The 72089-nt window shown below is 40.8% G+C and overlaps 1 protein-coding gene across 1 annotated transcript; it reads right to left on the reverse strand.

The window, feature by feature from the left end:
- Positions 1-8627: 8627 nt before the first annotated feature.
- LOC124615666 (molybdenum cofactor biosynthesis protein 1-like) lies at positions 8628-57909 on the reverse strand. The gene is made up of 4 exons (XM_047143694.1): positions 57700-57909; positions 48323-48468; positions 35593-35678; positions 8628-8683 (listed from the first exon to the last, which is right to left on the reverse strand). The coding sequence occupies exons 1-4, from the start codon at positions 57907-57909 to the stop codon at positions 8628-8630; spliced, it is 498 nt and encodes a 165-aa protein (XP_046999650.1).
- Positions 57910-72089: the final 14180 nt, after the last annotated feature.

Raw genomic sequence — 72089 nt, forward strand, 5'->3', positions numbered from 1 at the left:
TCCCAGGAGCTGCACAAAGCACAAACTCTTAAACCATTCTTTCTTCTTGCACTTAAGTCGGCATTTTGCCTCTTGAATTCAATCTCGATGCAATTTCTGTGATTCATGATCAATGTGAAGTTCCAAGGGATACAGTAAACCTCAATTGGTGCATTGGAATCTAATACTGGTCACCCAGGAGCCTTTCAAAGCACATACACTTGGAAGATTCACACTTCTTGTACTTAAGTCGGCATTGTGCCTTATGTATTCAATCCCGATGCAATTTCTGTGTTTCATGGTCAATGTTAGGGTCCAGGGGATTCACTAAACCTGCACTGGTACATCGGAATCTAATACAGGACTCCAGGAGATTCTCAAAGCACAAACTCTTAGAAGATTATCTCTCCTTGTACTTAATTCGGCATTGTGCCTTTTGTTCTCAATCCCGACGCAATTTCTGTGTTTCATGTTCGATTTGAAGGTCCAAGGGATTCAATAAACCTGCACTGGTGCATCGGAATCTAATACTGGTCTCCCAGCAGCCGCTCAAAGCACAAGCTCTTAGATGATTCACTCTTCTTGTATTTAAGTCGGCATTCTGCCTTTTGTATTCAATACCGATGCACTATCTGTGTTTCATGATCAATTTGAAAGTCCAAGGGATTTAGTTAACCAGCACTGGTGCATCAGAATCTAATACTGGTCTCCCACGAGCCGCTCACAGCAGAAACTCTTAGAAGCTTCACTCTTCTTGTACTAAAGTCGGCATTTTGCATTTTGTATTCAACCCCGATGCAATTTCTGTGCCTCATGGTCAATGCGAAGGTCCAAGGGATACAGTAAACCTGCATTGGTGCATCGGAATCTAATACTGGTCTCCCAGGAGCCGCTCATCCACAATCTCTTAGAAGATTCACTCTTCTTGCACTTTAGCCGGTATTGTGCCTTTTGTATTCAATCGCGATGCCATTTGCTCAAATTCATGATCAATGTGAGTTTTCAAGGGATACAGTTAGCCTGAACTGGTGCATTGGAATCTAATACTGGTCTACCAGTTGACGCTCAAAGCTCAAACTCTTAGATGATTCACTCTTCTTGTACTTAAGTCGGCATTGTGCCTTTTGTATTCAATCCCGATGCAATTTCTGTGTCTCATGGTCAATGTGAAGGTCCAAGGGATACAGTAAACCTGCATTGGTGCATCGGAATCTAATACTGGTCCCCAAGGAGCCGCTCATACACAAAATCTTAGAAGAATCACTCTTCTTGTACTTAAGTCGGCATTGTGTGTTTTGTATTCAATCCCGATGTAATTTCTATGTCTCATGATCAATGTGAAAGTCCAAGGGAATCGATAAACCTGCACTGGTGCTTCGGAATCTAATACTGGTCCCCCAGGAGCCGCTCAAATCACAAACTCTTAGAAGATTCACTCTTCTAGTACTTAAGTCGTCATTGTTCCATTTGAATTCAATCCCGATGCAATTTCTGTGTTTCATGGTCAATGTGAAAGTCGAAGGGATACAGTAAACCTGCATTGATGCATTGGAATCTAATTCTGGTCTCCCAGGAGCCGCTCAAAACTCAAATTCTTAGATGATTCACTCTTCTTGTACTTAAGAGGCATTAAGCCTTTTGTATTCAATCCCGATGCAATTTCTGTGTTTCATGGTCAATGTGAAGGTCCAAGGTATACATTATACCTGCACTGCAGCATCGGAATCTAATACTTTACCCATTAGGAGTCGCTCAAAGCACAAACTCTTAGAAGATTCACTCATCATGTACATAAGGCGGCGTAGAGCCTATCGTATTCAATGCAGATGAAATTTCTGTGTTTCGTGATTAATGTGAAAGTCGAAAAGATACAGTAAACCTGCGCTGGTGCATCGGAATCTAATACTGGTCCCCCAGGAGCCGCTCAAATCACAAACTCTTAGAAGATTCATTCTTCTTGTACTTAATTCGGCATTGTGTCTTTTGTATTCAATTGCGGTGCAATTTCTGCGTTTCATGGTCAATATGAAGGTCAAAGGGTTACAGTAAACCTGAACTGGTGCATCGGAATGTAATACTGGTCTCCCAGGATACGCTCAAAGCAGAAACGCATGGAAGATACACTCTTCCTGTACTTAAGTCGGCATTGTTCCATTTCAATTCAATCCCGATGCATTTTCTGTGTATCATGGTCAATGTGAAAGTCGAAGGGATACAGTAAACCTGCATTGATGCATTGGAATCTAATACTGGTCTCCCAGGAGCCGCTCAAAACTCAAATTCTTAGATGATTTACTCTTCTTGTACTTAGGTCGGCATTAAGCCGTTTGTATTCAATCCCGATCCAATTTCTGTGTTACATGGTCAGTGTGACAGTCCAAGGGATAGAGTAAACCTGCATTGGTGCAGCGGAATCTAATACTGGTCTCCCAGGAGACGCTCTAAGCACAACCACTTAGGAGATTCACTCCTCATGTACTTAAGTCGGCATTGGGTGTTTTGTATTCAATCCCGATGCAATTTCTGTGCATCCTGGCCATGTGAAGGTCCAAAGGATTCAGTAAACCTGCACTGGTGCATGGGAATCTAATACACGTATTACAGGAGCCACTCAAAGCACAAACATTTGGAAGATTCACTCCTCTTGTACTTAAGTCGGCATTGTGCCTTTTGTATTCAATCCTGATGCAATATCTGTGTTTCATGCACATTGTGAAGGTCCAAGACATTCAGTAAACCTGCACTGGTGCATCGGAATCTAATACTGGTCTCCCAGGAGCCGTTCAAAGTTCAAAATCTTAGAAGATTCAGTCTTCTTGTACCTAAGTCGGCATTGTGCCTTTTGTATTCAATCCCGATACAATTTCTGTGTGTCACGGTCAATGAGAAGGTCCAAGGGATACAGGAAACCTGCACTGCTGCATCGGAATCTAATACTGGTCTCCCAGGAGCCGCTCAAAGAACAAACTCTCAGAAGATTCACTCTTCTTGTACTTAAATCGGCATTGTGCCTTTTGTATTCAATCCCGATGCAATTTCTGTGTTTCATGATCAATGTGAGGGTCCAAAGGATTCAGTAAACCTGCACAGGTGAATCGGAGTCTATTACTGGTCTCCCAGGAGACGCTCAAACTACAAACTCATAGACGTTTCACTGTTTCTGTACTTAAGTCGTAAATGTGCCATTAGTATTCAATCCCAATGCAATTTCTGTGTTACACGGTCACTGTGAAAGTCCAAGGGATACAGTAATCCTGCACTGGTGCATTGGAATATAATACTGGTCTGCCACGCGCAGCTCAAAACACAAACTCTTAGAAGTTTCACTCTTGTTGTACTTAAGTCGCCATAGTGCCTATTCTATTCAATCCCGATCCAATTTTTGTGTTTCATGGTCAAAGTGAAGGTACAAGGCATACAGTAAACATGCACTGGTGCAACGTAATCTAATACTTTAAACCCCAGGAGTCGCTCAAAGCACAAATTCTTAGAAGATTCACTCTTCTTGTACATAAGTCGGATTAGAGCCAATTGTATTCAATCACGATGGAATTTCGGAGTTTCATGGTCAATGTGAACGTCCAAGGGATTCTGCAGACCTGCACTGGTGCACCGCAATCTAATACTGGTCTTCCATAATCTGTACAAAGCAGAAACTCTTAGAAGATTCACTCTTCTTGTACTTATGCCGGCATTGTGCCTTTTGTATTCAATCCTGATGCATTTCTGTGTCTCATGGTCAATGTGAAGGTCCAAGGGATTCAGCAAACCTGCACTGGTGAAACGGAATCTAATACTGGTCTCCCAGGAACCGCTCAAAGCACAAACTCTTAGAAGATTCACTCTTCTTGTATTTAAGTCGGCATTCTGCCTTTTGTATTCAGCCCCGATGCAATTTATGTGTTCCATGTCAATCTGAAAGTCCAATGGATACAGTAAACCTGCACTGGTGTATCTGAATCTAATACTGGTCTCCCAGGAGCCACTCAAAGCACAAAATCTTAGAAGATTCACTCTTCTTGTACTTAAGTCGTCATAGTGCCTATTCTATTCAATCCCGATCCAACTTCTGTGTTTCATGGTCAATGTGAAGGTACAAGGGATACAGTAAACGTGCACTGGTTCGTCGGAATCTAATACTGGTCTCCCAGGAGCCGCTCAAAGCACAAATTCTTAGAAGATTCACTCGTCCTGTACTTAAGTTGGCATTGTGCCTTTTGTATTCAATCCCGATGCAATTTCTATGTATCATGGTCAATGTGAAGGTCCAACGGATTCAGTAAACCTACACTGGTGCATCGGATTCTAATCCTGGTCTCCCAGGAGCCGCTCAAAACACAAACTCTTAGAAGATTCACTCTTCTTGTACTTAAGTTGGCATTGTGTTATTTGTATTCAATCCCCACGCAGTTTGTGTGTTTCATGGTCAATGTTACGGTCCAAGGGATACAGTAAACCTGCACTGGTGCATCGGAATCTATTACTGGTCTCCCAGGAGCCGCTCAAATCACAAAGTCTTAGAAGATTCACTCTTCTTGTACTTAAGTCTGCATTGTGCCAATTGTATTCAATCCCGATGCAATTTCTGTGTTTCGTGGTCAATGTGAAAGACCAAGGGATACAGTAAACCTTCATTGGTGCATCGGAGTCTAATACTGGTCTCCCAGGAGAAACTCAAAGCACAAACTCTTAGAAGATTCACTCCTAATGTACTTAAGACGGCATTGTGCATTTTGTATTCAATCCCGATCGAATTTCTGTGTTTCATGGTCAATGTGAAGGTATAAAGGATACAGTAAACCTGCACTGGTGCATCGGAATCTAATACTGGTCTCCCAGGAGCCGCTGGAAGCACAAACTCTTAGAAGATTCACTCTTCTTGTACTGAACTTGGCATTGTGTGTTTTGTATTCAATCCCGATGCAATCTCTGTTTTTCACGGTCAATGTCCTGCAAAGTAGTGTTCCACGGCCTGCACAGTCTAGAGAACATACTTCTCCGCCACTAATCCTGTGAGTGACCCAGGTGCAAGACCTGTCCCACAAATCCACCCACCACCTCCTACAGCAGTCCAGTCGCAGGCATCTCCCACCATATAAAAGGCACGATCATGTGCAAAAGCAACCTGTTAAAAATCAGCTATGCTGCAATTACCATACAATTTTCCATGTAGGGATGACAAGTAACCAACTGTTCACTCGCAGTAATGTCTAGCACCAAACTGTGGAAACCACAGACCTGACATTGCAGTTGCCAAGAGGCTGTACACCACTTCAACAACTGCTTCACTAGACATACCATTTGGATATTCCCTTCCAGTGCAAGTTTCTCTGAACTACACAGGTGGAAATTGTCTCTCCAGCACATCTAGTGCCATCCACCTGACCTAAACCTCTGCTAATTTGTTTCCCACTGTATCACTTTACCTTTTCCCTTCTCTCTTCTGTACCCACCAATCTTTTCCCATTCAGACCATGTACTGTCTTCTCCAATCACTCTGCCCCCCCACCCCTAGCAGCTACTGCGGGTGTGTACATTTGGCTGTCTGTGTGGTTTCCAAACTAAACCATGTGCATTTTAGATATGTTAGATCCATATACTTTACCTGAAACTAATTCTCTGAGGTACTGAGACTACTGCTTCCTGGCTCAGGGTTTCTATTTTCAGCTAACACAGTAGTATTGTCTACAAACAAAAGTGTATGGGACAGGATATTTACCAGTGAATCATTCACACTGGACACCAAAAAGACTGTTGTGGGGCATGTAGACAACCCCTGAGATGGTGCACCAAGGCTGTGTGACTGCAGGAGCAGACAGCAAAAACTCTACACAAAAGATGGTCCAGCACGTCTCAGAGCTTACAGTCAAAAATTATCAGGCAAGGTGTCCATATTATGCAAATTAATGTAGGATTAACAAGTGACAAATGCAGTTACCAAAGCAAATTAAATGATGAGCATGCCATCAGTATTATAGCTCTAAAGGAAATGCATTTAGGTGATAATTCAGCAGCTACATGCAAGATTACGCAATATAAAGCAATATCAATACTCCTCTCAATTGTTAGGTGCATCCACAATAAATGAAAAAAGAAACAGCTCTTGGATTATGCTGGCTTAAGCTGTCAGAAAATTAGTGATGTAGAAGTAATTAGGATAAAACTCAAAGGCCTGGTTATTACATCAGTCCACAAATCACCTAACGGAAAGTGTCTGACACTAGTCTTACACACAGCAACTAGACAGCACGTATATGTTTAAGATTTTAATTCCAAAACACAACCTGGAGATACATAAATAGAGACAAAAATAGAGAACCATTGTTCGAATGGATCAACACACAAGAAATTATCTAAGTTTGATGCCAAGGAATTTAAAAAGTTTTGGGCAGGCAGATGGAAACTGATACAAAACCTGACCCATCCATCTTTTCCACTGATGAGAACAAATTACCACTGAATCACTCAATAGTAGTACCTAAACATTTTTCAAGGAGTGTACATTGGCTCACAAAAGTTATCATTGGTGCTGAAATATCAGTTACAAAATACATTGATAAACCCTCATGGAAATTTGAAAAAGCTAACTCGATACAATACACCCAGGAAGTGGAGAGCAACCCACACTGGACACCTCAAAAGTCAGAACATTGGGAATTATTGTAGATGTAGCTAAATGGAATATCTGAAGGGAAGTAACAAAATAATGTGTACTAGGATGGGACAAACCTGCCCAAGTCCTCTACAAAGGATACCAAGTGTCTAAATAATGTTTTGATAACATTTTGTATTTAAAAATATGTGTGTGTATAAATTGTTCATGTTGATGTATATTTGACAATTTAAGAAATGGTCATGCTTAGGAACAATGTAAGAAATAGGTGTTATGTAAAAACCAGTGTGCTTTTGTTTGAAACGAAAATGGCTGTGACGCACGGAAGAGGTGCGAAAGGCGAATTGGCGTGCTACCTTGAGCAAGTTCGGGAAGTAAGTCACACAGTCTGAAGGCAGCAGTGATTGAGGTAACTCCTTTGTGGAGCAGAAGCTTTGCCTGCAAATTTTCATAAAAATGCCTCGGTTGAAGACTGCAAACAGCTTACAGCATAGCTGCGAGTTGTTGAGCTACTGTATGTAAAACTGAATGAAGCCAAGAAGAGAAATTGAGCCCATACAGCAAGAAACTTGCAGGCTGTAGTGTGGGTAGTGTAGCCATCATAACTGTTCACCACACTCAAGCCTACAGCCACCAGATAAGATTTTTTTCTATTTTTACCTTTGTACAGCATGAACCATTAATTTAAAATGTGTTTTAATAATCATTCTTGAACTTTACGGAAACTGGCTCACCCTGTCATTTCATCCTAATCATACATCTGTATAGGGTTCCTTCCTGGTGTTTGATTGATCCGAGTGTCCTGTTTTACGGACTTATGAAGTGCCAAGTTAATATAAAGAGGAACCATTTAAATTGCTTTAGTGTAAATAATAAAAATGTTTTCTTAACTATTGCAAAGTGTTATAGTTTGCTTACATAAAATTCAATCAGAGTGAAGTGCCAAGTTAATATAAAGAGGCACCATTTAAATTGCTTTAGTGTAAATAATAAAAATGTTTTCTTAACTATTGCAAAGTGTTATGGTTTGCTTACATAAAATTCAATCAGAGTGAAGCCAAGTTACTAGAACCTGTTAGATGGCTACACAGAATTATTTCAAAGAATAATAGCTTTTGAATGTAAATTCCACCAAGAAAGAGGTTTTCTTTAAGTGAAATGTTCAGTTAAAAAGTGTGTGCTTTAGTGTCTAAGTATTTAAGTTTCTTGATTATGGAAAGTGCTTTTCTAAAGGTAGTCCCCCCCACCCCGGCTAATTTTTTTTACCTTCCTTGAAGTTATCTACTGGGCTTTTTCTTTTTTAAAAACATAATGTATAAAGATGTAGCCCAAAATTGTTTAAGTGGGGTAATTTATTTGAAGTGCCAAACTAAACAGTAGCAAGAAAGTAGGCAAAATTCACATTTCTGCTTCTCCAATACTTCACTATTTCATTGCCAGGATAGGTTGGTGACCATTAAGTACATGTTTTAAACCACTAAATGAACTTGGAAATGAGTTTTCCTAGCTTCAGTATATTATTATTCATACTGTGTTCCTATCTAGCCACTGGGTAAGATCTTAGGAAAAGAAGTGAATAGTCCAATTTACTTATCCATTAGACGCAACACACGGTAAATCCTGTAAGAAGGATAACTCTATTGATTATCTTTTCCTGTAAACAGGACTATCCTTCGATAGTGTATTTTATTTTAAAACTAAACTAAATTTTAGTAAGAGGGTTATACGTGGCAACATAGAGACAGGGTTTCTGTTATTTACGTAAAAGCATACTAATATCATAATGGTAGTGTTATAAGGTCCTATTAATGTGTGGTCATGACATTTGTTAAATGTCTCACCACATTCCTATTGAAACTATTTACTCTTCTTGTAAATAACACCTATGACAATTTTATACAAATGTCCACTAAGACTTTGCTCGTCAACTTTCATTTAGGTAACAGCGATCTTTTAGATGTATTTAAATCAGTACTGTTAAGAAATACTGACTAGCTTTATTTTCAAGAATCTCAAGTTTAAGTTATACATACTGTTATCCTCCAATAAGAATCATTGGCCGATTCTTCATCTTTGACAGGTTCATCATGCCTGCAATGCAAAACATTATCTTTTGTATTAACAGATGAAATCCAACTTTTTAAATTTAATAAATGCTTATACATACATAAAGTTTCTTCAAAAAATGTATTTATGACAACTTCCTGTCACAGATAATTTTCACTGAATGTTGCAACCCAGTTATAATGCTGATGAGAAGCAAATGTTGTTCTTTTCCCTCTCTTCCTTCACCATCTCCTGTTTTGTTCACCTTGACATATTTCTACCAAACAGACTACCCCAATGGATCCACTGCTTATATTTAACACACAGTAAATTCAGTGCAAATATTTCCTTAACACAGGATGTGCATTGACGAGCTTGAATTAATCAGAAAAATATAAACAGATACTAACCGTTCCACAGCTCTTACAAAATACTTGCATTAAGTAATCATCAAAGCTACTTTTTGTACAGCAAGAGGACTAAAAGTCAAAATGGTGCTACATGCTACAGGCAGTGCAATACAATTTATTTTACTCATTGCTACAGCAATAAATGTACTTATAAAAATATTCAGACTTAGACTATAATCAAATACAGAGAGAGAAAATATTCTAACTAAAGAGATATAGCAGCCATAGGCAGAAACAAATAAAAAAACTGATACTAATCTTAGCTTTGAGGACCAAAAGTTTCTTCATCTGGAAAACACAAAAAGAGAAATGAGACTGTTCAAGAATTAAGGATGAAAATTCAGGATCTTGAGTCAAGGAAGATGGACATGATGAAATTCAGTTGCGAAAGAGCAGCAGATGATGTAATTTTAAATGCTGAGAAATAAGATCTCTTCAAGAGGAGCCACCAAAAGGTCAAATAAGTGAAGAACAAGCTGAAAATACTGGTAAACCGGCTAAAATGGCGGCAAATAGATAAAGGAAACAGAAAGAAAGTGCTGAAGAACAGGCAACCAAACAACAACAGCAACAACAACAACAACAATAACAGCACATTGTAGCAATATATAATAGCAGTCCCACAACATCTGGAGGAAGATTTTCCACTAACAGAGCAATAAATTCATGAAGCCATCAAATCTTCCAAAACTTCAAAGCAACAAATGAAGACTCCACTACAGCAAAATTATTGAAATAGTCAGAACACACAAATGATCTACAACTGCTGTTTGAGAACATTTGGAAAGCTGAAGAGATTATGGAAAGCATTAATCCACAGCTATGAAAAAAAGGGGACACTCAAAATGTCAACAATGGCAGAGATGCCTCACTTCTGCCAGTGGTATACAAAATATTATCAAAAATTCTCTGGACAGAGTTGTAGAAACTTTAGACAAATAACTGGGAGAATCTCGAGGAGCTCTAGAAAGGGAAGACCCTGCACAGAGCAGATGTTTATTAGAAAATCGATAATCCTCCACAGACTGCTAATCACCAAACCTATAATAGTATCATGTATTGGTTTCAAGAAACCTTTTGATTTGGTAGGCAGAGAAATTATAGGTAAAATCATCAAAGAATTTTGTATTAAAGCAAACATAATCCTCAAAACACTAGCAAATAGGATGACTGAAGCTAAATTTATGGGAGAAGTATCTCAACCATTTGAAATAAAAACTGGTGTTAGACAAGGGGACAGTTTATCACCTTTACTGTAACACTGCATTCTAGAAAAAATAGAAAGTATCTGGAATTTGGAGAAAAAAAAATTACAAAATTGAACCAATAATTTTAGGACGAATAACAAATGGAATTAAGGTAAACTGCCTGGCTTCTGCAGATGATTCTGATATACTTTCAAAAAATCTGACAGACAGTTATTGAAAGAAATCTTTTGGAAGAAATAGCAAAGAGAGCTGGTCCCAAAATTTCAGCCGAAAAAACAACATTGATGACAATTTCAAACAATGCATCAACATTCTTAGAAAAACAAAAATGTAAAATAGCATTAGTAAGTAAATTTAAATATATTGGACAAACTGTACAACAAAATGGACTAGAAGAATTAACAGTAGATGCAAGAGTCAGAAAACTGGAGAGAGCAAATCGTTTTACAAAGGATATTTACAACAAGAAATGTACAACTAAAAAAACAAAACTAAAACACTATCCCACAGTGGTATGACCAGGATGTTTATATGGATGAGGATGCCTAATGATGAACTATAAGCTGGACAGAACAGAGGTTCCTCAAAGGAGCATTATTAGAAAATAATGGTTGCAATACAAGCTACAGATGGCTGGAAAATGAGAAGTAATGAGGAGATCTACAAAAATTTTGAGAAAATATCAGAAGTAATGGCTAAAAGAAGATTAATCTTTTTTTAGAGACCTCTACTGAATGAGTAGTACTGGAAGAAGGACTCAATGATAGCATGGATTACAGAAATAAGAAAGAAACAACATCAAACAATCAGAAATAATAGAAAGAAACCTTTTTACAGATAAAATACTGAATTTAAAAGGATCATCACCTCTCCAAGATCAAAATTAATTTCATCCCTCTCAATAAGACCGTGAAAACCGGAAATAAAATTCATAAATATGATATTGCGAAGATCAAAATCAATCAAAACATATTGGAACAATGCCACCAGTAACTGACAGTTGAATCCCATAAATGGGCAGACATTGCCTCCATGATCCAACAAGCAGCTAATACTACAATCCTGACAGCTAAAAAGAGGAATCATACATGGTGGAATGAGGTTTGTGGTGAGGTGGTGGCCCAAACAGCAAGTGCATGCAAAAAGTGGAATTCTACCAGGAGTCCTGATGATTTTGATGTATTCCATGAAGTTCGAAAATATGCAGCCAGAACTCTATGAAGGTCTAAGCAATTGCATGAGAAACAGCAGTTAGAATAGATCGATCAGCGTTTCCAGATAAACAATGTCAGAGACTTCTATCAGACGTTCAAATCGAACTTGAAAGGATACCAAGCCCCTAGTTTTTGTTTTAAAGACGAAAATGGAAAGCTCAGTGTTGTGTACATAGTTCCGCATATTCAGCGCGTACACAAATTTCCCACTAGAGTGCGCCCCGCTAATCAAAACAGCGCAGGCGCAGCGCTCATCCATCTCCGCACTATGAGATGGCGCTGCCATAGAGACGGACCAAATTCTGCTTCCGCCGATCCGCGTATTAACACACTCCTGGAAATTGAAATAAGAACACCGTGAATTCATTGTCCCAGGAAGGGGAAACTTTATTGACACATTCCTAGGGTCAGATACATCACATGATCACACTGACAGAACCACAGGCACATAGACACAGGCAACAGAGCATGCACAATGTCGGCACTAGTACAGTGTATATCCACCTTTCGCAGCAATGCAGGCTGCTATTCTCCCATGGAGACGATCGTAGAGATGCTGGATGTAGTCCTGTGGAACGGCTTGCCATGCCATTTCCACCTGGCGCCTCAGTTGGACCAGCGTTCGTGCTGGACGTGCAGACCGCGTGAGACGACGCTTCATCCAGTCCCAAACATGCTCAATGGGGGACAGATCCGGAGATCTTGCTGGCCAGGGTAGTTGACTTACACCTTCTAGAGCACGTTGGGTGGCACGGGATACATGCGGACGTGCATTGTCCTGTTGGAACAGCAAGTTCCCTTGCCGGTCTAGGAATGGTAGAACGATGGGTTCGATGACGGTTTGGATGTACCGTGCACTATTCAGTGTCCCCTCGACGATCACCAGTGGTGTACAGCCAGTGTAGGAGATCGCTCCCCACACCATGATGCCGGGTGTTGGCCCTGTGTGCCTCGGTCGTATGCAGTCCTGATTGTGGCGCTCACCTGCACGGCGCCAAACACGCATACGACCATCATTGGCACCAAGGCAGAAGCGACTCTCATCGCTGAAGATGACACGTCTCCATTCGTCCATCCATTCACGCCTGTCGCGATACCACTGGAGACGGGCTGCACGATGTTGGGGCGTGAGCGGAAGACGGCCTAACGGTGTGCGTGACCGTAGCCCAGCTTCATGGAGACGGTTGCGAATGGTCCTCGCCGATACCCCAGGAGCAACAGTGTCCCTAAGTTGCTGGAAAGTGGCGGTGCGGTCCCCTACGGCACTGCGTAGGATCCTACGGTCTTGGCGTGCATCCGTGCGTCGCTGCGGTCCGGTCCCAGGTCGACGGGCACGTGCTCCTTCCGCCGACCACTGGCGACAACATCGATTTACTGTGGAGACCTCACGCCCCACGTGTTGAGCAATTCGGCGGTACGTCCACCCGGCCTCCCGCATGCCCACTATACGCCCTCGCTCAAAGTCCGTCAACTGCACATACGGTTCACGTCCACGCTGTCGCGACATGCTACCAGTGTTAAAGACTGCGATGGAGCTCCGTATGCCACGGCAAACTGGCTGACACTGACGGCGGCAGTGCACAAATGCTGCGCAGCTAGCGCCATTCGACGGCCAACACCGCGGTTCCTGGTGTGTCCGCTGTGCCGTGCGTGTGATCATTGCTTGTACAGCCCTCTCGCAGTGTCCGGAGCAAGTCTGGTGGGTCTGACACACCGGTGTCAATGTGTTCTTTTTTCCATTTCCAGGAGTGTATGTAACGCAGCCAATGAGATTGCTGCTAACATAGAACATTTTCTCCTCGCGCATCACACTCGCGCAGTGATACATGAACGTGCGAGGTATTATAACGAGTGTAAAGACCTTCGATCAGTCAGTCTGCATTTGTCTGCACCAGTCTGTATGAGTCTGCATTAGTCTGTACCAGTCTGCATTAGTCTGTACCAGTCCGTCGAGTTCTACAATTGTCTGTACCAGTCCATAGTCAAGATTCAGTCTGCGCCTGATAAGATTACCATATTCCTGTACATAGCCATGAAGATAAATGTATAGACACTTTTGTCAAGTATCTGAGATATATGTGAGAATAAGATTAACGTACCAATCCCAAAGAACTTCAGATTGTCAACTGTAAATAGCATCCAGAACCAAGTTAAGTAATTTTTATATTTGTTATTATTTTAGTAAATGTGTGTGAAAATTAATCAAATTCTGTTTAAAGTTGGTCACCGTCAATCTGCTACTCTAAGCATGCAAGTGGCATTTCTATCATCTGACCGAATGGCAGAAGATACACACACCATGATAAGACCACGAGACATATTGCTGACACTCGCTTACTTCGTTAGAGCAACAAGTCAAATAATCTGATGGTGTGTGTACTGAAGGTCTTACAGTATGCACACCACACTCGGCCTGACCAACAAAGAAAACTGCAAGATCATGTCTCGTTACTTTGAAAACCTACTTAATTGTGATGAACCGAAAGAAAGATTCCCTGCATGTGCCCCAATCCACAAACTACCCCTAATCTCCATCTAGTAAAGAGGAGACCAAAGAGATCATCAACAACTTTAAGAATAATAAGGCAGCTGGAGAGGATTCAATAGTGGTGGAACTACTGAAGCTGGCAAATAATGAAACTCTAGATATACTAGTCCAACTTTTTGAGGAGATCTGGAGAGCTGGGATGATACCAACTGAACGGCAGTCAGCTTTAATCCATCGTCTACACAAAAAAGGTGATAAATAGAATGTCAATAACTATAGGGGTACCTCATTAGTATCTGTTCCATATAAGATTCTCTCCAAAGTGATACAGAATAGAATAGAAGGTCATTGTAACCAACTGATTGGGGACTATCAAGCTGGTTTCCGAAAGGGCGATTCTTGCGCAGAACAGATCTTTAGCCTGAAGAACATCATCAGGTCCAAAAAACTGGAAGAAATAACTATGTGGTCATGTTTGTTGATTTTCAAAAAGTATATGACTCCATCGACTGACAGGCATTAATGAATATTTTGGAAAAGTTTGGGATGGATAATACCTCAAGAAAGCTGATCAAACAAACTCTTACTAACACAGCGTCAAAAATTAAATTTATGGGTGAGGTATCTAAACCCTTTACAATCAGAACGGACATAAGACGAGGAGATGGACTATCCCTCTCCTTTTCAATTGTGTCTTGGAAAAGGTCACTCGAGAGTGGAGAAAGTTATTAGCCCAAGAAGAAACAAATGAAGAGTGGTTCAGACTTGGTCCTAAGAACAAAGGGGTGTGCATTGACTGCTTAGATTTTGCGGCTGACCTGGCCATTTTTGCTAACAACATAGAGTCAGCAGTCAACAAGATAAATAGGCTGTCAGAAATTGCTGAAAAAAGTTAGACTCCAGATCTCTATTCAAAAGACAAAATATATGACGAACATCTGTAACGGACCTGAATGGATGATAACCAACCTGGGAAAAAATCGGATGAGTTAAGAATTTCAGGTATCTCGGTGAAGTCATCCACCAGGAGAATGGATTAAAAGAAGAAGCAATTGCCAGGATGAGGAAGTTAGACCAAGCATACCAACTGACAAAGAATACTTATAACAAAAAGTCTATGAGTATGTGGGCCAAGTTCCAACATTATAATACAGTTGTAAAACCTGAGGGCTTATAAGCATCCAAAACTTTGACCACGAATAGACAAGGTCAAGCTGAGCGGCTGGAAAAGCGTGAGTGTAGGATATTAAGGAAAATCCTAAGGTAATAGATGGGTCGATGGACAATGGCGAATGAGAGCAAATGAGGAATCGTGCAGCAAGACAGAACCTATCACAGCATCCATTACAAAGAAATGATTGTTTTTTATGGTCATCTCATGAAAATGGACGGTGATCGACTATCAAAAAGAATACAGAGTTTCATCCTATCTAAGAAAACGAGGCCGAGATGGTTCAAAGAATGTGAAAAAGATCTTAAGCAGATTGGTATCTCAGAGAGAAATTCCTGAAAGGAACAAATTTAGAAGAATGGTGACCAACTACCAAGGTTTTAACATGGCATCAACATCCGAAAGACAGTGAGGACCCTTATCTGAAGGGCATAAAAAGGTACTTCTTGGAGGGGCTCAGAAGATACTGGCAGGAAGTCAAAGCTGGAGCAAGAACAAGACATGGACACTACAGTGAAGTCGGTTGTTACCACGCAGTCCATAAAGACTCACCTCGATAAAAAAAATAAATAAATAAAAATAAAAGGCTTTCGATGCAGAAGAAATAGGGGATTGAGAACAACACGAATAGAATAAAGGGGGAAAAACATGAGGAGGAGATGGATGAGTACTGGAAAAACAGGAGACGACAAGGGAAGAAGAAGAAGTGAAGTTATTACATGATGAGAGATGGTGATTGCATTTGATTTGATTCAGTTTTCGTTACATACACCGAAAAAATGAGATGATTCTCAAGGGTGTGGAACATGTCAGAATGTATAACACAAAACATTTTAATATAATGAATACTACCCTGATCATTTGTCACGAGATTGTCAAAATAGGTGAATACAATACAGTAAACTGGAGAAGCTAATATTTACAGAATTAATACGCTGTCAGAATGAAATATTGTTGTTGTTGTTGTTGTTGTGGTCTTCAGTCCTGAGACTGGTTTGATGCAGCTCTCCATGCTACTCTATCCTGTGCAAGCTTTTTCATCTCCCAGTACCTACTGCAACCTACATCCTTCTGAATCTGCTTAGTGTATTCATCTCTTGGTCTCCCTCTACGATTTTTACCCTCCACGCTGCCCTCCAATACTAAATTGGTGATCCCTTGATGCCTCAGAACATGTCCTACCAACCGATCCCTTCTTCTGGTCAAGTGTGCCACAAACTTCTCTTCTCCCCAATCCTATTCAATACTTCCTCATTAGTTATGTGATCTACCCATCTAATCTTCAGCATTCTTCTGTAGCACCACATTTCGAAAGCTTCTATTCTCTTCTTGTCCAAACTATTTATCGTCCATGTTTCACTTCCATACATGGCTACACTCCATACGAATACTTTCAGAAATGACTTCCTGACACTTAAATCTATACTGGATGTTAACAAATTTCTCTTCTTCAGAAACGCTTTCCTTGCCATTGCCAGCCTACATTTTATATCCTCTCTACTTCGACCATCATCAGTTATTTTGCTCCCCAAATAGCAAAACTCCTTTACTACTTTAAGTGCCTCATTTCCTAATCTAATTCCCTCAGCATCACCCGACTTAATTAGACTACATTCCATTATCCTTGTTTTGCTTTTGTTGATGTTCATCTTATATCCTCCTTTCAAGACACTGTCCATTCCATTCAACTGCTCCTCCAAGTCCTTTGCTGTCTCTGACAGAATTACAATGTCATCGGCGAACCTCAAAGTTTTTATTTCTTCTCCATGAATTTTAATACCTACCCCGAATTTTTCTTTTGTTTCCTTTACTGCTTGCGCAATATACAGATTGAACAACATCGGGGAGAGGCTACAACCCTGTCTTACTCCCTTCCCAACCACTGCTTCCCTTTCATGTCCCTTGACTCTTATAACTGCCATCTGGTTTCTGTACAAATTGTAAATAGCCTTTCGCTCCCTGTATTTTACCCCTGACACCTTTAGAATTTGAAAGAGAGTATTCCAGTCAACATTGTCAAAAGCTTTCTCTAAGTCTACAAATGCTAGAAACATAGGTTTGCCTTTCCTTAATCTTTCTTCTAAGATAAGTCGTAAGGTCAGTATTGCCTCACGTGTTCCAGTGTTTCTACGGAATCCAAACTGATCTACCCCGAGGTTGGCTTCTACTAGTTTTTCCATTCGTCTGTAAAGAATTCGTGTTAGTATTTTGCAGCTGTGACTTATTAAGCTGATAGTTCGGTAATTTTCACATCTGTCAACACCTGCTTTCTTTGGGATTGGAATTATTATATTCTTCTTGAAGTCTGAGGGTATTTCGCCTGTTTCATACATCTTGCTCACCAGATGGTAGAGTTTTGTCAGGACTGGCTCTCCCACGGCCGTCAGTAGTTCCAATGGAATATTGTCTACTCCGGGGGCCTTGTTTCGACTCAGGTCTTTCAGTGCTCTGTCAAACTCTTCACGCAGTATCATATCTCCCATTTCATCTTCATCTACATCCTCTTCCATTTCCATAATATTGTCCTCAAGTACATCACCCTTGTATAGACCCTCTATATACTCCTTCCACCTTTCTGCTTTCCCTTCTTTGCTTAGAACTGGGTTTCCATCTGAGGTCTTGATATTCATACAAGTCGTTCTCTTATCTCCAAAGGTCTCTTTAATTTTCCTGTAGGCGGTATCTATCTTACCCCTAGTGAGATAGGCCTCTACATCTTTACATTTGTCCTCTAGCCATCCCTGCTTAGCCATTTTGCACTTCCTGTCGATCTCATTTTTGAGACGTTTGTATTCCTTTTTGCCTGTTTCACTTACTGCATTTTTATATTTTCTCCTTTCATCAATTAAATTCAATATTTCTTCTGTTACCCAAGGATTTCTACTACCTCTCGTCTTTTTACCTACTTGATCCTCTGCTGCCTTCACTACTTCATCCCTCAAAGCTACCCATTCTTCTTCTACTGTATTTATTTCCCCCATTCCTGTCAATTGCTCCCTTATGCTCTCCCTGAATCTCTGTACAACCTCTGGTTCTTTTAGTTTATCCAGGTCCCATCTCCTTAAATTCCCACCTTTTTGCAGTTTCTTCAGTTTTAATCTACAGGCCATAACCAATAGATTGTGGTCAGAGTCCACATCTGCCCCTGGAAATGTCTTACAATTTAAAACCTGGTTCCTAAATCTCTGTCTTACCATTATATAATCTATCTGATACCTTTTAGTATCGCCAGGGTTCTTCCATGTATACAACCTTCTTTCATGATTCTTAAACCAAGTGTTAGTTATGATTATGTTGTGCTCTGTGCAAAATTCGACCAGGCGGCTTCCTCTTTCATTTCTGTCCCCCAGTCCATATTCACCTACTATGTTTCCTTCTCTCCCTTTTCCTACACTCGAATTCCAGTCACCCATGACTATTAAATTTTTGTCTCCCTTCACAATCTGAATAATTTCTTTTATTTCATCATACATTTCTTCAGTTTCTTCGTCATCCGCAGAGCTAGTTGGCATATAAACTTGTACTACTGTAGTAGGCGTGGGCTTCGTATCTATCTTGGCCACAATAATGCGTTCACTATGCTGTTTGTAGTAGCTTACCCGCATTCCTATTATCCTATTCATTATTAAACCTACTCCTGCATTACCCCTATTTGATTTTGTGTTTATAACCCTGTAGTCACCTGACCAGAAGTCTTGTTCCTCCTGCCACCGAACTTCACTAATTCCCACTATATCTAACTTCAACCTATCCATTTCCCTTTTTAAATTTTCTAACCTACCTGCCCGATTAAGGGATCTGATATTCCACGCTCCGATCCGTAGAACACCAGTTTTCTTTCTCCTGATAACGACATCCTCTTGCGTAGTCCCCGCCCGGAGATCCGAATGGGGGACTATTTTACCTCCGGAATATTTTACCCAAGAGGACGCCATCATCATGTAATCATACAGTAAAGCTGCATGCCCTCGGGAAAAATTACGGCTGTAGTTTCCCCTTGCTTTCAGCCGTTCGCAGTACCAGCACAGCAAGGCCGTTTTGGTTATTGTTACAAGGCCAGATCAGTCAATCATCCAGACTGTTGCCCTTGCAACTACTGAAAAGGCTGCTGCCCCTCTTCAGGAACCACACGTTTGTCTGGCCTCTCAACAGATACCCCTCCATTGTGGTTGCACCTACGGTACGGCTATCTGTATCGCTGAGGCACGCAAGCCTCCCCACCAACGGCAAGGTCCATGGTTCATGGGGGGGGGGGGGGGGGGGGGGGGGGGGGGGAAACATTGTTATGCACTATTAATAAATTTATGTTATGCACTATTAATAAATTTAGCATACACAAAATACCTAATATTGACTGTTGCAACCAAGTACTGTCAAAACTTAAATCTAACATATTTTTACTTACGCTGGCCTAACAGTCTCTGTTAGGATATTCATCTGTAGAGTAGAAGGCATTGCCTATCAAAAAGTCATTCAAACTCTGTTTAAACTGTGCTTTATCTGAAACCAAGTTTTTAATGGTTGCTGGTAATTTATTGAAAATGTGTGTTCCTGAATATTGGGCCCCCTTTTGGACCAACATAAGTGATTTTAGGTCTTTATGTAGATTGTTCTTATTCCTAGTATTGATAATATGTATTGAGCTATTTGTTGGAAATATAGATATATAACTTGCATCAAATTTCATTATGGAGTAAGTATACTGAGAAGCAATGGTTGGAATTCAAAGTTCCTCGTATAGGTTCTGCACGATGTTCTTCAAAGACTGGTCCCAGATACTCCATTGCACCATTCACCAAACCTGATAACCCCGAGCCGTCAGTAACAAAAATTAAGTCTTGCTTAAGAGATTTACAGCACTACATGCACTTGTTACCAAAGTCTCATTTACTTTTAGAGCTATCGGTTCCACTTCCTTTTTGGCCCCACTTCTCTCTGTCTTCACTATATCCCATACAGTTCTTATTTTGTTGCCCGATACAATTATCTTTTTCTCTTAATAAAGCTACTTCGATTTCTGGATCACTTGATTCAATATTTTGCAGTATTCTTTGCAATGCATTACAATTCTAATATCAGAAATGTTCCTAGATAGTAGATACAGTCTCCTTTTTGCCCCACATGATATCTTTATTCCTTGTGTAATCCATGGTTTATCTTTTGACTTCTGTGTGATCTGAGTTACCTTTAGGGGAAAACAATTTTCAAAAGAGGAGGTAACTTTATTAATAAATGCTTTGTATTTTCCATTTGAGTCAGGTAAACATCTCTCCAGTTCATGTCTTTGAGCAATTTCCTGAATTCCTCAATTTCTGGCTTATTTATTATCCTCCTGTACTCAGATTTAATATTTTTTTATCCTGACAAGTTTCAACATTTAACACAAGATGCTGCATGTCGTGATCAGATAGTCCATTTACTATTGGTTTTGTGATATGACTTTTTTCCTCTAGATTTGTTCATAAAGATATTATCAATAGCAGTCTCAGAGCATTTACATATCCTAGCTGCAAAGTTCACAGTAGGAACTAAATTGAATGATAGTGTTAAAAACACAAGCAACCACTATTTCCTCTTCTTTTTTTTTTACACAAGCTATTCCTTTCGCTTTGTGAAATGAAGCACTGCCTAGTTCCAAAACACAGGACTACTATGACAAGGTGAAATGTTCTCAGAGTGCTACATGTATGATAGTAAATGTAATCCGCACTATAGTTGTTTTCTGAGTAGTTATGCTGTGTGTGTTTCATTCAATCAGATGAAATGGAATAAAATCATCAATTTATTTATTTTGGCTCTTTATCACCAAGATACATTCAATGTTGGTTGAGGTTTATCTTTTGAATTCACTCCAGTGTAGATTCTCAAAATTTTATCAGTTGTCAAAGTACTTGTAACACAGTTTCCGAATTTACTGCCATCCAGGAAAGTCTCCCACTCAAATTATTCTCAGAGACTGAGAGCTGGCTGAAACCCAGAGTAGAAAGCTCTCACATATTTAGTGATTAATGGAATATATATCGGAAAGGCAGGTTAGACACTGTAGGAGAGGGAGTGTCCATTGTCTCTATTGAGGTCAAAGCTGATTGTGACAGTGAAGTTACCTGGTTGCCTATAACAAGTCTATGTGAAATCACGTTAATTAATGGATGTTTTAATCATCCACCCGGTTTTGCTATGACAGTTTTGGAGCCATTCAAAGAAAGTCTACAGACAGTAGCACGTAAATACCTAGATCATGCAATGCTAGTTGGAGGTTAATTTAGCCTACTGAGTATAGATGGTAGCCTATGGCTTTATTTCAGGGGGTGCAGTCAATCTTGTGAAGCACTTTTGAATGTGGTTTTCGAAAATTGTCTTGAGCACCTAGTTTGGCATGCCACATGCAATGGAAATATCTTAGACCTTGTAGTTACAAACAGCCCAGATATCATCAATGACTTCAGCATAGAGATGGGGATTAATAATCATGATAACATCATAACAACAAAGATTACAAAAATTAATAAATCAGTCAAGAAGGCTAGGAAAATGTTCATGCCAGAAAGAGCAGATAAGCAGATGTTAGCATCTCACTTAGACAGAACTGACATCACTTAGTTCCCACTTAGTTCCATTAAGATGGACATAGAGAGATTATGGTCAAAGCTTAAATAGATCATGAATTGCACTCTCAACAAGTCTGTACCTAGTAAACGAATTATGGATGCAAAAGAGCCACTGTGGTTTAACAATGAAATTCAGAAAATACTGAGGAAGGAAAAGCTACTGCACTCTTAGTTCAAACGAGAATGCCAAATGCCAACAAGGAAAGGTTACTACCACTGTCATACCTCAGCAAAAGATCTGGCTGAGAAGCAGGGGAAATTATTGTCCTATGTAAAATCACTAAGTGAGTCAAAGTTTTCCATCAAGTCACTTGACCAGTCTGGTGTGGCAGTAGGAGATAAATGTTTTAAATTTTGCATTCAAGAAATCATTCATGCAAGAGAATCATATAAACATACCGTCATTTGACAATAGCACAAAGACACCTAACAACAATCACCACAAGAGGCCAGCGCTAGCACAAGTTGTTCACATGATATTCGTTGGACTGTTGCCTGTAAACACATGCCATGTCAGTGCTCTTGGAAGAGAGCTGTGGCAGTGACACGGCTCTGTTGTTGTTCCTGTGTAGTGATCTGCAATGACGGGACGGTACAGGGGGGGGGGGGTCGAGATTCAAGCAGTAATTAAGAACTTCATAAAGAAAGGTATGAAAGCGAAGGACATTCATGCTGATTTCCAGAATACACCAGGGGACTCTGCTCCTTTGTCTTCAACTGTTGCCAAGTGGATAAATGAATTTAAATTTGGTCAGGAGAGCTTAGATGATGATCATCCATGAATAGGTCAGCCAAGATGTGTCACTACTCTAGAAATCATTGCAAAAGTGCGCATAATGATCAAGGAGGATCACCAATTTAGAGGGCATGAAATTGCTCACGCTTGCCAGATGTATCTGAAAGGTATTCACAAGATGGGTGCCGCGACTCTTGACGCTGGGTCAAAAACGCATGAGAATGGACATATCACAACAATGTTTGGCCTGTTTTAGGAGAAACAAACAAGATCTTTTGTGCTGGTTTGTGACCACGAAGAAACTTTGTTTTACTACTATACCCCAGAGACAAAGCAACAATCAAAGCAGTGGAAACATGCTGAATCTCCGCCGCCAAACTCCTTCAGCGGGGAAGGACTTGGCGTCAGTGTTCTGGGATGCGCCACCAAATTCCTTCAGCGGGGAAGATCATGGCATCAGTGTTCTGGGACGAGAAGGGGATTCTGTTTGTACATTGTCTCCCCACTGGGCAAACAATTACTGGAGAATACTATGCTAACCTTCTGGACAAATTATAACAAAAGGTATGCGAAAAAGGCCAGGTTTAATAAGGAAGAAAGTCATCTAGCATCAAGCCAATGCACGCTCACACGCGTGTGCCATCGCCATGGTAAAATTACACAAACTAAGGTATGAATTGTTGCCACACGTGCCTCTTCCCTAAACTGAAAATTTTTCTTTGTGGATGAAGATTCACTTAAATGAAGAATTGGTAGCCTGAGTTGACAACTATTTTGTGGGCCTGGAGGAAAATCATTGTCGAGATGGGATCAAGGTATTGGAACACTGTTGGACCAAGTGAATTAATCTACAAGCAGGGTACATTGAAAAACAAAAAAGTTTCAGTGACATAAGTACTTTTTTTCTATTCTGTTTCAAGAACTTTTCAAACCACCCTCGTAAGCATCCCTGACACCTGAAATAATTAAAAACAAATAAGTCGCCAGTTGCAGATGGAATCTCAATTTGGTTTTACAAAGAGTGCTATATGGCACTGGACCCTTACTTAGCTTGTATTTATTGTGAATCTCTCACCCAGCAGAAAGACCTAAGCAACTGGGGAAAAAAATACAGAGGCGTCTCCTGTAAATACGAAGGGCGAAAGAACAGACCTACGAAATTACAGACCAATCCGTAACATCAGTTTGCTGCAGAATTCTTGTACATATTCTGGGTTTGAATCTAATCATTTTCATTGTGACCAATAAGTTTATGTCCACAAATCAGTACAAAGCATCACTCATGGGCAACTCAGCATGCTCTTTTGTCATACGACGTCTGTTCAAAAAATTCCAGAACTTTGTCCACAAAATTTTCTATGCTTATCTTTTAGTTACTATGGATTGTCTCCTTCGAAATACTCTCCTCCACAATTGATACACTGCTCCCAATATCATTTCCACTTCCAGGAGCAGTCTTGACACACCTCTTGCTGGGTCGCATAAAGTGCTGTCTGCGAATTTTCTTTTATCTCATCTACCATTGCAAAACTTCATCCTTTTCAACTTTGGAAATAAAAAGAAGTCTGCAGGGGTCATACTATTCTCACATGGAACATCTCATTCTCTTTTGTGAGATCCAAAAAGTTTTTTTGGTTTTGACTCATGAGCCGTGGAATGAACTTGGCGGCAACACAATGCATTCCAAGATGCTGTGTCATTTCATAACATGATCCACTTGAAATGTTACATTCTTCTACAATCTCTCGGACAGTGAATCTTCGACTGGCACACACAATTTCGTTGACGTTCCTGACACAAGCGTCATCAGGGGACATCTAAGAGCGTCCTGAACAAGGATTATTTTTGACTTTTGTAAAGCCATTTTTAAAACGTGTGAATAATACGTAACACCGAGTATGGCTTAAGCACTCATCGCTATAGGCTCCCTGCATCATTTGGTGTGTCTCTGTAAAGGTTTTCTTGAGTTTCACGCAAAATTTAATGCAGATGCATTGCTCCTCTAACTTTGCCATCAAAAATTCACAAACCCAGATTCCATATTTCTTGATTTCCGAGAAGCATTTGACATAGTGCCTCACTGCAGACTTTTAACAAAGGTACAAGCACATGGAATAGGTTCCCAGACATGTGAGTGGCTCAAAGACTTCTGAAGTAATAGAACCCACTACATTATCCCGACGGTGAGTGTCCATCAGTGACTAGGGTATCATTAGGATCGTTCCAGGGATGTGTGCTAGGAGCGCTATTACTCATATTTTCTATGTGCATAACTGATCTGATGGACAAAGTGGACAGTAATCTATGGTTGTTTGCTGATGATGATGTGGTGTATGGAAGGTGTCATTGTTGAGTGATTTAGGAGGATAAAAGATGACTTGGACAAAGTTCCCAGTTGGTGCAATAAGTGACAGCTAACCCTAAATGTAGATAAGTATAAGTTACTGCAAATGAGTTGGAAAAACAAATCCATAATGCCAGAATCCTGCATTAGTAGTGTCATGAATGAAGAAGTCATATTGTTTCAATATCTGGACATAACTTTGCAATGTGATATGAAATGGAACAAACTTGTGAGGGTCATGGTAGGGAAGGTGAATAATCATCTTTCGTTTGTTGGGTGGATTTTACTAGTGTGGCTCAGCTGTGATGGACATCACATATAGGGTGCTAGTGTGATCTCTTCTTGAGTACAGTTTGAGTGTCTGGGATCCGCAAGGGGTCAAATTAAAGCAGACATTGAGGTATTTCAGAGGCAGGATACTAGATTTGTTAACAGTAGGTTGAAACAACAACATACAAGTATTATGGAGATGTTTCTGGAACTCAAATGGGAATCCCTGGAGGGATTTTGAGGAACACTGTGCTGACTGCAGAACAATTCTGCTTGCACCAACATACATTACGCATAGGGACCACGAAGATAAGAGATGACAAATTAGGACTCATAGAGAGGCATATAGACATTCACTTTTTCCCCACTCGATTGGCAGATGGAACGGGAAAGGAACTGACTACAGTCGAATTAAAATTACTTGATAGTTGGCACTTCAAACGCCAATAAGAGTTGTCAGCGTCACACTTGAACTGTCTGCTGTTGCCAAACTCCTCCAAAATTGGCCAGTCACTTCCAATTCCTGGTACAGCATTCTTTCTTGATGTATTTGTATCCCGAATTATGAGCCCGACACTTTTATTATGTATTTCATGACACATGATAACTACACCAAAAACAACACACATTAACAATGCTAATGAAAGACACATATTTCATTCATAGCACTAACCAAACACTACTGAATAAATCAGCACAAGGTGTAATTCAGTATCATACTTATAGTTATCATATTCACAGAGATCATCTTACATTAGATAAGCTTTTCACTACACTGCGTGAAACTGAAATTTTTAAGGTTGCAATTCATAGTTGGAACTGGGTCACTACATTCACATATATAAATACTTCATGCAGTGCTGTGGCATAGCACAATGGTTGGCAGATTAATCTAATGTGTAGCATGTCGTAGGTTTGAATCTCATCAATGTAGCAAAATTTTTAATTCTAAATCTAACCAAATGAGTGTGATTATTATTTTCATTCAATTAATTGGTTTAAATGTATTTTTTTATTTTTAATACTTCGTTGCATCATTTTTCATCATTGTTTTGACTGTTCTATTTGGTCTTATTTTTCATCTTGTCATTATTTCTTCATTTGGAATCTGTCTCAGTCATCTATAATCCACGACTAAGGGCCCACACGGACTGTTCACTGGTTTCAAACATGGCAGCATGTGCAGCTAGTTTAAGGATAGTTACAGGTAACAAATGACACGGAGAAATTTCAATTTGCTTTCAGCCCTGAAATTGAGTTTTTGTTGTCTTGAGTTTACCCTTAAGGGTTAGCTTTAATCGCCATGAACAAAGCGATAATGATATTAGTACTGCTGCAGACTGTTGACCACAATTTTCTCAGCTGGGTTAGGACACAAGTTTACAGTCAGGGATACAAAACGCGTTGTCTGCCCCAGTTCAGTCACTGGTCACTTTAAATCAATAGTCAACAGAGTATCCAACATTTCTGACATACCTTGCACCAGCCACTAGAAAAATTGCTCTGTGTTAAACATTTAACATAATTTGTGAAGTGAGCCGCTTGTTTGTTGTCACCTGTAACCAAACGGTAGCTGGTAGCCAATGTGGCAACATTGTTGCAGCAAGTGATTGATGTCAACTATCAAGTAATTTTATTCAGACTATTGTAGTGAGACAGGGTACCTTCAGCCATGCACCATATGGTGGCTAGTGGAGTATGTATGTAGATGTGGAATCAGTCTTTCCTTCTCATCCCATCTGGAAAGTCTCCCCTGATCTGCAGTTCTGGGTAACTTTCTCAAAATCTAACCTTTTTCCTAGACCTATCCTTCACCCCTCTTCCTTCCACTTCAACCCTTCTGCCTGAAGAATGAGCTACTGGCTCTGAAAGCTCGCCTAATTATAATCTTCTTTTATGTGTGTGTTCTGCCGCCACTTAGCGAGTAGATTGTTTATCTATCCAATTCAATTATCATGTAATCAAAAGCTGCATTTAACACGCCAAGTCTCTTTTACCAATCATTTTTAATATGTCCTACAGAATGTGCTGTCTATCCTGTCCTTTTTTGAGATTACTGTTTTGCTGTACTTTTCTACAGGCATCATCTTACTTATTAGGAGTCAGTTCATTCATGTTGTTGTTGTTGTGGTCTTCAGTCCTGAGACTGGTTTGATGCAGCTCTCCATGCTACTCTATCCTGTGCGAGCTTCTTCATCTCCCAGTACCTCCTGCAACCTACATCCTTCTGAATCTGCTTAGTGTATTCATCTCTTGGTCTCCCTCTACGATTTTTACCCTCCACGCTGCCTTCCAATGCTAAATTTGTGATGCCTTGATGCCTCAAAACGTGTCCTACCAACCGATCTCTTCTTCTAGTCTAGTTGTAGAGCTGCATGTCCTCGGGAAAAATTATGGCTGTAGTTTCCCCTTGCTTTCAGCCGTTCGCAGTACCAGCACAGCAAGGCCATTTTGGTTAATGTTACAAAGCCAGATCAGTCAATCATCCAGACTGTTGCCCCTGCAACTACTGAAAAGGCTGCTGCCCCTCTTCAGGAACCACATGTTTGTCTGGCCTCTCAACGGATACCCCTCCATTGTGGTTGCACCTACAGTACGGCCATCTGTATCGCTGAGGCACGCAAGCCTCCCCACCAACGGTAAGGTCCATGGTTCATGAGGGGAGTTCCTTCATAGTCAACAGTTAAGGAATGGGTGGCTGAATTCATATGTGGCATATGTCTGTAAGATGACTCATGAACAATTTCCTAGAATTACAATCAAATATGAAAATGCTGAGAAAGAACACAGTGTGATATTGCAAGATCAGTAATTAAAAAGATGTGCAAAACAGTTGATGCCGTGGCTGTACCAGAAAGTGAGTGGCATATCTGTTGAAGCCTCACTACAACCTAATGTGAAAAACAATTTGGGACAATCTGACACACAACTGATTCTATGCACCAATCTGTTCCCGTGGATGAGAGATGACCGAAATGAAACAGCAGTTGCACAAAAATAGCCAAGGTGACTTCATCGGAGAGAAAGAGTGGTCATTGTTTTCTAGGATGCAAAAGGGATTTGTATTTTAGATTAGCTTGCAAGACTGAAACAATACCTCACAAATACTATGCAAGTATTCTGACTCAACTGGATGAAAAAATATGGAGCCAAGACCCAGGGGGAAAAAAAAAGTTTATCGTCAGTGAAATGCATATGGTCACAAAGGCACTTTCACAATAGGAAAACTGGGAGTTTCAAGTGTGAAGTCTTCAAATATCTATTCCATTCTCCAATTTTTTCACATTCTGACTTTAGCTTCTTCTTCTTTTCTTTTTGTATGAATGATTCACTTAAGACTATGTGCGTCACAGCTCAAAACCATTTTGTGAGTCAACAACTGGATATGTTTTCACTGCTCTGTCTCTTGTAACTCCGTTGGACATGGAGGTAGCAAATGAGGATATAGGATGTCCATGACATACTGCTGTGCTGTCAGAGTGACCTGAAGTCATATCCGATGCTGCCCCACATGCCCTCTCCCTATGTCGTTGTCATACTGACTGACAACTGCAATCGCGGGTCTTGCAGAATGTGACTCACTGCTGATCACATGACAGGTGCAGGTGTGAAAGGGTTACAATGTGCTCGGTGTACATTACAGCGATTCTCCCATGGGCTCGTCAGACACGGTCAACTGGAAGCTTGCTGACAAGCACGCTGCCCTTACGTTCCCAAGCAGTCCAACATGGGGCCACTACCACATCTGAATGTCTCACAAATCTGCATATTGCATAATTCAATCAGCCTGGCAAATGGAGACACACAATTAGGCCCCTTCAAATTTTGTTACGTGCTGATAATGCTGACTCACAGAAGTACAGGGCATCTGTGTCCTTCACAGGGATCACTCAACATCTTACACTCTTCACATCTCTTATAGCTCCTACCATTCATGGTAACAATCCGAGACACAAACAAAGCTAATGCAATCTGGTGGCCTTTGTATCCATTTCAGAGAGTTGCGACTCTCATAATTTACCACTGGTATGCACACTCGTGAAACTACGTTGCTTCAGGGAGCTTCCCTTTTTTTTCTTCAAGCAGTTTAGTTCTTTGAATCCATTTTTCTTGTAGCTCAGAGTAATTATTTTATTGTGTAGCAAACTTAGAGACTAGCATTCTGCTCTGAGCTGTCGGAGTTGGCGGTCATGTGTGTGTGAGGTGTGCTTGCTTGTGTGAATGAATGGTGTGTATTTCTATTTCTTTTTCTGATGAAGGTTGTGGCCAAAAGCTTATGTGTAAGTGTCTTAACTGTGCCTGTCTGCATTTTAACGTGCCATCTTTATGGTAATTAGCACTCTATCTTTTCCTACACTGCTGATATTCCAACCTGGAGTTTCCATTGTTTGAACTTACGGTCTACTGTTTTATTTTGCAGTGCACTTCTACAAGTGTAATACACAAATGTTGCCTTAGGAAAGAGTCACAATAACATCCATGTCTACCGTTTGCTATTTTTTACTAAATAGCATGTCACACTCGAAATTTAACTTAGCCAATGAAATAAGTTTGAAGATTTATTGTGTGTAAAAGACACTATGGCCCACTGTGTGGGAAATGTGGGAAGTTCTGTGCAGAGACGGAGTTATCCACAGACGTGGTAAGTCTGGGGAGCTATACGGGTGTTAAAACATCGCCACCTGCTGGGATGAGGGGCCACTTACTCTGTGGTGGCGCTGTGCCAGCAACGAGCTCGACCCATTGATTAGCACCACACATGACAATGACCAACCAGCTGCTTCTCTGTGCAGAGATATAAAATTTATCGATTTTGGACGTCGGGTGACAATCTGTCACATGGAGAACAATGTTTACTCTGGCAATTTTAACACTAATCTAGTGTTCTACTACATATTAATGTGAAATGTTGTCTATGATGTTGAAGCGTGTAAGTTAAACTGATATCTGAGAATTTGTTGTTTTTGTGGCACTATCTGGAAAATGACCTCTCTTGCAGCTCCAAGCATAAATGTCAAGTGAAGAAGAATAATTAGCACAGCACACTGGAACCGAGTAGGGATCCGGTTTACTGCTCGGCCACTAAATTAGCATATTGTGAGTACACCAGAATAGACGCTGTACACACTTGCATATACTACATACACAAGTACAAGCATCGATCAAGCTACTGTGAAACTGCACTCTGTGTGACTCATCACTACATCAGAATACTGTAAATGTAGTGATTCCAATTTCTTAAGGTCTCTTCCTGTTTGTTTTCATCAGTTGGATCTTATTTTTCAAGTATGTGGGAATCCAATGAGCTGCCTGTTTGGACACATTCTTTCTGTATGTCCCACAAGTTGGATTCTTTGGAGACACATTGTAACAAGAGTTTTTAGGAATTTGATGGAGATTTCACGCTGGGTTCTGTGTGATGTGTTCCATCTTTTATTCTTGGGCCTAAGATTTTTACTACAATTTTACATTCTTCTAATTCAGTTTGCTGTTTTCATGTCTTGTGTTGGACAAAGAGTCTCTCTCATGCATAAAGAAATTCTAATTTGATCACTGTTGTACAATGTTAGATTTTAAAGTTCCAGGAAAAATACTTTTAATTAACTGAGAGACAGTTTGTATTTTCTGAAGTCTGGATTCTATGGCCTTCTTTTCATTATGATGTTCAGTGGTCTTTTTCACCTAATTATTTAAACTCTTTAACACCAAATACTATGTTGTTGACTATATAAGTTCAACTAGTGCCATTTTGGTATCAGCCAAGAATTTTTTCTCCAGGTGAAATTAGTAGTCCAATTTTCCTAGCTTGCTCCCTTAATATTTCAAATTGCTTTAGCACATCAGTAATGTTTTTGTCAATTAGTATTATGTCATCGGTATAGGTTACACAATATAATTCTATCTTTAAGTTTACGTTCTAGTCAGTGTAATAGTGCACCTGCTCTTCTCCATTACCTTACCATTTTCTTAGGGGCATAGTTGAATAGCAATGTGATATGCCATCCCATTTTCATATTCTTATGTCTGTCTTAAATTACACTGCTTGAAAAAAAGTGAGACACTCAGAAGGTGGGGAGAAAACAAATTGAAACATAGCGAATTTAGAGGATATGTGATGTTATATCAGTGATAACAAAACAGAGTCAAATTTACACAGAACTTATCAGTTTGAGCCCACTTATCAATACAGCAATGCACCCTGTCTGGCCTGGACAGTGCGGGAGGATGTCATAAAGCTGCTGCATACCCTCCTGAGAAAGGTGATCCACAACTGTTGTAACTGGACATTGCAATCATGGATACAGGCAGTGGGACGGAGTTGACGTCCATGTTGGTCCCATAATGTTCTATCGGGGACAGATATGGGGATTTTGCTGGCCACAGGAGTATATCAACATCACACAGACAATTTAAAGAGACACATACTACATGTGGACAAGCACTGGCCTGTTGAAAAATAGCACCACAATACTATTACACACTGCTGTACCATCAGAGTTCCCTCGGCCATTACAAGCCGAGACTTGAAGTCATACCCAATGGCTCCCCACACCATGGGACTCCTTTCTGACCCCCCCCCCCCCCAAAAATGTGGAAGAATGGGACCTCTCCCAATCTCCCCGGGTCACTGTCAAACTTCTCCACGATAGTCATTTGGAGCAGTGCAGGACTGGGACTCATTAATGAACATAATGTGACACCATTCATTAGCAGTCCATACTTCTCGATCATGGCACCACTTCGCATGCAGTCATTTGCTTGAGTGTTAATGGCAGCCTATGCGCAGGATGGCAATGCCATAGTCTGGCTGCTCCTAGCTGTATGACACAGCATGTTGCAAGGAGTCTATTACAGTGAACTCCTGTTTATCCGAAATGATCAGGACGGTGGCCGGTTCTGATAACGAAAATTTCAGATAAATCAAAGTCCCCCTGTTTTCACATGTGAACACTCCAAATTGTGTCAATATTGCGAAATACGATCGTAAAACGTGCGTAGGGTATGTAAAACGTTTCTGATACGGTTGCAAATAACCCTGTACTTTTTTACTGAAAAAATTGTGTTGACATGTTAAAAAGGCACCAAACTATGATTGAAAACTCAAAGTTTTTAAATGCTGTATAACAAAGCTCGTTTATTTTGCATTCTTACAGAAAAAAATCTCCCTTATTTGGCAGCAGGAAAAAACAGGAGTTTTAATTTTATTACCTGCTCTTTTGAATAAAAAATAAACTACTGAACAAAATTGTGAAACAAATCTAGAGATTACTCAAAGGAACGAAAAGTCTGTCTAGAGGAACTTTCAAGAAAATTAAAAAAAAGAAACCTTTTAAGTTATCGACATAGAAGTTCTAGGATGCTTCATTAGAGTTTATTTTTTGGTAACGAAGTCACGAATGTCTTTTTTTTTTGTTTTGTTTTTTTGCTTGAGAAACTATTGCTGCAACAATACATCTCCAACATTGAAATCAAACTATTTCAGGATAAATCGTCTCCTCCTGTTGGCTGATGTACTCCAGGGCAGTTTGGATCACTTCGTAACAGAATGTGTGAGGAATATTTTTCTCTGATTCATCATCAGAAACATAGTCTTCTAACGCTTTATGATCGGTCACAATTTGGACGATTTCATCCTCAGTCACATGAAAAAATGCCATTTTCCATCCACTCTTCAATGTCTTCGAAGTGTGTGTCTTTACAACCAGCTTCTCCAGTAAATTCACCAAAATTATGTCAGCTTGAGTTTCGGTGTTGCCTCCTCCTTCCCACCACTTAGGTTGCCTTACGATCTAAGAGTTTTTTCCAAGACCTAACAAGAGGAACTGGAGGAATTAGATTCCAAGCTTCAGCAATCAATGAATGACACTTAAAACATCGATTTTTTTAAGAGCTTCCACAAAATCATCTGCAGCATCAATCACACCTATTAAGTATTCCAGCATCTTGCGTCTGTAATGTTTTTCTATCGCCTCAAGAATACCTTGGTCCATCGGTTGACATAGAGATGTGACATTTTGTGGGAGAAATACAACTTTGATATCCCCATCTTGCAGATCACCTGGGTGATAAGGAGCATTATCCACAAGAAGTAGCGCTTTTCAAGGAAGTCCTTTTCCTTCCATGTAATTTACTACAGCTGGAACAAACTCTGCCTGGAACCACTCTCTGAAGATGGCACTGTTCATACATGCCTTAAGACTGATTCGTGTACCTCAGTGGCAAAGCTGGTTGGTTGGTGTCTAAATGCTCTTGGTGTTTTGGATTTGCCAATTAAAGTAAGACACAGTTTATGATTGCCAGTGGCATTACTGCAAGTGAGGACAGTAAATCTTTCTTTGATTTTTTTGTATCCGGAAGCCATTTCTTCTTCTTTAGAGGCAAGGGTTTTCGTTGGCAGCATTTTGTAATTCAACTCAGTCTCATCACATTTGTAAAGTTGATTGCCAGTATAACCTCCTTTGTCAATGATTGTGTGCAGTTTCTTCTTAAAATCAGCATAGCAGCTTCATCCCCAGATAATGATTTGGCACTGATGGCAATTTCATGAATGCCATGCCGCTTCTTGAAACAATCCTGCCGGCCATTACTTCCGAGGAATTCTTGCTTCTTTCCTTCAATCAGCTCATCAGCTCATTTTGACAAAGTAGAGGACGTGAAACTGACACATCTTTGGCTCTTATTTATTCGTGCCACAAAAATAATGCCTCTTCTAACTGAGGATGTGCACCTTTTCTCATTGTTTTTCAAGATTTCACTGCGCTGCCCAATGCTTGGATGGAACAAAATTTTTCAATTCCTGATCGATTTGTCTTCCGATCAGTAATTGTACTCCTACTCTGCAGCAACTTTTGTGGGTGGCTCACCAGCATCAATTATCTGCGAAGTGTGAAGCTCTTTTTCCAACAAGATCACATTCGTTTTATGTTTTGTGCCCGTAGTCACGTTCAGTGTTCTTTTTACAGACACTCGACTGAGTCCTTTATGGTTTTTGGCCCCTTTTATCTCTGGACACTTTAAGGCATATAGTGGGAGCACAAAACCTCAAATCAGAAACACACAGATGCAAAACTTGACAACACTCGAGATGCACTAGACAAACTTTTGATTTTTGAAACCAGGCTGTGGCAGCCATCAAATGAAAGCATTCGATACATCTATGCCATTTCCTCTGTTCTACCCAAGCCCACGTGGCAACACAACAGGGTGTTGTACGTTCACTGTTAAACACTCAGCTTTGGTGTACCGACAACAAGTGGAAAGTGTTAGGCGGCGCACTCTAATTGTCGGTTTCGACAGGGCTACGTTGCGCTGCATAGAACAATACTGTATGTACTGTACTTCCAAGGAGTTCCAATAGATGGCAGTGGCATACGAATAAGAAACACACTAGAGCTTCAACCAACACACGCACGAATTGATGATACTTGGAATTTTGACACGCACCAGTGCACTGATTAGCAGTAGATTGCCAAAAAACACTAGCAAATGCTTGGCTCCAGGTGCATGCAAATTGAAACTTGTCAAGCGTCAATCTAGCTAGCCAAAAGTGTAGCTGCACGAGAGTTTACTGTACTTGTTCTCAGATGGCAGTCACAGACATGAACAGATTACAATGTACTCAGTACACTACACAGTGATGCTCCCTTGTAGCGGTCTGATGTAGTCAACTGGAAGATTGATGATGAGTATGCCCTTACTTTCCAACATCAGGCCACTGTCAGATCCAAATACTCCAAAAATACAGATGTTGCAAGGTTTAACCAGGCGACCAAATGGACATCCACAATGAGGTTTCTTTCAAACTCTCATCAGATAATGCTGTCTCACACCAATATGCAGCACCTTCATATCCTCCAGAGTGATGATTCAACATCTGACGCTATTCACATCCCTTATATACCACACGATGCTTGCTAAACAGCAATAAAAACAAAGAACACTAATGAATAATGAAGGAAAAGACAGACTGTTACTTACCATAAAGAAGATACCTTAGGCTGCAGATGGGCAGAATTAAAAGACACTTACATAAAGCTTTCAGCCACAGCCTTCATCAGTAAGTAGTAATCTGTCTTTTCCAACATTGTTGATATTCCTACTGGAGTTTCCATTGTTTCAAGGACACTGATGCTTTTCTGTGAGTGTTTCCTTTATGATGTTTTCTGCATTTTAGCTATTTTTAAACAAAAGAAAAAAAAGAAAGAAAGAAAAAAAAAAGATTTGTTGCTGGAAAACTTCTGAAGTCCAATAAAGGAGTTACAACAGCCATATATGGTTATCTGGTGGACCTTGCAGAACCAAATTCTAGGGCTGAAATGTACTGTTGACCAATGGGCATTAATCAGAATGAATACTAAATAAAAAATTAAATCCAATTTTACACAAAAAACTCAGGTTCTATCACTGTTGTTTTTCGTTCTGTTTTGCTCTTATGTTTGCTATGACTTGTTAAGCAGAAATTTTCTTTCTATCTATAGAGTTACATTTGCTGTAATGTATCTTACCTGCATGTTGTTTCTTCTTTCTTCTCACTGCTGCCCCAATCATGGCAAGCAAGTCATCCTCACTGCATTTGCTTCGTATTGCATCTCTGAAACAACAGTTAAAACACCCGTTAAACAGTACCAGGCCAACACCACACAGTGAAATGTTGGTACACTAAAAAGGAAGAAAAACTTTGCAGAAATCTTCAACAGTAATCTTGTAGTCTGCAGTAGGCAACAGCAGGATAACAAACCCACTGGACAAAAATGGGAAAGTCATGATAGAAGTTACTTTCATTTTTATAAATAAACAGGTATCTTACACAAATGCTCAAGAGTATACATAGGATCTCAGGCTGAAGAGGTGGAGCAGAAACTGACATTAGTTTTGTTGAAGAGGGAGTACTGGAACACAGCACAATTTCTTGCAAAATGAAGCCAAATTTATTGATAAACTCTTAATTAATTGCCAAGCTCACTAATGTGACCATTTTACAACAGGTACTTACTGCTTGGAGTATATGTGACTTTTCAGGCTTGCCTGATAGATCTGTTGCAAAAACACTTTGGGTTCCCCACCAGATAACATTATGCAAGTCCCTCCCTCAATATTTCAGTGACACAACGTTTTGGCATCTTCAGGTGATGGTGATTTCCACCATCACTGCTGCAAGATGGAACTGGCAATTTCCACATGACAGCTTTGAAATTTATCATGTGGATGACTATGACCATCATATTTAGAATTCAGAGGATTTCATAGAATACCTGAAAATGCTTAAACTAGAACTTTCAGATCTTTTAGTTAGCTCAAATGCTATATCATTACTTACAAAAGTGCCCTGCAGCCCTCATTAGAGGTTATTAGCAGCAAGTTTGAGAAAGAAATTGTGGTGCTGTTTAAAAATGTGCATACCTCATCCTATTTCTTATGTAACACCAACTACTTTAATCAAGTGGACAGTGTTCCCATGGGAGATCCTCTATTTCCCTTAGTAAATATCAAACATTCCTCCTTCTGGCAGAATGCTGAAGAGACATTTGTGGTGTGGCCCACATAATACAGACACTACCTATGTTCCTGCAGCATTTGCACTCGGTCCATCTAAATATTCAGTTCACTGTGGAAGTACAAAAAGATAGCAGCTTACCATTCCTGGATGTCACGGTTAGAAGAAAAGCTGACAGAACACTGGGGCTTAGTCTCTACTGCAAACTGATACACGCAGAGTTATATTTGCGGTCCAAAATTTGCCGTCACCCTGCACAATGTGGTGGTGTCTTACACTCCCTGGCGCATAGAGCACACGTGATCTCAGATACCGACAGTCTGCCTGGTGAACTGTAACACCTAAGAACAGTGTTCCAGCAGAATGTTTATTCTTGTAAACAGATTTGCAATGTGTTCTGAGCAAAGCAAGTTCAGTGTAGGGATGTAAATGAAGTTACTTAGACAAGCACTGCAAATGGCTTTCCTACCATATTTCAGCGGCATGTTTTCAAAAATAGAAAGAATCACTAAGAGAAACAGAATCAAGTGTGTTTTTTGTCTACCAGCAAAACTAAGGAATTGTTTGTGTTCAGTTAAAGACAATCTTGACCTTAGAAAACACAGATCATATATAAGATCTGATGCCATTATGGGAAATCTTATATAGGGCAGACACCTCACATTGTGCAAGAACACTGTGTTCAACAGCGCTGACAAAAATGCCACCCAGTAAATTAGTGGTAGCAGAGCACTGCCTGAATACAGGGCACCACATGTTTCCCAAGAGGACTGAAATTTTATTCTCAGGATCATCACTCTAGGATTGTGTTTTTAAGAATGAGGCATGTATCCATACGGTGGGCAATCTTACCAACAGGAATATGGAATTTTGACTAAGCACTGCCCAGAATCCAGCACTGACTGCCATGAAATTAAAACAGTAGAAACCAGATCCTCCGATGTATGACCTGATGCAGCACCTTGCAGAGAGTTAATTCAGCGTTTAACCACACGAGTGTCCAGAAGTGCAGTCATTGCCCACAACACATAAGCAGAAGGCTACTATGAATGGCATTTCCATCCAACTGGGAGTGCCTTCGTACTCCTGCTTCTAGCCTGACAAATTTCAATTCTGCTGTGCAAATATCACCAGTCACATCTTGCAGCAGTGATGACAGGACCCACCACTACCTGAAGATGACGAACAGTTGTGTTGGTGAAATATTGTGAGGCTTGCACAAAGTTATTCAGTGGAAAATCTGAGAAGATTCGTATACATTATTTTTCTGTGACGCAGGTAATGTGCAGCCAAATGTGATAATTTTCTGCATTTGCCTTTTTGTACACTTCAAAATACCCCAAAAATTGGCGAGAAACACTGAACATATGACATAACCAGATGACATACCCCACAGCATGTGCAGCAGTCGGGGTTGAGTGTAAAGGAATGATTGAGCAGTGCAATACTTTCATTTGAGCAAACAGAGCAAATTTCGAAAACATTTTGTAAATATGATCTGTTGTAAATGTAGATGTTACAAAATTATTGTCCCTGCTGTAATCAAGCAAAAGCAGTTCTGATTTTGTGCTTTTTGCTTCTGTCCTCTTTTTGTTTACAGACATTAGTTAGTAAAGAAAACATAGGTCATTTAATGGCAATGATGCTATTCTGAAGTTTATACTCATCTACTTTTTATGCAATACGGTAGGTTTTGATTTGTACTGTACTTTGCAAGAAATCAAGGAAAATGCAAGATCGGTAAATAAAATAATAAACTTCAATATAAATACATAATTGTTAAACACAATGAAAAAATACTGCCTGCCAGATGCAAGACTCAAATCCTGAACGCCATCACTAAAGTCGCACATGTGTGTCCGTAGCCACAATGATATGAATACTTGACTTGGGTTGGGATGATCAAGTGTGACAGACCGAGAGGCTCTACCACTGCAAGCATGACAAGGTACATCATCTGGTGACATTTATCATTCACTTTTGACACATTTCCCAACATTTGTATCATATCCAACATTTGTGATCCCATGTGTCTTGTATTAAATTACTTGTCTCAGGGTCATCTACAGTGCTTTGGAGGTTTTTAAATGTTAATACGCATCACCCTGTCTGTGTGTGTGTGTGTGTGTGTGTGTGTGTGTGTGTGTGTGTGTGTGTTTGTATATATGAAACAAATACTAACAAAGAGATAGAGGGCCTGGCCAGTACTTACCTCAGCTCAGTACAGCCGATACATACACAAAACAGAACAGAAAATTGACGTATCCTAGCTTTCGGAACTTCGTTCCTTCATCAGGGAGGAGAGAGGGGAAAAAAGGGGAAGAAGGGAAAGTGGATTCAGGTTTTGCATCGGGGTCGGTTACAGGGGTAGGAACCGCTGGGTAGAGAAGGTGGTCTGGGAATATTGTAGGGTTTGACAAGGATGATACGGAGGTTAGGGGGTTGGCAAAAGGCAACTCTGGGTGGTGTGGGGAGAATATTGTCAAGGGATGATCTCATTTCAGGGCTTGACTTGAGAAAGTCATATCCCTGGCGGAGTAATTAGTTGATGTATTCGAGGCCAGGATAATATTGGGTGACAAGGGGGATGCTTCTGTGTGGTCTGGGGGTAGTACCATTGTTGTTGGGTGGGGAGGAATGTATTGCTTGGGAGATCTGTTTGTGGACAAGGTCTGCAGGATAGTTGTGGGAGAGGAAAGCACTGATATATAATATAATACAGGGAAACATTCCAAATGGGAAAAATATATCTAAAAACAAAGATGATGTAACTTACCAAACGAAAGCATTGGTATGTTGATAGACACACAAACAAACACACACACAAAATTCAAGCTTTCGCAACCCACAGTTGCTTCATCAGCAAAGAGGGAAGGAGAGGGAAAGACGAAAGGATGTGGGTTTTAAGGGAGAGGGTAAGGAGTCATTCCAATCCTGGGAGTGGAAGGACTTACCTTAGGGGGGAAAAAGGACAGGTATACACTCGCACACACACACACATATATCCATCCGCACATATACAGACACAAGCAGGGTATATGTGTGGATGGATATGTGTGTGTGTGTGTGTGTGTGTGTGTGTGTGTGTGTGTGTGTGGCATACTGATCTGATCTGAACTATGCAGCCTTAAAATGGAAGTTTTTTGATCACTCCTTATTTTGCTCCCTGCCACCTTGGCAATATGTACCGCAAATCATCAGACAGACGACCTTCCTGCATGCTTCATGTTGTGTCTAGACAAGACAGCCTAGACACAATGAGAGGAAGCCGAAAGGCATGCTCTAAGTTAAAAAAGGAGGGCGTGAGGTCTGAAACAGGATACGTAATGAATGCTATAAAGAAAAGTACGTAGCTTCTGGAATACTTAACTTTAATCCATCCTTTTGGTACATCTGGAGATTGTGGTGATACAAGTGAGACTCTTTATATACATGCAATGTTACTAATGGCGCCTTGCTAGGTCGTAGCCATTGACTTAGCTGAAGGCTATTCTAACTATCGGCTCAGCTAATGAGCAATGCTTCGTCCATGTAGTCGCTAGCAAAGTCGTCCGTACAACTGGGGTGAGTGCTAGTCCGTATCTCGAGACCTGCCTTGTGGTGGCGCTCGGTCTGCAATCACACAGTGGCGACACGCGGGTCCGACATGTACTAATGGACCCTGGCCAATTTAAAGCTACCACCTAGCAAGTGTGGTGTCTGGCGGTGACACCACATTCCTCCCCTGCAAATCGGCGAATGGTCGTGTTATAAGGCTTCCGCCCGCCGTGGGGAGAACCCCATGTTGACGTATGCGATGAGGTGGGGAGCCTAACAACAGGCGAGGCTGTGCCACCCGCACGCGGCCATTCGGTCCAAGGGGAGCTAGGAAACACCTGAAAACCTAGTCCAGGGTGCACGTCAACATGCGGTGTATGTGCCCGTAAAGAGACAGGAGGGGCCGAAGGGTCGACCTCCATTGCGTCGGGGTACCTGACGCGCGAAGACGCCATGTGGTCCGGAGCGGGCAAGAGTTCCATGGCGGAGGACAGCTGGTCACGGGAAGCGATCGGCGGCGTGTGACCCAGGGAGGCGCTTGGTGGCTGCAGCGAAGCGTCCACTGCGGGCGGCACCAGCTGGACAGGCGGCGGCGGCGGAGGCGGCAGCGGCGCGTCGCCATGGGGCAAAATGGAAGGCATCGTTGGTAACACCTGGGGATGAGGCGAGCCAGTAGATGGGTCCCCAGGGCGCTGACCGGATGGCACCGTCGCTGAAAGCAGACGGGGAGCGGCAGAACCCGTGCGACGACAGAGGCGCAGCTGATTGAGATGCCGACGCACCTCACCAGAGGCCCCCAAAACCAAATACATCATGCGGCCGAGGCAGCGAAGAATGTGCACTGCGAGCCAACGCCGTGAACCTTGATAGTTGCGATAAAATACAACGTCGCCTGGAGCAAAAGCAGAAGTCTGCCGCTGCACAGGAACCTGATGCGGCGGGTGCAGCAAAGACATCAAGGTTCGATGAGGACGACTGTGGAGCAACTCAGCTGGCGAGCGACCATCTCGGGGCTGAGAGCGATACAAAGACAAAAAGAGCAACAACGCGTCCTCCCGAGAATGCGACTCTTTCAACTTCAACATCTGTGACTTGAAAGTCCGGACCAATCGTTCAGCGGCACCGTTTGACTGAGGCGAAAACGGCGCGGATGTCAGATGTTGAATACCATTGGCCTGGCAGAATGACTGAAATTCTGCGGACATGAATTGTGGGCCATTGTCGGAAACAATAGTCTGCGGAAGACCTTCAATGCAAAAGATGCAGACAACGCTTGGATGGTGGCAGTTGATGTCGTGGAAGACATCCGGACAACAAAAGGAAAATTACTGAAGGCATCTACCAGAACAAACCACCGAGCATACCAGAATGGACCAGCAAAATCGATGTGCAAGCGTTGCCAAGGGGAAGTGGCTTTTGGCCATGCAAAGACTTTCCGCGGCAGTGCGGATTGTTCTTTGGCACACGCCATGCAAGAAGAACACATATTCGTAATCGCAGCATCGATTCCGAACCAAGTACAGTGCTGACGAGGAAGTTGTTTCGTTTGCACTATACCCCAATGTCCTTGGTGAAGTAGCCGTAAAACAGAGGACTGTAACGAACGTGGGACCACGATTCTGGACTGATCATTATCAGAACGCAACAACAAAACACCGCGTCGAACAAAAAGTCTCTCCTTGTGAGCAAAAAATCAGCAAACCAACGGATCCTCGATCCGAGACTTTGACAAAGGCCATTGCGTAACAACAAAATGCAAAACGGTAGCAAGGACCGGGTCAGCAGCTGTGGCTGTAGCTACACGACGAAAATCAATCGGAAACGAGTCGACCACGTCATCGGTTTCCGAATCAATGAACATGCAAGCAAGTTCAGAAGAATCGAATGCTCTATCCTCAGCAACAGGCAAACGGGACAACGCATCGGCGTTTCCGTGCTTAGCAGTGGACCGATACAAGATATCGTAGCGGTACTGCGAGAGGAAAATAGACCAGCGAATGAATTTCTGCGCTGTACGCGGAGGTACAGGCTTGTTTGGATGAAAAAGCGACATCAAAGGTTTGTGGTCTGTGATGATGGTAAAGTGACGACCATACAAGAAATCATGGAACTTAGTAACACCAAACACGAGAGCCAAAGCTTCTTTCTCTATCTGTGAATAATTTCTTTGCGCAGACGAGAGCAATTTGGATGCAAAGGCAATAGGGCGATCATGCGACCCATCTTTGTGCGCAAGCACAGCACCGATCCCGAAATCCGATGCATCTACCATCAACAAAAGGGGTTTCTGGGGATTGAATGGCGTAAGGCAAGTATTAGAAAGCAACGCCGATTTCAACTGGCGAAAGGCGCATTCGCATTCCGTCGTCCAGACGAACGGAACACCCTTACGGCGTAAGCTATGAATCGTAGCTGAAATGGAAGAGGCATTGCGCAGAAAGCGATGATAATAGTTAATTTTACCCAACACACTCTGTAGCTGCTTCAAATTCTGCGGCGAAGGCAAGTCTTGTATGGCACGGAGGTGCTCTGGACTCGGATGTATGCCTTGGGCATTGATGACATGTCCCAGGTATGGTAAGTCACGAGCAAAAAACACACATTTGTCCTTCCGCAAGCGAAGACCATTTTGTCGCAATACCTGAAATAATGTTCGTAGGTGTGCTAAATGCTCGTCTGCTGTCTTTCCGGAGATCACAATATCGTCCAGATAGTTCGCAGCAGTTGGGACTGATGCACAAACAGTTTGTAAATATTGCTGAAACAATGCAGGGGCGGATGCACACCCGAATGGCAGTCTTTTGAATCGGTACAAACCAAGATGCGTGTTAACCACCAAGACGCGCTGGGATTTGGAAGTACGCATCTGTGACGTCCAACTTTGAAAAATATTTACCCGGGCACAGTTTGTCAAAAAGATCTTCCAGGCGGGGTAATGGAAAAGTTGCAAACACTAGTTGTGGATTCACAGTGGCCTTGAAGTCCACACAAAGTCTCAGTTTTCCGGAAGGTTTGGGCAAAATTACTAATGGTGAGGCCCAGAGAGAAGCCTGCACACGTTCAATTACACCTTGTGATTCTAAATCGTGTAATGTTCTTGCAACCTCATCACGCAATGCGTGAGGAACATTGCACGCTCTGAAAAATTTCGGTTGCCCGTTGACTTTCAGTTCCAAATGTGCTTCATAGTTTTTAGCGCAACCTAAGCCCGGCGCAAAAATGTCTGCAAATTCTTCACACAGACGAGAAACACTGTCTGAAGGCACAGTCTGATTCACTGATAGGACCTGATTTACTATAGACATGTTAAACAACTGAAATAAATCGAAACCAAACAAGTTCACTGCAGTAGAAGAACGAAGAACGTAAAATGAGACAAGTTTTGTTTGTCCCTTGTATGTTGCAAGAAGGCTGCACTGTCCTAACACAGGGGATATTCTGACCTGAATAACTATTTAACTTAACATTTGCGGGACGCAACGGAGGTTTGCCCAGGTGTTTGTACGTGTCGTGATTGAGCAACGAAACTGCAGCTCCGGTATTGAGCTGGAATGGTATGACCATTCCATTAAAATCCAAATCTACAAAAAGTTTATTGTCCTGCTGACGACAAGAGCAACTGTCTCGTGCAATTTGAACTGATACAGGTACAGCATCACTTGCTAATTGACGTGATTTCCGGCGACATCGACGCACACTTTGTGTGGGATGAACACTGTCACTGTGTGAGAAAGTGGCACTGGACGGGGTGGAATTCACTACATGAATGTCCATGGGCGAAGGTCCACGAGCCTGAGTGTCCTTGGTTCGATTCCGGCGCGAAGCAAAAGGCCTGGAATGGTTGTGATTGTCTGATCTGAGCTTTTTCTGGCAAACACTTTGAACATGTCCTTTCTTATTACAGAAAAAGCAAATAGCTTGGCGTGACGGGCAATTTTCACGCGAATGTCTAGTAGCACACCGCGGGCATGATTTTACTGCAGTTGTATGCTGTCGCGGCACACCTGGTTTAGAGCGTAGTGGCAGCTGCGTGGACGTGCGCGAGGGCAGTTTACCGGGCCGTGCAGCGCGCCCGGCGGGCTGGTTAATGTTACACAAGGCTGGCGAAGTTGCAAATGATTCCTGAGCAAAGTGAAGTGTGTCTTGTCTATCTAATATGTCTATCACTTGCTGAAGGGAGGGATTAACTAGTTTCAAAATCTGTTCCCATATACGAACATCAGAAACGTTCTGTGCAATTGCATCACGGACCATTGTATCTGAATAAGGGAGTCCACATTCACACTCAAAAGCACAATCCCTTGTAAGGCCTTGCAATGTTGCAACCCACTCCCTATTAGTTTGACCGGCCGTACGTTTTGTACGAAAGAACGTATACCTTTTTGCAACTACATTAACTGTTTCCTTGAAATAGGCATCTAAAGCAGACAAAAGTTCTTCGTAGGACAGAGTTGCTACGTCGCATTGGGGAAATAATTTCATTATCACACGGTACGTTTGCACCCCTACACATGCCAATAAATGAGGCTGCCGCTCGTTACCTTGAATTCTGTAGGCGGCGAGATGAAATCCAAACTGGCGTGACCACTCCGTCCATGTTTCCTTAGCTGGGTCAAACGGCCTAAAAGGCGGTGCAACTGCGAGTTGTGGCTGCGGTAGTAGTAGAGCGGTGGCTGCCGCATCGTTGTGCAGTTCACGTTGACCCTGGACGAGCCGTCCAAGGGCATCCAATAACGCCTGTGTCTGCTGATTCTGCAAGTGATAAAATTCGGACAGTACATCTGGCGAAGCCATGACACAAGTAAATGTAAGCAATTTGAAAGAACAAGACCCTTTCCGTTGACTTGTCGCCAAAAATTGTTGTGTCTAGACAAGACAGCCTAGACACAATGAGAGGAAGCCAAAAGGCACGCGCTAAGTTAAAAAAGGAGGGCGTGAGGTCTGAAACAGGATACGTAATGATTGCTTGTGTGTTGTGCCTGGTGCAACTTTGTTTTCTTTATGGTAAATAGTGATCTATCTTTCCCTGCACACACACAGAGAAAAAAAACTGCCAAGTCCAGCAGCTAGGGGCAAGCTGCTGGAGTTGGCAGTCATATGTGTGTGACATGTGCTTGCCTGTGTGTATGAATGTGTGTGTTTCTCTGTATCTCTTTTGCTGATGAAGGCTGTGGCCGAAAGCTTTGTGTAAGTGCCTTTTTAATTGTGCCTGTCTACAATGTAACATGTCTCCTTTACAGTAAGCAGCAATCTATGTTTTCCTATATTTTTCATTTACACAGATGTAATTAACAAATCAGAGTCTATTTATTCCAGAGAAGTGACAGTTTGTTCATGACAGTTCAGCACAAATCTGATTTTTTATATACAGCAAGGCTACCTATAAATTATTCTGTGTGCCAGTGTTCATGCTGACTATAGGGATTCACACTGATCATGTGTAATTTGACACCTGGTCCTGTAAAGTTACTTCTGCTCAACGTGAAAAATTCTCCAATTCACATTTTGTAATTAACCTTAACATATCAAATAATGCACCCTTCGATATAACTGCTTATTGTCCACTTCCCATCACTCTATTCCCAATGTCAACCCAGCTGACCTCTACTTCTAATCCAAAAACCATGGTTGACTCAATGTTTGCTATTGCAAGCTATTGCTATTGCAACACAAAAGTGCCAGAGGCACCAGTAATGATATACAATTAAAAATACTAGAAAGTAAGGCACACCGGTTAGTACATGCTAAGACAAACACTACAAGTGTCTAAGACACTGCGCTCTCACACAACAAGTACGAGGTCTGAATACATTCCAGTTATGATACACTAAACTGTTTCATTCACAGTGGCTATATACATACTCTCTCCCTAATAAACAGAATAGTTATAACTCAATTGTTCACAAGTGTATATTATGACTCTTGCCACAGCCACGCAGTCAGTATGCCACAGGCGTGCCATAGAAAGCGATCAGGTTCAATTCCTTGTAGAGCCGGGAAATTCTGCTCGGTGGACAGACTGGAATAGGGTACACTCTGCTTGTAGTTCCAGCTGAGGAGATACTCAAGTGAGAAGTAGTGTCTTCAACTTCTGGAAGTTGATAACAGCCTGGAGAGTTGTATACTGACCCCCTAACTCTCCATAGATTTATAGTAGAGGACATCTCTCGAAGAGCATTGCGTGGTCTTCTGGGCCCAATGCAGAGTTCCTTTATCTATGTATATTGTATATCACCACTTGTACACACTCATCAGCACAGTATCATATTGTCTCTTCACGTGGCAAATTTTTATTCCCTTGTTTCCAGATCAAGACTTTTCCTCTTCCTCTCCTTCGTTTTTTTTTTTTTTTTTTTTTTTTTTTTTTTTTTTACTATCATTACTTGTACCACACATATTCCACACGGTTTATGCTCACTCCTTCAATGATACTTCCCATCCTCCTCTAGTGTGCTAGTTGTCCCTGCTTTCCTGCGTGTTTCTTGGTTTAAACACCCTTGTTTCAAAAGAGAGTGACAGCTTAGATACAGTCTTGTCAACATTTTGTAATTTTATTTAGCAATTATTGTTTGAGCCTTATAGGCGAATGTCACAAGATATTGTCAACCACTGGATTCACTAGATTGGAATGGGGTTCATGGTAACTTATCAATTCATTTTTTAAGTTGCTGTTATCTTTTTCATCCTATCTTGGACTAGCTTTTCCATACTCCCACTCTATTTTACGTAGCCAAACAGTTATCTGCCCTTGCAAACTTGCTCCTTTACTACCAAGTTAACTAATACTGGGCAGCCTAACAGAAGTTCCAATATCCAGTCTTTCACCACAATTCACCTACACACACTTTTCACTCATTGATTTTCTTTTTTCAATGTCATAAATATTTTGCTTTCACAGACTGCTGTGCTTTGAACATAAAATTGTAGGAACATCTGCCTCACATGTCACTTTTTTTTTTTTTTTTTTTTTTATTAAAGAATACGTTCCTTGCTTATTCCTATTTGCTTCTGATACATTTCCATTCTCACTTTTATTTTCTTTTGATCCATTTCTTTTTTCTTTGATAGACAAGTCAAACAACAATGGCAATATGTTGCAGCCCCCTGTGTTTCACCCTACTTACTACGAACTTACTTTTCTTAGCTTCCAATTTTATTAGTCATTTGGTTTTTAAGATACTTAAATTAATTGTTTGACCCTGTATTTTTATATCTTATTTTACCTTCGGTTGATAAAGGATTTCTGGTATGCTCACAAAGAGAGAGCTGATTTTCCCACCCCTCACCCCCCTTACCTTGTCCGGAAACAAACTTTTCGCCAAGTATCTTGCAGTTTTTTTCCTATTATTAATCTCTTAGTCTAGTCATCAATTTAAAAGTGTCAGTTGTTGGTCCCATTGTCTAATAATTTGTACATTTATACACATGAAGTTCCAATTTTTATTTGGAACATATAGACTCTGATAATCATGAATCACAGTTCAAATGGCTCTGGGCACTATGGGACTTAACATTTGAGCCAAGGCAGGATTCAAACCTGCGACCGTAGCAGTCGCGCAGTTCTGGACTGAAGCGCCTAGAACCGCTCGGCAACGGTGGCTGGCGAATCATAGTTACCATCACACGGACAGAAATACTGTGTTAACTTTAATACAACATAGGGACATAGCTAAAAATGTCTTTACATAATTTCCAGTTCTGATTACTTTCCTTTAATTTAATCTAACAAATAGGTTAGTGTAACATGATGTTGACAGAGGCAAATTATATATACTCACAAATTATTTAGCTAGAGGTATCTGGTTTGTATGTCTGGGAGGGAGGAGGGTGCAAGCTGAAAACTTCAAGAAAAGATTACTCATTTCATACCTGCTGGATTTAACTGCAGTTTATCTCTTCCATATACCAACCACATACCTAATGTGCATGGCAAACAGTTTGAAAGTATTATTCTATACTCAGCATTTGGAACTATCAGTTCCTTCATGAGAGAGGAAAGAGGGATAAGTTTCTGAAGGTCTGAAAGGTCACTCGGACTCCACAACTAATGTGAGGACAAGAGGAACAAATGTGTCTATAAGAAGTTTTGGAATTTCACCTCCTGAAGGTAAAATACTGATCAGTCTGTCAGTCTTCTAGTAATTTTATGGTTTCCTCGCATGAATTTTCACTTGGACATGATTATTCTATGTTTCATCACTCACCTGAGAGATATCTCTGAATTCCCAAAGAGACACACCTTCAAATTGCCATCAGCTGTTATCCGTAAACGGTTGCACGTGCCACAGAAGTGTTCACTCATTGAGGTAATAAATCCCACACGTCCCTTGAAGCCCGGGACATGGTATGCCTGCAAAAAGAAATTGTAAGAAAATAGGTACTGCTGTTGTGAAAATACTATAAATGTGTTGCTCACCAAGTGGAGGAAGGAGAAAATGTGCATTAAGGGGAGTTTGAACGCCCTATCCTGACAATGTTACATTTAGTGACTTAACTTCCCCGTACTTCAGGAACAACTGTAGCCATTGACAAGAAACTTTTACAGGACATTAAACTATATGTTCTGAGTCTTACAATAATTGCATTTCAGCCACTGCTTTTGGAAATACAATTTTTTAATTACACAGTTAAAATTTTGTGTACCTTTTTGTATGTTATTCTAAATAATTTTATTTATACATAACATTACGTTTTTCTTTTAGTTCAGAAGACTCAGGATACATATGTCATTACTCTCTGAAAATCTGAATTCGCTACTTGCCGTAGTTTCGGAGATTTAGGGAAAAATGCAAGAGAAAATCTAAATTTTCAGGAAGAGTTTTTAAAGTTTCAATAGACTGTAACTCAATATATGCTTAACATTTTATTTTTAGTCACTCAGAAGCACCCTGCACCATACTGTATATCATCCTCTTGATCTTTTTTAAGTTTTTTTTGTTTTCTTCTTTCTGGACTCCGTAGTGGCCAACTGTGCTGCATACTCTGCTTTACCAGTGCAAACCTTGTCCATCCCTTCAAATTCTCTGATGCAGTTTGCTCCAGAATTAATTCCCATATGTTGTAGCACTTTCACGCTACCAATGTTGCCATCATTAAAAGCAATAACAGCATGACTGACCCCCACTTTAGTGTCTTCATTACAAGAAAAACATTTTTTGGTCTACATCTACATCTACATCCATACTCCTCAAGCCACCTGATGGTGTAGGCTACCTTGAGTACCTCTATTGGTTCTCCCTTCTATTCCAGTCTCGTATTGTTCGTGGAAAGAAGGATTGTCAGTATGCCTCTGTGCGGGCTCTAATCTCTCTCATTTTATCCTCATGGTCTCTTCGTGAGATATACGTAGGAGGGAGAAATATACTGCTTGACTCCTCAGTGAAGGTATGTTCTCGAAACTTCAACAAAAGCCCATACCGAGCTACTGAGCGTCTCTCCCGCAGAGTCTTCCACTGGAGTTTATCTAACATCTCCGTAATGCTTTCATGATTACTAAATGATCCTATAACGAAGCATGCTGCTCTCTGTTGGATCTTCTCTATCTCTTCTATCAACCCTATCTGGTTCAGATCCCACACTGCTGAGCAGTATTCAAACATTGGGGGAACAAGTGTACTGTAACCTAATTCCTTTGTTTTTGGATTGCATTTCCTTAGGATTCTTCCAATGAATCTCAGTCTGGCATCTGATTTACCGATGATCAACTTTATATGATCATTCCATTTTAAATCACTCCTAATGCATTCTCCCAGATAATTTATGGAATTAACTGCTTCCAATTGCTGACCTGCTATATTGTAGCTAAATGATATAGGATCTTTCTTTCTATGTATTCGCAGCACATTACACTTGTCTACATTGAGATTCAATTGCCATTCCCTGCACCATGCATCAATTCGCTGCAGATCATCCTGCATTTCAGTGCAATTTTCCATTGTTGCAACCTCTCGATATACCACAGCATCATCCGCAAAAAGCCTCAGTGAACTTCTGATGTCATTCACAAGGTCATTTATGTGTATTGTGAATAGCAACGGTCCTACGACACTCCCCTGCAGCACACCTGAAATCACTCTTACTTCGGAAGACTTCTCTCCATTGAGAATGACAGGCTGCGTTCTGTTATCTAGCAACTCTTCAATCCAATCACATAATTGGTCTGATAGCCCATATGCTCTTACTTTGTTCATTAAATGATTGCAGGGAACTGTATCGAACACCTTGCGGAAGTCAAGAAACACAGCATCTACCTGGGAACCCGTGTCTATGGCCCTCTGAGTCTCGTGGACGAATAGTGCGAGCTGGGTTTCACACGATCGTCTTTTTCGAAACCCATGCTGATTCCTACAGAGTAGATTTCTAGTTTACAGAAAAATCATAATACTCGAACATAATACATGTTCTAAAATTCTACAACTGATCGACATTAGAGATATAGGTCTATAGTTCTGCACATCTGTTCCACGTCCCTTCTTGAAAACGGGGATGACCTGTGCCCTTTTCCAATTCTTTGGAACGCTACGCTCTTGTAGAGACCTACGGTACACTGCTGCAAGAAGGGGGGTAAGTTCCTTCGCATACTCTGTGTAAAATTGAACTGGTATCCCATCAGGTCAGCGGCCTTCCCTCTTTTGAGTGATTTTAATTGTTTCTCTATCCCTCTGTCATCTATTTCAATATCTACCATTTTGTCATCTGTGTGACAATCTAGAGAAGGAACTACAGTGCAATCTTCCTCTGTGAAACAGCTTTGGAAAAAGACATTTAGTATTTCGGCCTTCAGTCCATCAGCCTCTGTTTCAGTACCTTTTTGGTCACAGAGTTCTGGACATTTTGTTTTGATCCACCTACCGCTTTGACATAAGAGCAAAATTTCTTAGGATTTTCTGCCAAGTCAGTACATAGAACTTTACTTTCGAATTCATTTAACGCCTCTCGCATGGCCCTCCTCACATTACATTTCACTTCACGTAATTTTTGTTTGTCTGCAAGGTGTTGGCTACGTTTATGTTTGCTGTGAAGTTCCCTTTGCTTCCGCAGCAGTTTTCTAACTCGGTTGTTGTACCACGCTGGCTCTTTTCCATCTCTTACGATCTTGCTTGGCACATACTCATCTAACGCATATTGTACGATGGTTTTGAACTTTGTCCACTGATCCTCAACACTATCTGTACTTAAAACAAAACTTTTGTGTTGAGGCGTTAGGTACTCTGATATCTGATTTTTGTCACTTTTGCTAACCAGAAAAATCTTTGTACCTTTTTTTAATATTTCTATTTACGGCTGAAATCATCGCTGCAGTAACCGCTTTATGATCTCTGATTCCCTGTTCTGCGTTAATTGTTTCAAATAGTTCGGGTCTGTTTGTCACTAGAAGGTCTAATATGTTATCGCCACGAGTCAGTTCTCTGTTTAACTGCTCAAGGTAGTTTTCAGATAAAGCTCTTAAAAAATTTCACTGGATTCTTTGTCCCTGCCACCCATTATGAAAGTTTGAGTCTCCCAGTCTATATCCGGCAAATTAAAATCTCCACCCAGAACTATAACATGGTGGGCAAATCTACTCAAAATATTTTCCAAATTATCCTTCAGGTGCTCAGCCACAACAGCTGCTGAGCCAGGGGGCCTATAGAGACATCCAATTACCATGTCTGAGCCTGCTTTAACCGTGACCTTCACCCAAATTATTTCACATTTCGGATCTCCATCAATTTCCTTCGATACTATTGCACTTCTTATCGCATTAAACATGCCTCCCCCTTCACTGTCCAGCCTGTCTCTGCGGTATACATTCCAATCTGAGTATAGAATTTCATTACTGTTTACATCTGGTTTCAGCCTACTTTCTGTCCCTAGTACTATGTGGGCATTGTGACCGTTTATTAATGAGAGCAGTTCTGGGACCTTTCTATAGACGCTCCTGCAGTTTACTATTAGCACATTAATATTGTTATTCCCTGCTGCATTTTGTCTACTCCTACCTTGCCGCATCTCAGGAGGTGTCTTGTCGGGCCTAGGGAGGGAGTTCTCTAACTTAAAAAACCCACATGTGCACTCCACACATACTCCGCTACCCTTGTAGCCGCTTCCTGCATGTAGTGCACGCGTGACCTATTCAGGGGGACCCTACATTTCTGCACCCGATAGCGGAGGTCGAGAAATTTGCACCCCAGATCTCCGCAGAATCGTCTGAGCCCCTGGTTTAAGCCTTCCACTCGGCTCCAAACCAGAGGACCACTATCGGTTCTGGGAACGATACAACAAGTAGCTAGCTCAGATTCCACCCCGCGAGGCTTTCCGCCTACACCAACTCCGCTAACTGCCTGTACGAACTGAGGGTGACCTCTGAACCCATACGGCAGGAGTCACTGGTGCCGACATGAGCAACAATTTGCAGTCGGGTGCACCCAGTGCTCTCTATCACTGCCAGCACGGCCTCCTCCACATCTCAGATGAGACCCCGGCAAGCAGACAGAGTGAACACTGACCTTCTTCCCCGACCTTTCCGCTATTTCCCTAAGGGGCTCCATCACCCGCCTAACGTTGGAGCTCCCAATAACTAATATACCCCTCCCCCCATGTGCCTGCTCGGACCTTGCTGAAGGAGTGGCCACATGTCCACTCACAGGCAGAACGGGCGATGCCACACGGCCAGCCTCCACACTGACCCTCCGCCTCATGCGCCGCGAATGCCGCTGAACCCGCCACTCCCCTTGGGAAGAGGGTGGCCCAACCGTGCCCGGTAGCCGCAAAGATGTCTTGACAGCAGGGTCAGTGGGTGAAGCATGTAATGTAACACCTGGGGTGTCCCATGCAACGCACCAGACTCCCCACTGCCGCTACACTCTGAGGCAGCAGCCTGAAGATGGCTAACTGCGGCTTCAACACATTCAGCTGTTTGCGAACAGTGGCCAGCTCCTCCTGTGTCCGTACACAGCAGTCACACATCCTATCCATCATAAGAAATCAATTTACTGTAGAGAGTTAATCAACTTATAACTAGACTGCTAATTCACTAAAGGCGGCTGATAGTTGACTAAACTGTGGTTACTAGACACTTCCTGTAGAAAACAATGAAAATAGCACTACCTGTCTCTGGACTGTATTGAAAACAAACACTAGCACTACTGGCACTATGGCTGACTAAACGGACTCTCTCTGACTGTATTCAAAACAAACACGAAATCTATGGAACACTATTACTAGCACCCGACAATTAAAGCTTCCTAAAAGCAAAAACACACGGAAAAGGAAGTGACAAGTAAGAAAAATAGAGTTAATACTTCAATTAGCATAGCTCGCTGCACAGCAGACGTGACGCAGATGGCAGTTACAACGACACTGACACAATAAGATTATTGAACGACTCACTGGGATTTTGAGTCTGACAATGCAGACACTTCTTCAATAATTCAGGATTGCCAGGTCTCTGTAAACAGGTTTTATGATATCCACAACTGCTGCTGGGATAGAATGTTTATGGCTGTATGACCTGTTTGAGTACTGGGCATTGCGGTAATTGCACCATGAACCAGATCTAGGAGGGCAAAGATGGTGTACTGGTTTATCATCAGCTGACAGTCTCTGGAAGAAGGTAGCCCATACTGCCTGCTTCATTTTCAACAAATCCTCAGTATTATTTCTAATGGCAATCTCATAATACTGTTGTAGTTCATCAATCATGTTGTCTGTCAGCCTGCTTCTTATGGTCTTACCACCTGAAAGTTTCTTGTCTCTCAAACTTTGTTTCAACTTCCTCAATCTGGTATCCATCCTCTTCTGGACATGAGCAACACATTCCAGTTCTGTGATAAGCTTCTCACCATAAGGCTGAGTGGCTACTACACTGTTATATGCATTTGAGTCTGCATAACCTAAGAACTTAGTGTAACACACTCCCCTTTAGTTTACAGATCGATTATAAATTTCAACAGCTGCACAGGCCTCCGTACGACTAGTTGTCCTTCATAATTTCTGTCACAGATATGCCCTTCTTCATTCCCTGATTTATACTTATAACAATGTTTGGTTAAAATCTGGAAATCTATTAGCTTTCCAGTATCAACACTGGTCACTGTAGCAACAGAATTCTTAGAACTGCAGCTGCGCTTCTACCAAGTGCCCCAAAAGCTACTGATATGACAATCATACCATCGTTTATTTCAGCAGCTTCATTTGTAGCACCCTTAATTGACTCACATGCAGTGGATTTCACAGCAGCTCCAATAAATCCTGCATACTTGTCCATTTTACAAAGTGGGCGTGGCATATACATCACGACACACATTGTTTCTGCTGCAGTGTGTCCTTTGCCAATAGCTCTCAATCCATAAAACCACCTAACATTTATGTCAAAATAATTATCTTTACACTTATCAGAATTCCAAAATGAATGAGTGTATTTACAAATGGCAGAATTAATGGTAAGTTTCCTGGCTAGTCCATTTGATACCTCAATGTCTTCATGTAAACTAACTGGCCCTCCACATACATACAGCACACACATTCACATAACACCCCTGTTAGGATGTGTAAATGTATCAGAATATAACCTAACCTACCGTTTACATGAGTTTTGTTTTGAGATAACTGTGTTATCACTATGTTTTATTTTTATCTTCGAAGCACTAATGGGTGTTTCGCTAGATACTCATGAGTTTGCCAGTATTTCATTGTCTGCAACTTCACACACCACATGCTGAACACAATGTTTCTCTTTATTCAAAAATTTATTACCATGAAACCCACATTTCTTAAAAACACTTCATTTTGGAGTCATACTTTTTGAGAGATTTACCAGTCTATTCATCACTTCTCCTTGGAAAAACGTTAGCACTTTGATATACAAAGCATGTTTATACTATGAAAAGATACGATACTATTTTTGACAGTGCTACCAATGGAAACACATAATTTAACCTTTATAACACAGCAATCCACAGCTTTCTACAGGGTAGTCCATCGATAGTGACCGGGCCAAATATCTCACGAAATAAGCATGAAATGAAAAAACTACAAAGAACGAAATTCGTCTAGCTTGAAGGGAGAAACCAGATGGCGCTATGGTTGGCCTGCTAAATGGCACTGCCATAGGTCAAACTCATATCAACTGCATTTTTTAAAAATAGGAGCCCCCATTTTTTATTACATATTCATGTAGTACGTAAAGAAATGCGAATGTTTTAGCTGGACCACTTTTTCACTTTGGGATAGATGAAGCTGTAATAGTCAAAAATGGTTCAAATGGCTCTGAGCACTATGGGACTTAACTTCTGAGGTCATCAGTCCCCTAGAACTTAAAACTACTTAAACCCAACTAACCTAAGGACATTACACACATCCATGCCCAAGGCAGGATTCGAACCTGCAACCGTAGCGGTCATGCGTTTCCAGACTGTAGCGCCTAGCACCGCTCGGCCACTTCGGCCAGCTGCTGTAATAGTCACAAACATATAAGTATGTAGTATCACATAACTTTCCGCCAGTGCGGACGGTATTTGCTTCGTGATACATTACCCGTGTTAAAATGGACCGTTTACCAATTGCGGAAAAGGTCGGTATCGTGTTGATGTATGGCTATTGTGATCAAAATGCCCAAGGGGCGTGTGCTATGTATGCTGCTCGGTATCCTGGACAACATCATTGAAGTGTCGGGACCATTCGCCGGATAGTTACATTATTTAAGGAAACAGGAAGTGTCCAGTCACATGTGAAACATCAACCATGACCTGCAACAAATGATGATGCCCTAGTAGGTGTTTCAGCTGCTGGGGCAGCTAATCCACACATCAGTAGCAGACAAATTGCACGAGAATTGGGAATCTCAAAAACGTCGGTGTTGAGAATGCTACATCAACATTGATTGCACCCGTACCATATTTCAATGCACCAGGAATTGCATCCCAATGACTTTGAATGTCATGAACAGTTCTGCCACTGGGCACAAGAGAAATTACGAGACGATGAAAGATTTTTTGCATGTGTTCTATTTAGCGATGAAGCATCATTCACCAACAGCGGTAACCTAAACCGCCATAATATGCACTATTGGACAACGGAAAATCTACGACGGCAGCGACAAGTGGAACAGCAGCGACCTTGGCAAGTTAATGTATGGTGTGGCATTAAGGGAGGAAGGTTAATTGGCCCCCATTTTATCCATGGCAATCTAAATGGTGCAATGTATGCTGATTTCCTGCGTAATGTTCTACCAATGTTACTACAAGATGTTTCACTGCATGACAGAATGGCGATGTACTTCCAACATGATGGATGTCCAGCACATAGTTTGCGTGCGGTTGAAGCAGTATTGAATAGCACATTTCATGACAGGTGGATTGGTCATCAAAGCACCATACCATGGCCCGCACGTTCACCGGATCTGACGTCCCCGGATTTCTTTCTGTGGGGAAAGTTGAAGGATATTTGCTATCGTGATCCACCGACAATGCCTGACAACATGCGTCAGTACATTATCAATGCATGTGCGAACATTACGGAAGGCAAACTACTCACTGTTGAGAGGAATGTCATTACACGTATTGCCAAAGGCATTGAGGTTGACAGACATCATTTTGAGCATTTGTTGCATTAATGTGGTATTCACAGGTAATCACGCCGTAACAGCATGCGTTCTCAGAAATGATAAGTTCACAAAGGTACATGTATCACATTGGAACAACCGAAATAAATTGTTCAAATGTACCTAGGTTCTGTATTTTAATTTAAAAAACCTACCTGTTACCAACTGTTCGTCTAAAATTATGAGACATATATTTGTGACTATTACAGTGCCATCTATCACAAACTGAAAAAAGTGGTCCAACTAAAACATTCATATTTCTTTATGTATTACACGAATATGTAACAAAAAATGGGGTTCCTATTTTAAAAAACACAGTTGATATCAGTTTGAGCTATGGCAGCGCCTTATAGCAGGCCAACCATTGCGCCAGCTGGTTTCCCCCTTCGAGCTAGACAAATTTCGTTCTTTGTAGTTTTTTCGTTTGACACTTATTTCGTGAGATATTTGGCCCGGTCACGATCAATGGACTACCCTGTATATAAAAAATTACCGATTTTATTAGGTCTTGAAGTAATGCATGTAAAAATTTTAACATTTTCAACTGGTGTAGATTATATTTTAGAAAATAAAATAAAATACTTCTCACGCAAGTTTATAAGTAATATACATATCATTTTATTTGGAAAATGGCAAATTTTATAATCAGATAAAAACCCGAAAAAGTGAAAAAGAATGTTTTCCCCTTCTAACTTCCCTTAAAGTTATGGAAATGTGTAAGCTTTCGGAGCCAGTGGCTTCTTCTTCTGGCAGAAACAATAAGGGGAAGGAAAAGGGAAGAAAGAAAAGGATTGTCAAGGTTTAGGAAATGGGGAGAGTTGCAGAAAAGCTGCAGAGAAACCCAGGCCAGGACAGACTTACTGAATGGGATGAGAAATATGTAACTAAACCAGTCCATCTCTCATACCACCAACAGATGTGAAGTATTCTTGTGATTGGTAGTAAGTCATAAACATTAAATTATTTTCAATGTATGTTCATACGTAATACTGCACGTACCTTTGAGGTATCATTGGGCCCATTGGGAAGAGGATCAAAATTAGGCCACTGCTTTCTAATTATTTGGAGCATTTCACAAAATGAGACCATCTTCCCATCATTCCATTTGTTGCCGCTGAAAGGCATGTACTCGATAAATCTTACATCAACATTTTTCTCTTTTGTTAACTCCACAAAACTGCACACTTCATTTTCATTAAAACCTCGCATTACAACACAATTTATCTGTGGAAGAAAGACACCATTAAAAACTTGGTATCAGATAAAGCATGGTTTAAACAGAGTTTGAAAGACTTTTTGATAGGTAACTCATCCTACTCAATAGATGAATATCTTAACAGTGGCTGTTAGGCCAGCTTAAATAAGAATGTCTGTTAGATTTCAGTTCTGAGAGCACTTTGCCATAACAGTCAAGATTATGTACTTTTTGTTTGATAAATTTATTAATAGTGCATAACGATGTTTCAGTCTGACAGCGTATCAATTCTGAAAATATTAGCTGTTCCAGTTTGTATTGTATTCACCTAGTTTGACAATCTCCTGACAAATGATCAGGGTATTCAAATGTTTTACATTTTTTATGTTATACTTTCTGGCATGTTACTCACCCATGAGAATCGTCTCATGTTTTGGGTCTTGGAACAAAAGCTGAATCTAATCTAATCTAACCTACAAAATAATGGTTCTACAAGTCTGTTGTTATATTTGTATACCTCACTGATTCTGTTAAATTAATCTTTTTCTCTCTTTTTAGAGAATGTCTGAATTTATCTTAGCATGCCAAGCTGTTAACCTTCTTAACAATTTATGAAAATTAAACTACATACATCTCCAATCTTTTTCCCCACTCCAACGCACACATCTTTTGCTGAAGGTATTATTTTAACTATTACATGAAACTGTGCTGCCATTTGTGAGACAAAGTTGAAAGTGTTCTCAAGATAAAAGGTCTTCACAAAAGGAGCATTTAGTATCTGTGCAGGTGGTAATACTGACAGCCATCATATAAACAAGCCCAAATGGTAGAACATCCTGCTTTACACATACACGCAATGGCAGAAAAAAGGAAAAGAGCACACCTTTCATTCAAGCATTGAATATATAAACTGATGAGACAAAACACTATGACCTCCTGTTTGATAATGTGTTTGTCCACTGTTGGAACACAATACAGCAGTGATTTTGTGTGGGACAAGTTCAACAAATTTCAGGTATGTTCCCAGCATTATGTGAGGTATGTTCCCAGCATCATGCAGCACCGCATGTCTAAGCACAGGTCATGTAATTCCCATAAATTGCAGATCAGTGGTTTCTGGGTGCAGAACTGGTATCTGATAGCATTGCAGATGTATTCCATCAGATTCAGAAGGGGTGAATTTGATTCTGGCCTCGTGACACTGAAAGTCATATTGTTGAAACATGTCACCTTCATTAGGGACAGGGTGCGGACAGTGCACAATAATGTTCACACAGAACAAAGCTGTTATGGAGCCTTCAGTTACTACCACAGGACCCATAGAAGACCAGGTGAATGTCCTCCATAGCATAATATTGCTCCCACTGGCCTAAGTCTGTAGCAAAGTGCACCTTTCAAGCACCAATTCACTCTGTTGACAGTGTATGTGCACAAAACCGTCACGCAGGTGTAATGCGAAACTCGAATGATTCAACCAGATGACACATTTCTATTGATTCACTGCCCAATCTCAATGCTCCTGAGCCACAGAAATTGTAATTCAACTGTGTTGTCAACATGGGAACATACAGGGGTTGTCTGCAGCAGAGCCCTATGTTTAACAATGTGCAATGGATGGTGTGCTCTGAAATACTCGTGCTTCCACCAGCACTGTGTAGCTTCCTCAGCTGAATGTCATCTTTTTCAAAGGAACCATCCCAGAATTTGTCTTAAATCATTTAGGGAAATCAAGGAAAACCCAAATTTTGGTGGCCCGATGGGGCTCGGGTCCGTTGTCCTCTCGAAGGCAAGTCCACTGTTTGACCACTGTGGTGGCATGACCTAGTCTTAATTAAGCCAGAAAATCTTGGGAAATGCTGACAGATTTAAGATATAACAATTTAAAGCAATCCTTTCATGAATTTCACTACAATTTTCTGCTCTTTTGAAAAACAATTTCTTTTGACTGTTTTGATGTTGTTTAGTATGTTTAAATAATGATGGCAGTCTCTATAAAAGGGCAGTTCGGCTTTTAAGTTTAGTTATACTGTTTTAAACTACATCCTTCATCTATTTGTCCACCCAGAAGTGCTATAGGATGTAACTTGAAGACTATGGTGAGGTGGTGGGGGACAGTCATGTGTTGAGGAGGAGGTGCTGCCAGAAATGAAGTGTGTGAGGTGACGTTATTGACACTGCATACAGGGAGAATAAAAATACTCTATTCCATATTCATTCACAATCTACGTCTGCCCCCATATGGTTTTACTTTTCTCCAATAAGAAAAAAGAAATTGTCAGTAACTGTCTCTATAAGGTCTTAAAAGGAAACAAACAATAGAAAATCTAGGCTGGAATAATGACCATATTATAAAAAAGATACATTGCTATTCACTGTACACAGGAAATGTTAGGTCACAGACAAGCACAACAAAAAGACTACTAAACACGTAAGCATTCGATCAGAAAGTCTTCTTCGTAAGTGGACAAAACACACACACACACACACACACACACACACACATATGACTGTTGTTTCTCCCATGATGCGCAGTTGCTCCCAGTCTGGCCCTAGCAGCCAGAGACCGTGGTCATGTATGTGTGATCTGCATTTGCGCGCATGTGTGTGTGTGTGTGTGTGTGTGTGTGTGTGTGTGTGTGTGTGCGTGTGTGTGTGGGAAGGGGGGGGGAGGTTTGCACCAAAAGCTTACGTGTTTAATGGGTGGTGTATTTTTTTTTTTTTTTTTCCCCCTGCCTGCAACACAACATCTACACTATACAGTGAGTGCCAATCTATCCTTTTCATAATACTGTCGTTACCACCTTGCCAAGAGGCATATTGTGGAGTAATCCAAAGGGTTCTACTAATTTGTACAAGAGGAAGGAGAGCACAATCTCAATGTAAGTTTTTAGAAAACTGGTATGTGCATTACTTCTGCAAACCTTTCAGAAAGGACACAGTATGCACTTCATCCAACAAGATGAGTAATAAACAATATTAGCAATACTGCATCAAACTTGTTCACTTTCATCTTTGGATTAAACATTCGATTTCAGAGAGTACAGAATTTGGCAGAATCAAATTTTGGGGATATGTGGAACTGGGACGACGGCATATTTTTTACCCATTCACAAACTAAGCACTGCTGATTGCTACTTTTATTGTGTCTGCTGCTGCAATGCATATATGAAACTGTAAGTGCAGCATCTATGATGGAATAAAATGTTATACAAATGAAACAAACAGGCACAGTGAAATAGAGTAGTATGGCTCATCATTTCGGTCTCACAGATTAGCAGGTGTTGACTTGAAAGATAATTCTTAAGAAGTTGAATCCAAAGGAGAGGATGTACCGTATTTACTCAAATGTAAGCCGCATTTTTTCTGGTTTTTGTAATCCAAAAAACCGCCTGCGGCTTAGAATCGAGTGCAAAGCAAGTGGAAGTTCTGAAAAATGTCGGTAGGTGCTGCCACAACTAACTTTTGCCGTCCAATATATGTAGCGCTACACAGGCATGCTTCGTAGGCACAAAGATAAATACTTGCGCCAAAACCTCTGCGTCAGTAAATAAATTAAAAAAAAAGGTGGAAGACGATTTTCATACATTATCCAACGAAGTAAATATAAATTCCATATTGTTCATCTTCGAATGTAGCAGAACTTCAATGCATTACGAAAATCCGACTGGCAAGACTGTTTCGGATGTTTGTCAATATGGCCAACTCTACGTTCTGAATTTTTTCCTACCTGTGAGAAGAGATGGTTGCTTATAGGAACCTGATGAAATGTGAATCACATGCAGTATTCTCTTCATCATAAGAGTAATACGAATATAAACATGTTGCCACGTATTCTTTCGTGTTTGCTGCTATCTTATTTAAATCCTGTCTGCCTAATAAACTACGAAACTAGAGTGAGACAACAGCAAATGTGGAAGAATATACGTATCGTGTCATGTTTATATTCGTATTATTCTTATGCCTAATAGTGATACAGTCAGAACTGAAGCACGGCAACTGACTAGATTTTTAAATCTAAGATGACTCTAATTTCTGTGCAGAATTTGATGTACTAAAGAAGCGGCCGCAAAGATTTTCAAACGGAGAAAAATTTTCGCCTAACTCTCGTTCAGAACATGTTCTATCATACGCAGTCTATTATTTGGTTCTTGTTGATCATTATCAAAGAAAGCAGCAGTGTAAGTAACAACAAATAGTCTCTTGCCATTGTTTCGCTAATGAGATGATTTCTCTCTCTTTTTTTTTTTTTTTTTTTTTTTTTTTAATTGTAGGCGGTGGTAGCGTGCATAAAAGCAAGCCATGCCGCGAGCGACGACAGGCCGCAAACACGCACTATCAGAATGCGACAAACAATGCATGACACAGTACAGTAATGTATTTTCAGCTTAGAGTGACATAAACGCCTATAACAAGGAAAACGGCACTTATCAGATCAAAGCAAAATAAGCAATTGATTCAAACCAGACGAAGCACGTGAAAAAGGAAGGGTACCAGTATAAATACGGACGGAGGGCCTGACGCATAGCAAAGGCTACCTGGTAAAGCTTAAGTGCTAAGCTTACGACTCGAACCAAACTACTGTAGCTGTATCGTCATTCATTCGACCTAAATTGTGTCTCATATTACAATGGACCGACTTTGTTTCGATTTGGAGGTGCAGCCTAAAACTTTTCTCTCCCCTTGAACTTCGAGTCTCAAATTTCAGGTGCGGCTTAGATTCGGGAAATTTTTTTTTTTCCTTTCTTTATTTCGAGTCTCATTTTTCAGGTTTGAGTGCAGCTTAGATTTGAGTAAATACGGTAGGTGGTATTTCACCTAATTCTGACTATGAAATAAAACAAAGTATGGCAGGGAGCTCTGACAAATCAAAGAGCAGCGATGAAGATTCTGATGAATAGTAAAGTATGAGTTAAGAAATAAGATGCTACTGAGATCGTAAATTTTTGTTGTGTTGATGAATCTGTTAACAAACATATTCAAAAATGCACTGAAACATTGGCACATGTAGTGTTGGGAGGTGATAAACTGTCATTACGGTTAGAGGAGCTACGTATTTCTTGCTGTTCTACTCCTACATGACACTGTATCTGAAGGTACAGAATGAATCTTCACTGGCTAGAGAAATGGGTAACACAATTTTACAAGTCTCTGCTGTCATGTAATCTCTTCAGGGAAATCATGACTGTACTAAGATTCGGTTTGTGGTTGACAAGGTCAGAGTCATTAAGAAATGCAAGGCAGCTACCATGTCAGTCCTAGAAGAGAGAGACGTAGCAAACTGTCAAAGCATGTACATTCCCGGTCCATATGTTTGTGGTGATGTAATAACCAAGTAATACTGAAGTGTGATCCAAGTCGCACAAATATGGCTTTAATAATAACCTCCCAACAATATGCCTCTAAGGACTCAACAAGGCACAGAACACTGATGTGCACATTACAAACTAGAATCACACAGAGAATCAGTCAGCACTGTTCCACACTAATATATGTGCGAGTCACCAGCAGATGGCACGGCAGCGACCGCGCCACACGCTTGGCTCCCAGAGACAGAATCCAGCAGCCAGCCTGCAATGATCAGTGGGTGACCAATTTAAAGACGCATGTACGGCAACACCACTCTCGGTGCACTCACACTGACATGTACTAGTAGCACGATACAGCAGTGATGAGCAGTAGTACCCCTCCTGTCTTGCGCGCCTTTTATCTGGCTCTACAATTTACTTTCCTAGACCCACACAAATGCCTGATCCTCCTAATTCAATTTGCTCTGCAGACTATTTAAAATTCACAAAGAAAAAGGAGCCAAAATTGCACTTTGTGTGCCAGTTACTTTGCAATACATTGCCACCAGCTGATCTTATTTAAGAATACTCAACTTTCGTAGCCATACTTACAGCACATCCTTTGCTTCCTGGCCTAAATCCAAGTTAACTACCAGCCCCCCTGCACCCCCCCCCCCCCCACCACACACACACACGCCCCTGCCCCACCCCTCCCCCCCCCCCCTCTTCCCCCTTCCCAATCAGCTAGTTGTGTGCTGTTATCTCACGTCACACCCTAGTCTATGAGTGCCCAGCTGTCTGTCGCCTGACCCCTCTACCTGCACCCCTAGCTAGCCCACAGATGGCTCCCCACTCTCCCACGAGCCACTAAATGCTGCCCTCCAAACCCCTCCCATCTCTCTCCATCCCTCACATTGCCTCAACCCACCCCATCCTACCCCACTCTAAAGCCCCACCTCACTCCAGAACACTCACCATGGGCCAGTAAAGAGCTGGCAGTTGAGCGACCACAACATAAGGAGACATGCATGTGCATGTGAGTGAGTGTGTGTGTGTGTGTGTGTGTGTGTGTGTGTGTGTGTGTGTGTGTGCACACGCGCGCATGTTTTCCCTACAGCTAGAAAAAGAAAGTGCATTCTGGAAGCTCGCCAAGCAACGTACCTTTTAGCTTGGAAGGTAGAAGACGAGGTACTGGTGGAAGTAAAGCTGTGAGTACGGGTCGTGAGTCATGCATGGATAGCTCAGATGGTAGAGCACTTGCCCACAAAAGGCAAAGGTCCCAAGTTTGACTCTTAGTCCGGCACACACTTTTAATCTGCCACGAAGTTTCATATCAGTGCACACTCCACTGCACAGTGAAAATCTCATTCTACAAACCTTTTGTTTGTGTGCCTATCAATGAGACAGTGCTTCTGCCTTTTGGTGAGCCATCTGCTTTATTCCTAAATAATTCGTAATTTTCAACAGAAACTTTCCGTACGTTATTATTGCATCCTACATTACAATATGCAATTTCCACAATATGTGGTCATCTGTGAATATAATGGGGGTAACAACTGTAGGAGACCAAAAACTGACTGCAGTAAGCAAGTTCAAGTTATTGTACGCTGTAGTAGTTACGCAGAGGTGAAGAGGGTCACACAGGATAGGCTAGCATGGGCAACTCCATGAAACCAATCTTCAGATGGAAGATCACAACAATAAAAACATTTGATTCAGCATACACCAGACTCCAAACAGCGTACACAACCTGTATGCTCAGAAACACAGAAAATCATATTGGTTCCATCAGCAGGAAACTTCAACCCGTAATTGTTATGGAACACTGCGGCGATTTTGTTCATTAATAAAACCCAAAACTGGGGAGTAATAAGAAAGTATTGTTGTAACTTCTTATCAACCTCATTACCAAAATACATATTAAGAAGACTGGTAAATTTTTATTTTAAAGGGGTCACTCCAAAGCGCCACGAAAGTATTTGAGCAATGTATAAAATTAGAGAATCGGTGCACAATATTGAAAGCCTATCTACATTATCTATATCTGCATGACTAGTCTGTAATTCACAATTGAATGCTGGCAGAGGGTTCAGAGAACCACCCTCAACCTATTTATCTACCATTCCACTCCCCTACAGCATTTGAGGAAAAACAAACACTTCAATATTTCCGTACAAGCTCTGATTTCTCTTATTTCATTACAATGATCATTTCTCCCTATGTAAGAGGGCTCTAACAAAATATTTTCACATTCGGAGGAGAAAGTTGATGATTGAAATTTTAAGAACCTGCTCCAGCAAAATGCTTTTGCTTTAATGACTGCCACCCCAATTCACATGTGATATCTGTGGCATGCACTTTCCTGTTTCCCAATAATACAAAATGAGCTGCCTTTCTTTGAACTTTTAAATGATGTCCTCTGTCAGTCCTATCTGGTAAGGATCCCACACCATGCAGAATACTCCAAAAGAGGACAGACAAGTATAGTTGTAGATAGTCTCTTTAGTAATCCTAATCTTCTAAATGTTTTACTATTAAATCACAGTCTTTTGTTTGCTTTGCCACCGCATTATCTATGCGAGCATTCCAATTTAAGTTATTTGTAAATGTAATTCCTAAGTATTCAGTAGACTTCACAGCCTTTAGATCTGTGTGAATTATCATGTAAACAAAATTTAGTAGATGCCTTTTACTACTCGTGCAGATGACATAAAAATTTTTATTATTTAAGGTCAGTTACCACTTTTTGCATCATATGGATAGGTAGCCTAAATCATTTTGCAGTTCATTTTGATCATCTGATCACTTTACAAGACAGTAAATGATTTGCGAGACTGTAAATGATAGCATCATCTAAGAGGACTGCTCAGATTCTCTCTTAAATTGTTAATGTAGATCGGCAACAGCAGGTGGTCTATAACACTTCCTTGAGGAATGTCAGATATCACTTCTGTTTTACTTGACGATTTTCCATCAATAGCTATGAACTGTGACCTTTCTGACAGGAAACCACACATCCAGTTGTACAACTCAGACAATACTCCATAGGCACACAATATGATTAGAAAATGCTTGTGAGGAACTGTTTCAAAAAGTCTTCTGGAAATCTACAAATATGGAATCAATTTGAGATCCCCAGAAGACAGCACTTATTACTTTGTGTGACTAAAGAGCTAGCTGTGTTTTAAAAGGTCGATATTTCTGAATCTATCTTAGCTATTTATCAATGAATCATTACCTTTGAGATAATTCAAAATATTCAAACACAATATATGTTTCAAAATCCTAATGCAAATCAACTTTAGTGATATGAGTCTGTTATTTAGTAGATTACTCCTGTTTTCTTTCTTGAGCATTGGTGTGACCTGAGCAACTTTTCAGTCTCTAGGTATGGATCTTTATCAAATGAGCGGCTATATATGATTTCTAATGGAGCTATTGTATCAACATTCTCTGAAAGAAACATAAATGGTTTATGACACTGAGGAGAGCTACTACTAAGTTACTCACAGTTGCAGTTGTTCTTGATTTGAATACTGCAATATTTACTTTGTTGTCTTTGGTGAAGAAATTTCAGAAATCCGTGTTTAGTAACTCTGCTTTAGTAGCACTGTCATCAGTAACATTACCACAGCTATTGCGCAGTGAAGGTATTGGTTGTGTCTTGCCATTGGTGTACTACACATTCAACCAGAACCTCTTTGGATTTTCTTCCAGATTTCAAAACGAAGTTTCACTATGGGAATTATTAAACACATCTTCCACTGAAACCCACCCTAACTTTCGAGCTTCAGTAAAACATCGCTAATCTTGGAGATTTTGCATTCTTTTAAATTTTGACATGCTTTTTTTCATTGCTTCTACAGCTGAGTTTTGACATATTTTGTGCACCACCCTTTTAATTTATTTGGTATCCATTCAATTTATTTGGTATATATCTCTTAATTGATGTCGATACTATTTCTCTGAATTTAAACCATCTCTGGTCTACACTTACATAGTCAGACTTGAAGGAGTAGAGACTTAGTAGAGACCGTCACCTTGGAAGGCATCAAGTTAATTTTTATCTGCTTTCTCATTAAATGCCCTATTGTGTACGGCTGAAAATTAATAGAGATAAGGCAAACAGAATGTGCAAAGCAAGTGGAAATTACTCGTCTCTTCCCCGATTACAGTGCAATAGAAGATACTACAAGATGTTGACAGATTGCCATATCTCGGTAGCATTATATGTAATAATGAGGTCACAGATGCAGAAATCACCAGCAGAACTGGAAAATCAGTCCATATGGCAATTAGGTCTGTAATATGTCAACAAAGCTTTGCCTGTACTCCTTTATTGTTTATATTTGTGAGACTTGGAAAATGTCATTAAAATCAGCACACAGTCTCCATATTTTTCACCAACAATGCTAGAGATGAATTCTGAAGATGTTAACCCGACCAAGTTACAAACGATGTAGTGCTGAGAATACGAGGTCTACACAGCCTGCACAAAATTATTGTTGAAAGAAGACTGAAGATTGCAGGTTATGTTCTACACATGTAAGGTGGAAGAATCCCAAAATCAACACTGTTGTGGAAATCAATGGACTGATACAGATGTACAGGAAGACCTTTTAACACCTGGAACTTTTGCAATGAATCTTCAATGCATGGACACAAACTTGGAGGAAGGTGAGAACTTGGCAGCTGATCGAGTGAACTAGTGGAAACCAGTTCCTTGTATGGTACACAGCAAATCTGAGTAAGTTAGTAAGTAAGTAAGTAAAGTAAGTACAACTGGGGATTTTGCAAAACTGTTGGATGATCGATATTATTGTCTAGATTTGACACTGTTGGACTTCTACCTTTTCCTTGATGTGTATTCTTCAAATTGTGAGTTTTATGAGAAAGCTGATAGGTACTTACCAATCAACCTTCCCTCACATGAACTGACATTGTCTCTTTATAAATTCTACTGTGCTAACAATTATCTACTGAGAATCCTCGACTAGGTCTCCACAGCTCAAATGAGCCAGTTCCTTTAAATTTCTGTCTTTGGCTATAATTGTCTTCCAAGTATGGTGACACAACATCCTGTCATGAAACTTTTGCCTTTACATTTGTTTACTTTTCTGGACACTGCCTTTTTCTGCACTGTGCACCAAATACACTATGTGAGTAACGCCCAAGCTCCAACAACCAATTGTGAACTGTAAACAGTTGTACACTCTACCAGGGCACATAACAAACAATTAACATTTGTTTTTTAGTGTTCTAAGCTGTGAGGTCATCAGCGGACAAATAATTTAGTACCTATTCCTAGGCAGCCGGAGTGGCCATGCGGTTCTGGGCGCTACAGTCTGGAACCGAGTGACCGCTACGTTCGCAGGTTCGAATCCTGCCTCGGGCATGGATGTGTGTGATGTCTTTAGGTTAGTTAGGTTTAATTAGTTCTAAGTTCTAGGCGACTGATGACCTCAGAAGTTAAGTTGCATAGTGCTCAGAGCCATTTGAACCTATTCCTGACGTGCAGTTGTTTGGAACAACGACTGACATGATCCAAAATATTACTTTCTTTTATTATAGCTTCACTTTTATTTTGTCTAATGATTACTAATTTCAGTATCAAATTCCATCATCAAGCCACTATATGATCAGAAAGCATAGTGTATCATTAAAATATTGTTTAATAAACAGATTACCATTATATCATCATTCCTTAAAGTAATGTCCAAACTGGAAGGACAGATGATTAATTTTGAGTATATACAAAAGTCAGAGTACTGAACCGGATATGAAAGAAGGAAAACCAGAAGGGCAGTGAGAGACGGGTGCCTTCTATCACCTTACTTCCTTAATATGTTCATCAAGGAAGTAATAACAACAACAAAGAAAAGATGACAAGAATCAAAAGGTAATTTCTGGAATACTCCAAGGAAATGTGATAGGGCCATTACATTTACAATGTATATAAATGATCCAGTAGAAAGTGTCAGAGGCTCCTTAATATTGTTCACAGGTATTACACTTGTCCATAAGAAAGTGTCAACAACAGAAGACAGTATCAATTTGCACAATGACCTGCAAAGGATTGGTGAATGATGCAGGCTCTGGCAGTTGACCCTGCACATAAATAAATGTAACATATCACACACACACACACACACACACACACACACACACACACACACACACACACACACACACACACAGGAAAAGAAATCCAATACTGTACAACTACACTATTAATGACAAATTGCTGGAAACAGAATCTACCATAAAATATCTAGAAGTAACTATTCAGAGCAACCTTAAAGTGGAATGATCACACAAAACAGCAATAGAAAAGCAGATGCCAGACTAACATCCACAGGAAGAATCTTAAGTGAATGTAAATTACCACTGTGTCCTTACCCAGTACGACTGACAGAAGAGAGAAAGAAGATCCAATGAAGTGCGGAGTGTTTTGTCACAGAATCATTTAGTCACTGTGAGATCATTACAGAGATGCTCAGCAACTCCAGTGGTAGATGCCATAAGAGAGCAGTTGTGCATCACGGAAAGATTTACTACCCATGTTTCGATAGAGTAGTTTCCGAGAAGAGTCTGACAACATAATAGTTTCTCTCATATACAATTCACGAAATGATCACGAGAAGAAAATTTGAGAAGTTAGAGATAATACAGAAGCGTACTGACAGTCATTCTTCCCAAACACTGTTCACAAGTGGAACAAGGCAGAGGGGGTCAGTTGGTGGCATGAGACGTACCCCCTGTCACACACAGTTAGGTGGTTTTTGGAGCATGATGTCGATATGGAAATTTAATTGCATGCATATACACTGCAGATTGACGACATCACAATAGTAAATCAGAGTAGGAACTAAATAAAATGTTTCAGGCCTTAAATCAAGAAATGGTAAAACTAAAGCTAAAAATGAAGACAAAGAAGACAAAAGTTATGGCTACAGACAAGAAAGGAGGTGGAGGCAGGACTGACGCAAGAACAGGCAATGAGCAACTCAAGAAAGGAACTGAAATTCACTATCTCAGTAGCATTTTGCAAGAAAACAATCAATATTTCAAGGCATTCAAGAAAAGAATAGCACAGGTGAAGAGTTCCTTCCAAAATAAGAAGAAGCTGCAACTGAATAAACATATCAGCTCCCACATTAAGAAAATATTTGTAAAGACCTTTGTGTGGAGTGTTCTGACACACAGATGCAAAATCTGTACATTAGAAAAGCCAAAGGAAGCTCACCTCAAACCTGCTGAAATGTGGTTCTGGAGGAGAAGTACAAGAACTAGCTGCATTGACAGAAAAATTAAAGGAAATAGGAGAGAAGAAGGAACCACTGAAAGTTATAGGCCAGAGCAAAGCAAAATACACTGGACACTTAACTGGAGATGATAATCTTTTAAAAAACATTTCTGAAGGCAAGATCATAGGTAAGAAAACAAGGGGATGACTGAGAACATCCTACTTAAACAATATGATCAATGAATGGGATTTTCTTCACACATGGAGATGAAAACAACTGCTGAAGAGAGGAAGCTGTGGCTGCAGAGACAAGGTTTAACCTTTTGGAAGAGTAAGGACAAACTAATACAAAATATGATTCTGCATGGCAGCTACATATGGAATAAATGACAACTTCTTGTGTGCATTCATCAAGTCACTTACCCCAGTAGGTGTCTTATCTACTAAAAGTAAAGGTCACTGTTGTGCTTTCAATAGATGTGAACTGCACCCTGAAAATGGTATGTCTAGTTTGCAGTTGTACAGAAGCTTTTTATTTTGCAAAATGGTTCAAATGGCTCTAAGCACTATGGGACTTAACATCTGAGGTCATCAGTCCCCCAGACTTAGAAGTACTTAAACCTAACTAACCTAAGGACATCCCTGCCTGAGGCAGGATTCGAACCTGCGACCGTAGCAGCAGCATGGTTCCGGACTGAAGTGCCTAGAACCGCTCGGCCACAGTGGTCAGCTTTTATTTTGCAAAGAAATTTTTGATAATAAGATGAACTGATGCTGGTACTCGCTACTGAAACCAGTAGTACTTAGACACAACAAAAGTGTGACTACAGAATTAAGAATAATTTTTCCAAACAATTGAGTATTTTTTTCAAAACAACACCACAATAGAGGAAACTTATTTTAAACTAATGACACAAAAGAAAAAAAGAGAAACTGTAAAGATCTTGAGTCTCATAAGACTCTCTTGGGAGGAAAATATAAGATATTTAATTGGTAAACTTGCAAGGCATACTTTTTTATGTTGTATAAACTACGAAACTGTTAGCATCTTCAGCTAAAATTTACTTCTTCTGTCTTAATATACCTTCCTTCACTTTCAGCTGCAGTGTGGAGACAGGGGTGAGGGTGGGAGCGGGGATGGAGTCGAGGGTGAGGGCGTACTGCTTTAAAATGGTGATTCTTGTATTGATATTCTTAACAACAGATTTATATCTCTTGCTTATGAAAGTCTGCATGCGATGACAGCTGCACTAGTAATACCTTCACAGGGTCGTATTCAAGTTGCAAGGCTAGATCTATGCCAGCCATGGCACGCTCCCAGCCTTTCCTCCTCGTGATCTGGTTGTAGCATTGGGACTGCAGGGTGTCTAAGCAGATGTTCAGACCGTCAAGCCCTGCCCTCTGTAAGGCAACCAGCTGTCTTGTCAATATGAGGCCATCGGTTGTCATTAAGACACTTTCGCGATCTTTTATTTTTTTCAGGGCACCTGTGAAACAGCAAATTATTCTAAACAAACTGAAACAAATAATTTGTAACATTGCTGCTGCATATGAAACAAAACTCCAGTTGATAAATTGAAAATACAAATTCCTTAAAAGTTAACTGTACATTTGCCCTAATACAAAGAGATAAGAAGGGTTAATAAACTGAATTGAAGAATGC

Source organism: Schistocerca americana, chromosome 5, assembly GCF_021461395.2.
Source record: "Schistocerca americana isolate TAMUIC-IGC-003095 chromosome 5, iqSchAmer2.1, whole genome shotgun sequence".
Classification (NCBI taxonomy): Eukaryota; Metazoa; Arthropoda; class Insecta; order Orthoptera; family Acrididae; genus Schistocerca; species Schistocerca americana.

What these genes read in the sequence shown, in the direction of transcription:
- LOC124615666 (XM_047143694.1), bottom strand. Translation starts at nt 57,909, where the DNA reads ATGCGAGGTTTTAATGAAAATGAAGTGTGCAGTTTTGTGGAGTTAACA. An exon ending in AATTCAGAGATATCTCTCAG is followed by an intron (nt 35,679 to 48,322) that starts GTGAGTGATGAA and finishes CTGTTGTTTCAG; the next exon opens with AGATGCAATACGAAGCAAAT. An exon ending in AAAGAAGAAACAACATGCAG is followed by an intron (nt 8,684 to 35,592) that starts GTAAGATACATT and finishes TTTGCATTGCAG; the next exon opens with GCATGATGAACCTGTCAAAG.